The following is a 60,948-nucleotide window of genomic DNA, read 5'->3' as shown; positions in this document are numbered from 1 at the left end:
TTACGAGCGTGGCTGTGCTGCACCCGTGCCAAGTACGGCCGCACCTGCACAGTACAGAGAGCCACGCGTGTACGCAATGGGGACGACCACCACCACAATAACAGACAAGCTCTTGTCTCATATGTTCAGGGGGTCCGTGTGGCAATGGTGGTCTCCAGGAGGACATAGGAAGCCTCTGCAGGATCCAGAGTCTTCCCTCTTCATAGACATCTCATTTTTTCTATTAGATTCGCCTCTTTCACATGGATGGTTGAACTTACGCCCTTGCCATACAATTCCTCCTCCTAATCTGCTGACCAAAGAGCACTTTTTAGTTGCCACTTAATGGCAGCAATTGTAACCAGCATCTGACACACGTGGGGTTACGTGGTAGCAGAGAACCTCCTCACGACACATCTAGCTGCAGCCGTTGCCTCGCTCAGATGTGCACATATGAGACATACACCACTAGCACTCAACGGGTGTTCGGACGCAGCTGCCAGGCTGTGGCTATGCTGGCTGTCAGCTGCCTATCTATAGCAGAAAAACAATAGATGGTACTCCCCTATCATAGCAAGCTTCACATGCAAAATCAGCAATATAATAACTGTGCTACCCAAATAAGGGGGATTTTGAACACAGACGCAAAACGTCTCAAAGCTGCAGTCACTCCAAAAATAAATACGTAAAAGTTTCAGGAGCTTATGAGAAAAAGTACAAAGTAAAAGTTATGAGTACAATCAAGATGAAACGGATTTCTAAAGGAGGAAGAAAATGTCCGCACAAACCTTGTACAGTCTGGGTAACTTTTACATACGTATTTGTAAATAATATTACATTCTCATTTACGGAAACAAATCTTGGATTGTAGGTTTAATGGCCCCTTAACCCAGAAGACAGTGGTAGCAGAAAAAACATTCACATTGAATTAAAGAAGTAGCTTAGTGTCGACCTTCCAAGATATTCCTAACGGATGGTCTATCGTAGCTACATACCTTATTTCACACGTTTAACAGAGCTGGGACAGCAGCATCAGTGCACTGCTTTCACCTTGTGGGTTGGTATCTATTTCTTACAAGGACTTATGGGGGGAGGGGGTGGGCACCTGATTGTCCCAAGGGGAGCCTGTACAAAGCTGCACTTATTATATCCTGCTAAATTGCATTACACCGCTGGAGACATGCCTCCGCTACATAAAGGCTTATATCATCTGTAGATTAATTTGATGGCCTTTATAATACATCTGGTTCATAGACTGAAAGTAAAAATTATATCCGCTAAGGTAATCTGAACATGGCCAGTTAGTCAAACAAAAAGAAAAATATATATTTATATCACTGACTCCGCCAACGCTGGAAAGACCATGTACAACCGGCAGAGTACACCACCCGCAAGTACGCAGCCGTAACTGGCACACGCCATCACGGCACTCGCCAGGTCCCGATACTTCGTCGACTGTACAACTTTTATAAAAATAGGGAGATCTTTATTTTTGTTTTTTTTCTTCAATTCACCTACTTAGATAAGAACCTACAAATTTCATAGCCTGCTAAAAAGTGTAAAAAGAATATTAAATAAAATGAAAATTGTATCCTAACAAACACTGTAGACAACTTTTTTTTTATGCTTTTCTTTTTTTATTTTTTTGTGGGGTTTTTTCGTCTTTAGAGTATTCTGTTGAGTCTTTTTTTTGCTTTTGAAGTGGTCATTTTTCTGAATCGTAGGAGCGATTTAAATTATCTACAAAAATAAATCCTAAAGGGAGTGGGATTTATATAATATCCCCTAGAAAAAAAAAAAGAACATTCAACTGTCAACCAGTGAAACCAAAAAGCTGAAAATATGACTTTTTTTGTTTTTGTTTGTTTTTTTATCGTATGATACAAGATAGTCGACTTCAGAGAAGGGGTTTAATGCACATTAGAGAAGTATAAACCCTCAAGCTGTTAAAAGCAACTACAAATCATACTCAGACATACTGGGGGTTGTAGTACTTTGAGCGAGAGGGTTTGGGTGGCCTTTGTCCACTGTTCGTTGACCATTATCCTGCCCCAATGCAACACGGCTCCTAATACAAGGACTGCAGCTTTTTTTTTTTCTGTTTAAATCGTCGGCTAAAATAACCTACTGGCTGTCAAAGTGAGGCGCGGAGGGAGCCATTTTGTAAAATTTAAAGCGGCTTCTTCAATAAGTTACACAGTTTGCCCCACTTGACATTCAGCTTCACGTTATGTATTAAAGCTATTGTACGCTGAAAATAAGTAGTACTATTAAAAAAAATATATATATATCAGCAGGACTGTGTAACAGGAAAAAAACAGGTTGGTATGCCAGCAGACAGTATGTACCTTGAATCAGTTAAACCAGAGTCGAAAGGAATCTTAGGAGCTGGATGGTCAAGTTCAGTCTAATGTTTCCATCAGGGCCCCCCGATTTTTTTATGGGGGGGGGGGGAGGGGGCAGCAAGTAAAAGCCTTGCATTTGCTCCCAACATTCTGCGCACGGTTATACCTTCTGGTTTACGATAAACTCTCACCGCTACAGATATTTGCTTAAATGACCTTTCCAAATTGAAATAAGGTATAGCTTAAAAGGGAGACATCAACGGGATCTGGGTTTGAAATAAGCGGGGCACGGGACAACGCTGCAAACTGAAACCAATTTCAAAAGAGGAGGGCTAAAATTAAAATCTAAGGTGTTAGCATTAAAACGAAAGCTTGCAAAATAACAAAAAACAGGTCAAGGTTGCGGAGGAATAAAAACACAGATGAAGTGGAAGCTTTAACTGGTACACACTGTCCACACCTATATTTCAAGTTTGGAAAAGCATATTTTCAAGCAGCCATACAAAAAAGTATCCATGAAGAATGCATAATCTCTGGAAAAAATTATGAAAACGTCCCTGCTACCAGTACGTATCTAAATACAAAACTCAACTACCGTATGGTTGCTCCTGTGTAGCGAGAGAAGTCCATTGTTTAAAACAGATAAAATTCAGTCCATAGGTGTGAATGGCATGATCGACAGTCCGTTTTTGTTTTGTTTGTTTTTCTTAAAAGTTGTAGTTGTTTAGGATCCATAAGCATGCAAGCCTCGTAGAAGGGGGGCCGCAAGGGCACCAGGGGTGGACTCTAGCCATCCAGTTTACGCCAGAGCTGGGAAAGCTTCGGGGTCGTCTACATCAGGAGCAGAGACACTTGACTGAAAAAACAAAAACAAAGGAGAATGAGAGGTGAAAAGGAAAGCTGGATTGTACCGTAGCATATTCATGGGAATGTAGACGCTTCTTTTATTGTATTGAATTCCCGTCTTAAATTTAAAAAATGAATACCGGTATTACAAATCAAGGCAGGGATTACTTTGAAATGCGCAAAAAATTAGTGCGTATTTTCACACGTTCATGCGCGTTCGTATGCCCCCTTTGTATCTGTGCAGCGTCGGCCCAGCGGTGCTGCCCAAAGGATCGGGTCACATTCCCTGTTGGGTGACATCAGTCACACGGGTGTACAAGCTTTAACACGGATAAGCAAGAACGATTTTGAAAAAAGAGGGATCATCCTGAAATGTGTGAGTTCCTGCTGTGTAAGAAGGGGTTACATAGGCCGCTAACTGCCTTCTGATGCACTTCACACCGTGTTTCATCTTCCGACACTTTCGCCTTCACAGCGTCTAAAGTTGGAGAGCAGCATGGAATGCATTGGAAGGGAGGCAGCGGCTTAGTTGAGTTATGCCCTGCCAACATAGCCTGAACCCTCTGCACATTCACTTTTTGCAAAATCGGCTCGCTCATCCCTAAACGCAAATAGCAATATTTAAAAAATACTCGGTGAGTACTAGTAACACTTTACAACTGTTCACTGTCGGCTAACCAACACGCCCATTCATCCTAATACGCGATAAGGTGGATCCCATCGGTTAACACTAAGGCCGGCAACCCTCCTCTGAGTTGGCCCTTAGACATATTTTCATAGCAAAAAAACAAAGACATGCGCGGTCCTTCAGCTCCGCCAGCCTCCTCTGCTTTGGGAGCTATGCCACCTGCGCAAGTTGGAGCAAGGGTGCATGCTGTCAACTCTGTGCTCCCTCTTCTTCTGCATTCCCAAATGACTGTACACAACAGCCATTGCCCGCCCGGAGTATTCTATGTATGTGCGGTTTGGAACCATTTTCCAGCCAGGAGCATTCTAGGCATGTGCGGTTTGGAACCATTTGTAACCGCGCATGCACACGGTGCTTCTGGCTGAGGATCCTGCACTTAACCATATGGGAGAATACATAGACTAACTGGAGCATGTGATTATTAACAGTGACTGGGAGGAAAGTAGCACCAACATTGGGGGAAGGTTAAGTAAATTGAGAGGCCACACAATGTATGGGGACACTAAAAAAAGAAGACCCAGGTATGGCCACCTTTTGATTCAAGACTTGGAGACCGCTCTACATTACACACGCTGTAATTTATATTACCTTGTCAGATCTGCCTCCGCGGCCACGACCACCTCCACCACCTCGTCCACGGCCACCTCTTCCACCACCACGTCCACGGCCGGGGCGGCCAAGATCTCCGAAATTGATCTCAAGTTGGGAAGTGATGTCATTTGCAGGCTTGCGGAAGTGATGATCCAAACCTTCAGCCTCTGAGTGGGCCTGAGAAAAAACACAGAAGAGGTTTCAAAGGGTAGACTGCATCTCAGCAGCTCTTTCTGGCTGGCATGCAACAACCAATAAAAAACTTTTAATTAGCTTCCTGTCCACTAAGCATTACCTACAATTCTTGCATCTGGTCAGGAGTAAGCTAGGGGCGGTTTACTATGCACCTTTACAATGTGACTATAGAGATCCTCGGAGCTTAGATACCAATCAGACTCTCTGGACAGTCTTGAACAAGTATAAGCTCAGTCAGGACCATCCATTTCCAAGGGAAGAGTCATTACACCATACATGTCAAACTCTGACCCGTGAGTCAAAACTGGCCCACAGGTGATTTCCTCAGTATGCATTAGGTTTGGCCCACTCTAGAACAGTAGGGAGGCTATATTGGAGGTGAAGCCCTAGATCACCATGGAAACCATATGGGGGAGTGAGGACCACTAAAAACCAGGGAACTGTATAGGGGAGGGGGTAGGTCACTAGACATTAGGGAACAGTATAAGGAAGGGAGGCCACTAGACACCATGGAACTATATAGGGGAGGAAGAGGGCTACTAGACCCCAGGGAACTGTATAGGGGAGGAAATTAGGACCACTAAACACTAGGGAACTATATAGGGGAGGGAGGACCAGTAGACACCAGGGAATCGTATATGGGAAGGGAGGTGGCATTAATCACCAGGGAACCTTATAAGGGAGGGAGGGAAGGGACCACTAGACATTTAGGCTGGACTGCAACATGGTGCCAGTAAACGGGGAACAGAGGCGCCAGCAGGATAAAAGTGGATAAAACCTTAAAAATTTGCTTGGAGGAAGCGGTGGACTTACCTCCATAAAGCAGATACGAAAGACTGTCTGTATAATTGTAATCACATTTATTATATAGTACCCCAAAAGTGCAACGCGTTTCGCAGGCCACACCCGCTTCATCAGGCAATAAACGTGGGGACAAAACAGAATTTCAGCAGTAGCGCCTCAGCAGTGTCAGTCTACTGAGGCGCTACTCCTGCTGAAATTCTGTTTGTCCCCACGTTTATTGCCTGATGAAGCGAGTGTGGCCTGCGAAACGCGTTGCACTTTTGGGGTACTATATAATAAATGTGATTACAATTATACAGACAGTCTTTCGTATCTGCTTTATGGAGGTAAGTCCACCGCTTCCTCCAAGCAAATTTTTAAGGTTTTATCCACTTTTACCCTGCTGGCGCTTCTGTTCCCCGTTTGCTGTACCGTGTCCACCCCTGGTGGAGGGGTGATCTACCCCTTTTCTGATCTACAGAGAGCGACTTCTAATTCTGAGTGAGGACAGGTCTAATCTCCTCACCTGCCTATACAGTGGTTGCCTTTGTGGTAACCCACGTTTGTGAGTATACTGTTCTCACTAATTATCTTTACTAATTTTATGCTGAATATACTACACTATATTGGGCTCTCGGTTTCTCTACACTTAACATGGTGCCAGTGTTCAATTTCAGCCCACTTTTTAATTTGAGTTTGACACCCCTGGTATTAAACTCTGGAAAAATAAAGAGGCCTTTTCTTGACCAGGTCAAAATTTTTACATATCATCAAAGTCTAAGCAAATTAAATACCTCCGATTCTGTATTTTATATATATCTTTTGCAGTGCTTTACAACATGCATAGTCATGTCACTAACTGACCCTAGAGGAGCTCACAATCTAATCCCTGCCATAGTCTAATGTCCTGTTATTATTATTATGTATTTATATAGAGCTGGCATCTTCTGGAAAGCTTGACAACATATGACAACATACAGTCATGTCACTGACCGTCTTTAGGAGCTCACAATCTAACTCTACCATAGAATGGTCTCCAACACAGTCTAAAGGTGGCAACACACAATACAATTTTCATCTTTTTTATTTCAAAAATTATTTTTTTTTCTCATTTATTGTACTTAAAAAATTGATTTGGTCTATAAACCAAGAAACTGACAACCCTACACCATTTAATTTTCTAAAAAAAAATTATTTAAATGAAAAAATGTATGCATTGTGGGGGAAGGTAGTGCAGGTTGCATCTTTCTTTTTCAATGCTATGCGGAATTGCATAGGCCTCCAGAAAAAGCAGCAGCTTTATATGAATGCGTTTTTGGCATGTGGCAAACCGCTGCAGATTTGGTCAAGTGTGCTCAAGCTGGGAGTTGGGACACACATCCCAAAGGTGACGGGACAAGTACTGACACTGTGTGAGTTGCTAGAGATGCCACTTACAGTCACTGTAAACAGTAGTTGGAGAGATATGGTTTGCTGAGTACTTAAAGTGGACCTGAACTCTTGCACGGAACTAAAGAAATACATAGAGAAATGCACCCTGTATGTATTTAGAGAGTTTAGCCTGGTTAATTCCCCCTCATTTGTGTCTAATCACTAGTTGTAATCTGATCTCTCCCCTGTGTCACATGATGCGATGGCAAATAAGGCCATTTGAAAGCACCGGAGGTTAACAATATGTCTGCTTCCATGAATCAGGAAGAGTGCAGATTTATTTTAGGATTTGTATAAGCTGTAACAAAGAAATGTTTTTTTTGTTTAAAAGTTGTTATGCTGTTGTGGATCTTTTAGAGCAGAGAGGAAGTTCTGAGTTCAGGTCCACTTTAAAAGAATTGAACTGAAAAAAAAAAATGGTTTACTAAATATTTAGTATTACTGTCTGTTATGATGTTGATAAATACCAGACTGCACTCTGTGGAGTCAGCTTAGGGCAGGGTTGTCTAAATGTTAAGGACAAGGGCCATATGACTGTTCTTCAGATTGTTAGGGGGCTGAATTAGCCAAATGAAACACAATTTTTGCAGCTTTCCCCTGGTTCCTGCAAAATGAATCATACTTACTAGCATGACTGGTCCCTCACTGCCAGAGCGATCCTCCCGCACGCCATGCTCACCGGAGACCTGGATGATGCGGCAAGGTGCATATTAATACGCCAGCCGCATTACATGAATCTTAGGTTTCCTAACAGCCTAAGCAAAACTAAATTTTCATACCCAAATCATTATGCCCCCCTCCTATTTCCTTACTCCTCCCTCCAGATACATTCCATTGCGTCTCCCCATTACTTGGTTATTTTTAATAGGGCCTATTCACACTATACACAGCATGCACAAACGCAACTTCCTGCATGCCTTCCCGACGCACAGCATGCATGTCGGGGTGCATTATAATGCAGAGGTCAGCAGCCACAATACAACAGAACCCGGCAGGAAAGCGCAAGTAAAATGTTCCCGGCCGCAAAACAAGCAAGAATGCACAGTTGTATTGTGAACAGTAACATGAAGTCTATGGACTTTTATGTTACCATGCGGATCGCACAGAATGTGCAGTGTGTCATGACTGACAGCACCACACAGTGCAAGGAGGACCTTAAAGCGGAACTGAGTATTAAAAAAAAAAAAAAGTGTTTCACTTATCAGTGACTTCTGCTAGCCCCTTACAGCCGTCCTGTCCCGCGCGGATCCTTCATTCTACCACCACCAGCTAGTTTTGTTACCCTCGACCCGTAAGTCGACAGCAACTGTGCTGCACGCTCTGAGCCACACGTGGAGACAATGGAGGATCCGCGCAGGGCAGGAAGGCTGCATGGGGCTAGCAGAAGCCCCAGGTAAGTGAAACGCTTTTTTTATTTTATTTATAAGATTCAGTTCCAGTTCCGCTTTAAAGCAGAATATAACCCTGCATTTCAACTTTGCTCTAAAACATTATTTACAGCATATTATATGCAACCAGCATTTTTTTTTTTTACTAGACCAGCATTGGAAGGGTTACACACAGAGCTTTAAAGTTCCTGGAGAGAAATGCAGACGCATCCGAAGTTTAGATAGATACATTTAAGTAAACACAATGTAACAAGTGGTGAATGTTACACACTCTCTGGCTGTCCTACAGTTCCTGCAGTCAGAGAGTGTGTGTCACATTCACCACTTGTTACATTTTGTTTACTTAAATGTATCTATCTAAACTTCGCCTGCAGGGAGCAGTTCTCTCCAGGAACTTTAAAGCTCTGTGTGTAACCCTTCCAATGCTGGTCTAGTAAAAAAAAAAATGCTGGTTGCATATAATATGCTGTAAATAATGTTTTAGAGCAAAGTTGAAATGCTAGGTTATATTCTGCTTTAAGCACAGCTGTTTTGGGGGTCTAGGGGTGCAGCACGGTTTGGGCTTCTTCACACTAGCTAATGCATGCACGAAAACGTTTTTGTGCCCCGTTATGACGTACGGCATGTGTAGCAGGAGGGTTGCGAATTAGGGATGGTTATTGAGATGCAAATAATTTCGAGTTGATGCCGTATTATGCAAATTTTTGCAGCTTGAACACAGACTATCGAATCTTACCTCAGCAGGATTTGATTGGTTCATGTTCAAGCTGCATGATTATATAGACAACATTTGCATAATGCGGCATCAACTTAAAATTATTAGCATCTCACTGACCATCCCTACTGCGAATCAGTGGCGCTGGCACTATTTAACCAGATGGAAAACCGATTGCGGTAGTGTTCCTGAGTGCGTTACATCACAACGCTTTTTCTACGGTGAACAGTGACATGAAAGTCAATGAACTATCATGCTATCTTGCGTGTGGTGCACAAAGGGGTTTGTTTCACTAAACCATAACTCCTATCACAGCTATTTTCCCGCACATTTTTGCATTTGCGCGTGATCGAGAATTCGGACGCGAAAACGGCCATGATATGAGTTATCACGGATTAGTGAATCAAGCCCGATGTGCGGTGCCTCATAACGGACAGCACCACAGATAAGCGTGAAAGGGCCCTCAAACGCACACAGTGCATACATACACATCACTAATTCCTCCTCTGGGCCCACGCCCGGATGCCTTTACATGCTGCAGCATGCTGGGGCCTATGATCCTCTGCCGCAACATGCTGCCACACAAAGCAGGGGCAGAGCTACAGTAGGAAGGGGGCGGTGTTAGATTGTGGGAGAGGTGGGGCTATTTCAGGCAGCCAAGGGGCCGCATGCCATTAAAGGGAACCAAGCACCACTTTCTTCCCCTTGGTTTCTAAAAGCTATAGGAGCCCCTCCCCTTTTAGCTGCCCATTATTTACCAGGAGGTGTGAAGATAGCATCTGTGACTGCTGTAAACTCTTTAAAGAGAACCCGAGGTGGCATTGTATTACGTAAGTGGGGCACAGAGGCTGGTTGGTCACACTAACACCAGCCTCTGTTGCCCCATCGTGTGTCTCAAAGACCCCCCTGCTCGCCGCTATACCCCCGCAGTGCTGGCGACACACAGCGTGTCGCCAGCACAATGTTTACTCTAGCGCTGTCTGTCAGCGCCGCTCCGCCGCCTCCTCCGCATCGCCGCTACCCGCCCTCGTCCCTTCCCTCCCGCTGATTGGAGGGAAGGGACGAGGGCGGGTAGCGGCGATGCGGAGGAGGCGTGGGAGCGGCGCTGACAGACAGCGCTAGAGTAAACATTGTGCTGGCGACGCGCTGCGTGTCGCCAGCACTGCGGGGAGTATAGCGGCGAGCAGGGGGGTCTTTAAGACACACGATGGGGCAACAGAGGCTGGTGTTAGTGTGCCCAACCAGCCTCTGTGCCCCACTAACATAATACAAGGCCACCTCGGGTTCTCTTTAAAACACAATGTCGAATCTAAATTTTTATGGAAATATATGCAGCTTGAAAATGGACCAATAAATGTAAACCTGAATGGCCCATTTTCAAGCTGCATATATTTGCATACAAAATGTACATAATCCTGCATGAACTCAGACATATTTGCATTACATTGATCATCGCTAAAGATAAACTTAGGCAAAAAAAACAAAACATTATTACACTTTATGGAACTCTTTAAAAACCCTGAATGTTTAACTGGATTAACATTGCAGGGAGTCCCGGCCTTTCTCGGTACAGGCAGAGCCTTGACTTTCTCATTTTCAGCTACTGATAAGGCCAATTACACTCTGATGTAGCTAAACACACACAGTTACACAGTGTAAGAGTTCAGGTCTGCTTTAAGCAGGGTAAAAAAAGTTGAGTGCTACTTACCTGAGCGTTTCTCTTGCCCTCAGTAGTTTCTGAGGCCCCTTAGTGTCCTCCTGGTTACCTCACTGTCAGCCCAAGAACTGTCCTTGTCACGCTCCCATAGTCGGGAGCATTCCGAGCATGCGCAGTTCATAAAGACTTGCAACTGCGCATGTGCAGAATGCACCAACCACAGGAGCAACATCAGGGAGATGCGACTGGGACAGCGCATGTGCCGTATTCCTTTAGTTGTGGGGGACAGCAGCACAAAGGAGGGGACGTGGAGGACACAGAGGGACCTCAGATACTACTGAGGGCTGAAAGAAGCTGCAAGTAACAACCCACCCTTCTGCTTAACGTTTACTTTAAGGGGCCCAATAATGATTCTTCCATTTAACAAGAGGAACTACCTAACATATCCATTCAAAGTATATTTACTCAATTTACCTTTCTACTAAAGGTGCGTACACACATGCGACTATAGTCAATTGAAACGATCGTTCCCCGATCATCTCAAACGGCGATCGTTTAAAAAAAAAGCAGCCAACGACCACTAAGTCTAACGACGGACGAGCTAGATCATTAAAAACGAACGATTTAGCTTGGCGGATTTTTTCCAACGACGATCGTTTACAAAAGTAGTACATCGTTGGAAAACGGTCATTCGTACTAGGCTTGACATGCGCATTTCGCTATTTCTCCATGGAACTTTTCATTTTTATGCAAAAGCGCAATAGTTGCTTTACGTGATGTAACGTTCGTTCTAACGATCAGATCGTTACACACCTTTAAGAAATAACTTTACTTGGGTCGTTCTTTCGTCAATTAAAAGTTTGCTCGTCGTTCACAGCGAACGATTGTTGTCGTATGTGTGTACATAGCTTAAGTAGATTTAGTAAGACTGGACAATCAAGCTTGTATCATTACTGCACTCTTCTTTTGTAGATGAAGGATCCGGGCTGCCAGCTAGCAAACACACGCTCAACAGCGCTCTTTTATGCAGCACAAATGTTGAATAACTTTTGTTGTGAAACAAGTTGAAACAGCTAAAAAAAAATGTATTTTGCTATTGTTCAAAAAGCTGATAAGACGTCAATCCAACTGTTTGATTGACTTCTTATCAGTCTTATCAGCTTTTTGAACAATAGCAATACTTTTTTTTAGCTGTTTCAACTTGTTTCACAACAAAAGTTGTGGGGCTTTAGTCATTTAAAAAGACGATGCATTAAAAATACACAATTCAGGTGTTGGAGCAGATGGGGAGGAAATATGAGCTGGCAAAAATGGTTGCCCAATCACATACGGAGTACAAGAATGTACCATTGGCATTGTATTTTTAGATCATTTTATTGTGGCCTTAACCTCCCTGGCGGTATGCCCGAAACAGTGTCAGGCTAGCCGCCGCAGGGAATCGCATGGCCCCGGGAGGATTTTTGCACATAATTATACCTTTCAGCTAGTACTTCGCTAGCTAAGTATGCCCCCCAAATGGCTCCGGTCCCCTCTGATCGCCGCTAATCACCTCCGCAATGCATACCCCCCACGAGATTCCGTGACGGCGCAGCCTCCCAATCAGCTTCCGGCTTCGCTATGGGGAGGATCGGGACTGCGCATGACGTCATGACTACGATGACATCATGTCCGATCGTCGCCTTAGCGACAGTGAAGCTGCTTGGAGAAGCTTCGGTTCTCGCGGAATCGTGGACGGGTAAATATTACCGGCAGCGATCGGGGGCATCAGAGGGGACCGGAGCCACTTGGGGGGCATACTTAGCTAGCGCATTGCTAGCTGAAAGGTATAATTAACATTTTATGGGCAAAAATCCTCCCACGAACGCAGTCATGGAAACTGTGTAACGCCAGGGAGGTTAAAGAATACCCTAGAGTGAAAAAGACAAGAACCTGGCATGGTCTTAATGATACAGTACTTGGGGGTTAAATACTTACCTGATCCTCGCAATTCCTCCAGGCAGGTGAGCGCTCCGCCCCCTTTAGAATTGCAGAAGTGTTTTTGCTTCAGAATCTCTGCTGAGGCTCCAGCCACGCCCATCGGCGTTGCTGCGGCCCGCCCCCAGCTCGGCAGCTGCGGCCTAATTGGTGGCTGCCGAACTGGGAGTGGGCCGCAGCAATGCAGGCAGGGGTTCCTGGAGAGCTTCGGCAGACTTCAGAAACATGGCCACAAATGCAATCCTGAGGAGGGGGGCACAGTATGTCAGATCAGGTAAATAATTAACCCTGAGAGACCCCCTCCTTCAAAGCCTGTTTGTCTTTTTTTTTTTACTGGAAGTACTCTCTACGAGACTCTTTCAGAAGAGCACTGGACAAAGCAGTCTTCAAGCCCAGAGACAATGAGCGTAAGAAAGCACGACAAACTCGAGCTTTAAATCTAAACTTACTTTGGATGTTAGAATTCTATTGCAATCACCAATGCATTCAAAGTAAGCTTTCTGTGACTACAATGGCCTTATGCTCGTTTACCACCTTGTAACAATCCCCCTTCAAATTCTGACACATAATGTATTAGCAGCTCTGTACATGCTGCAGAGAGGCCATTACACGTTCTCCAGCAGCTGAAAGTCAGTAAATGACGATTACCTCCTCACTCTTGGCCTTGTGTAGAACGAAGCCTTTCTTCCACTGGCCGTCAGCACCTTCGTTTGGTTTCCGAATGTTGAATTCGACTTTGGAGCGTGCTTTGTCTTGCATTGCCTTCCATTCATCCAGGGTCATTTCCTTGGGTCCTTCCTCCTTCACTTCCTCTCCTGCCTCATTCTCCCTGGAATCAAGAAGAAGACAGAATGATTCCTGTGGACAGTCGCCCCTCATACTGAACACATCTCCTGCCATTTCTAAGGATGGTCCCCGAGATGCAGATCATTCTGATTTGATGCCGGATGAAGCACTTATTCAACTTGAAAATGGACCAATCGAATTCCATTTTTGGAGAAATTAATTGGTCCATTTTCAAGCTGCATAAGTTTGCATACAAAATTGACATCACCCTACACAACTTGATATTGTTTGCATCTCACTGACCATCCCTGTTGGAGAGGTGGCAGTGAAATTACTGGCAGATCATTCTACTCAAACGTTTGAATCTGTCACAAAAAACACATGTGGCTCCATAGATACCTAAGGAGAGGGAAGGCTCTTGAAGAGCCATCCCATTCCTCTCATGGTCCCCTTGTTCCATTGCTGTGGTAGGCTTCTGGAGCCTGAGTACTCCCTGAAGACAGGCTGATCCGTACTTGCGCACTCGCAGCAGCTGCCCCCGTCTACGGGAGCACTTAAAGGGGAACTGAAGTGAGAGCGATATGGTGGCTGCCATATTTATCTCCTTTTAAACAATACCAGTTGCCTGACTATTCTGCTGATTTATTTGGCTACAATAGTGCCTGAATCACACCAGAAACAAGCATGCAGCTAATCTTGTCAGATCTGACAATAATGTCAGAAACACCTGATCTGGTGCATGCTTGTTCAGGGGCTATGGCTAAAAGTATTAGAGGCAGAGGATCAGCAGGATAGCCAGGCAACTGGTATTGCTTGAAAGTAAAGAAATATGGCAGCCTCCACATCTCTCTCACTTCAGTTGCCCTTTAAAGCTGAATTATTGCAAATACCTTCTGTTTTAAGAAGGCAAATTACAGTCAATGTTGCTTTTTAGTAAGAGGGCTATTCACTCCTAAACTTTCCTAGTGGTTTGAGGGTCACCATGACCTTACTGGGAATTCTTTAATAGGCAGGGCAGCACAATGAGAGGTTTATGTGACTTTTGTAAATGCCCCAGATAGGGTATTGGAGAGGTTAAGTTCTTTATTATACACTGAGCAGACAGGAACTACAGATGCAGTGCTGACCACAAAGATTTCATGTCTTTCAGCAAAGAGAGAAGGTGGGTGGGGTCAGTTGAAATTGAACTAGGGCTTTAATAATCAAGAGCTTACACAAAGAGCATGTACAAATAAGAGCTGGACTAGCAGGGTCTTTGACATATGGATTAGCAGGGTCCCTGGCACAAAACAAGTCAAGATAGTAGAAGCAGGAAAAATGTCCCAGTGTTGAACTTGACAGACAAAGAATAAACAGGGTGCATGAACTCCTATAATCCAGTGTGCACAAACTTCCATTTAATTGTACAGTTATCAATGACTGCAGCAAAACTACCATCAAGGCCAACAACTGTCTGGCCATAACACTTACCCCCTGCTACTCCCTCTGTTATTATTGGTCTGTACAACCCCAGGGAAGCACTCACTTGTTCTCAGAGTCGGCTGTGGGCTGTTCTTCGGTTTCAGTCGTTTCCTCGGTGACAGTGGACTGGTCAAGCTCACTGGAAAATAAGCAGTTAACACATTGCATGTTGAGGTTGAATTTTTGATACAAAAGAAAATATGGAGTGAGAACAATGCGAAGGTTGCCATCTTTAGCCTCTTTCATACAATGTCATGTAACAGACAGTTGCATAGATCTTTTGTCTTCAACAGAACTTCAATCAACCCTCAGCACAAGCATGCAGCTAATGGAGTCAAAAGTATTAGCACACCTGATCTGCATACATGTAGCTCAGTGATTCAGACAGCAGTAAAAAGGCAGAAGATCACCATTCAGGCATTTCTACAGAGTATTGATTGAGGAGTCCCGTCAAACCATTTACAGCAGAAGTAAAGTAGAAGCGCGTGTTCAGTTACATTGCCAACATTGATCATATAAATACTAGTATAAATGTGTCTAGTATATATTTATACTAGTATATTATTTGCCAACTCCTCATAAGGGCCCGTATTCAACTCACCTTTTCTCCTACGTTTTCTCCTAGGAGATAATGGTTTAAAATAACTTTTTAGCATTCTGCACTTAAAAAAAAGTACTAAAAAGTAGGAGAAAAAGTACTGCCAAAATTATTTGGAGTATTTTCTTGTTTGCTGGTAGCTTAAAAGGCATTTTATTGATCAGGGGGTAAACTATCACCTAAATCCATATCCTTCTCAGTTTAGCTTACTTTTAAAGAGACTCTGTAACTAGGAACACTCCCTTTGGGGGGTACTCACCTCGGGAGGAGGAAGCCTCAGGGTCCCAATGAGGCTTCCCCCGTCCTCCTCTGTCCCACGGGGGTCTCGCTGCAGCCCTTCAAAGCCGGCCTGACAAATCCGTCAGCTTGTTCAATATTTACCTTTCCAGGCTCCAGTGGGGGCGCTGTTTCGGCTCGGAAGTAGACTACCCGATCTCAGTCGGGTCCGCTCTACTGTGCAGGCGCCGGAGACTTGTGCCTGCGCAGTAGAGCGGCCCCGACTGAGATCGGGAATTTCCGCCTACTTCGGGTCCAGCGCCGCTACTCCGCCTGCGCTGGAGCCGGGAAGGTAAATATTTACATCGCCGGCGTTCGGAGGGGCACAGCGGGACCCTCGTGGGACGCAAGAGGACTGGGAAAGCCTCAATAGGATCTGGAGGCTTCCCCCTCCCGAGGTGAGTACCCCCCAGGGGCCGTTTTTCACAGTACAGGTTTTCTTTAAGGCCCGTACACCAAAAACAAAAGTTGTGGAAAATACAGGAATGTCGCGGAAAAGTGTTTACAGGCAATGTTGATGAAACGTTTTTTTTGCACACCAACATTGCAAACAACCAACTCATTTAAATACTGCGTGCGCAATCGGAAATGACAGCATGCACCACAAATCCGCATTCAGTACAACAATGTCGTTCCAAAGACACGATGCCAAACGCAAGATATCTACCCAACAGTACGAGTTGCTCGGCCAGATGGATCGGGCAAAGTGTCCAATGTCAGTCACTCATCTCGTTATTTGGCTACATTTTCGCACACAATTGCCGTCCAACATGACAAAATACCTAGTATGTTGGACGTTTCAAATGACTTTAGTCAGCGGCTTAACTAGGCATCACTGGGCCCCCCTGCGAAACTTTGGATGGGCCCCCCCCCCCTTGCTTTCTGTAAAGGTAAACTGTGAACCACTGTTATTCAATTGGCCAGTGTACACTGAAATGTGTTTTCCCCATGCAGATAAAAACAGACAGCAGTGAAGCACTGGGAGCATTTTCTCTATCAATTACATTAGCTTCTGTGGTAAAACATGCATGTTTTCACACATACAGACACACACATGGCGTGCAATAACCTCCTTAGCGGTAAGCCGCCGTGGAGGATTACTCAGGCCCCGCTGGGCCAATTTGCATAATTTTTTTTCATACACGCAGCTAGCACTTTGCATTCCGCGCCGCTTCGCCGCTACTCGCCGCATTAGAGGTCCCCCCCCCCGAGCGCTGCCTGGCCAATCAGTGCCAGGCAGCACTGAGGGGTGGATCGGGACTCCCTCTGACGTCACAACGTTGGTGAAGTCATAGACGTTGGTGAAGCCATGGCGACGGTGGAAGCCCTAAAGGAAATCCCGTTCAGAACAGGATTTCCTGATGGGCCTGATTGCCGGAGGCGATCGGAGAGGGTGGGGGGATGCCGCTGCTCAGCGGCCATCATGTAGCTAGCGCTAAAATTTAAATAGTGCTGCGCTGCCTCCCTGGCAGATTTAATTGACCACCAGGGAGGTTAAATGCATACAGAAAACAGACAGACGCGTGTGCTCCCAGCCTCACCTTATTACACTCACTCTGTCCTCTGATGGAACACAACTGGCTCTACAGACTTCTCCAGCATCACTACAGTAAACAGCACTCGGGGAGGGGGTAGAGAGGTTGGGGGCTGGGCGCTGTACTCAAGAGCCTGCTGCACACTGAATAGGGACTGTCTACAAATCTTTGTATGATTTGTTATCTGTGGCTGAGCAGATGCAGTCATTAGAACAAGTGTGCAGAGAGCAGAAAGTTTTTTTTTTAATCTCCAAGCCCTTAGTTGTCAGTCTCTCAGGACAGGGAAAAGAAACCTCTCCCCCCATAGGGCCCCCTGAATGGGATACCAGAGAGGAGTAAGAGGGTGAAGACTGGTCTATGCAAGAGGTTAGTAAGTTGTGTGTATGTTTATTATAGCTTTTATTTTTCAATTCCGTTTGCTTTAAATATTTCTTTACTGAAAACTTGAAAATGCAGCCACTGCTCAATAATGTAGATATACTGAATTATTAATACTGCTCCTATAGAATTTCACAAGTCAGCAACCACCCGTTACATTGCCTGCTGTGGCCTCGGCTCCTGTCATGTCCATTGCACAAGGCACCGGCAAAGGCCATTTCACCAGTGGGGAACTGCCCAACTTTCACATTATCACTAGTAATGGGGCATCATGGTCTATCTCTAGCGACCATAGGCTGCATTATAGCCAATGACAGGCCGCTGCTCTGTTCCCCATGCTACTGCCATTAAAGAACAACTGTAATGAGAGGAATAGGGAAACCGCCATATTTATTTCCCTTTAAACAATACCAGTTGCCTGGCAGTCCTGCTGGTCTATTTGGCTGCAGTAGTGTCTGAATCACACCAGTAACAAGCATGCAGCTAATCTTGTTAGATCTGACAATAATGTCAGAAACATCTGATCTGCTGCATGCTTGTTCAGGGTCTATGGCTAAATGTATCAGATGCAGAGGACCAGCAGGATAGCCAGGCAACGAAATGAATATGGCAGCCTCCATATCCCCAACCATACAGGTGACATGCTCCCCTTCAAGGAACTGCCTACCCAGCTGCCTGTGTGTTCTTAACCTAAAAGTACTGCGACAATGAAGGCACATTTACACTACAATCATCACTGGCTAGGGTCTTATTCCAGTAGGCAGTGATGGGTGACTATTGGCCAAATAGCATCGTACTACATCAAGCAGAAGAATGCTGGCAATTCAATACGTTCTCAATAGATTTCTGCTAAGATCTAAATAGAGATCAAGACTGTAATGTGGGGCGCAACCGATATCTTCCTGATCAATTTCCAGTTGGGAAAGGATTGCTCGTCATACCAAGCTTGTACTGGCTTATGTATGGCTAGCTGTAGCTGCCTATTGTATCTCCACTTACCGATGTAAAGCCGCGCACACACACGTGTGTCCCAAAGGGGTACTCCCATCAATAGAGGGAAGCCTCTGGACAATACAGATGCTTTCCCCATCCTCCAGTAGCAGATCGATCCAGCACTTTGTCCCCCTTGTTGAAGGCTTGTGCATGCGCAATAGCATCCACCTGATCGGGCTCAGCTAGAACGGATCTGTGCTGCTGTGCAGGCAAAGTGTGGCCTCATGCCCAAGAGCTTTGGGGGTCTCAGCACTGTAAATTTGGCAGGGGAAGATGGGCCTGAGGTAAGTTTTCCATTTAGTCTTACATGTTTACTTAAACCCTTAAAGAGAACCCGAGGTGGGTTTGAAGAATGTTATCTGCATACAGAGGCTGGATCTGCCTATACAGCCCAGCCTCTGTTGCTATCCCAAACCCCCCTAAGGTCCCCCTGCACTCTGCAATCCCTCATAAATCACAGCCACGCTGCTGACAAACAGCTTGTCAGAGCTGGCTGTGTTTATCTCTATAGTGTCAGTCTGCTGCTCTCCCCGCCTCCTGCAGAACTCCGGTCCCCGCCTGCATCCCTTCCCTCCCTGCTGATTGGAGGGAAGGGATGGGGGCAGGGACTGGAGCTATGCAGGAGGCGGGGGAGCAGCCGAGACTGACACTACAGATGTAAACACAGCCTCACAGCACGGCTGTGATTTATGGGGGATTGCAGAGTGCAGGGGGACCTTAGGGGGGTTTGGGATATCAACAGAGGCTGGGCTGTATAGGCAGATCCAGCCTCTGTATGCAGATAACATTCTTTAAACACACCTCGGGTTCTCTTTAAGGTGCCCATACACTTACACGATTTCCCACCGATAGACAGCAGATTCGATCATTGTGATCGAATCTGCATTAAAATCGATGAGCAATCGCTGACCGAACGACCGATTTCCGTCCGAAAACTATTGTTCCCGTCAATCGCCGGCGGGTCAGGGGTGTGTCGATAGCGGCGTTCGAATGCCCGACGCCAGCAGCAATACATTACCTGTTCCGCCGGCCTGTGTCCCCGCTGTCTCTTCTCCACGCTGGGCTCCGGCTGGCTTCACTTACTTCCTGTCGGGGGAAGTTTAAACAGAAGAGCGCCCTCTACTGTTTAAACTTCCCCCGACAGGAAGTAAAGTGAAACTGGAGCCCAGGGCGGAGAAGAGACAGCGGAGACCGGGGGACTCGTGCCGGCCAGATCAGGTAATGTATGCAGGGGACGGCGGCAGCTCCACAGATTGTGAATCGGTTTCATAGTGAAATCGATTCAAAATCTGTTTGCAGTGTAGGCAGCCAATAGATCCCGCTTTCGATCAGATTCGATCACAGAGGGATCTATCTGCTGGTCGATCTGGTGGCAATCGACCAGTGTATGGCAGCCTTTAGGTTGGAATCCTGTGATCATGTGTCATGCCGTTGTCACAGAGGCCAGAAGGTGGTGGTGGTGGGGGGGGGGATGCCATGATTGTTCTATCTGGAAGAAACAGGAGGGTAAGGGCCCATCACACTGGGGCAATTAGCGGCCATTGACTGCTCATCGCCAGCGATTGTAATTATAAGTATATGGCAGTGATCTCACTGCCACAATCACCGCCAATTTGTGGTAAACAAGCCTTTTCACCATTGCAATGTTAAAGAAACGCAAATCGTGATGCTCAAAAACCGCAAAAAAAACCTGCGAAAATATGCAATTAACGCGGAAAAAAAAATCAGTCGCAACAAGCGCTAATCGCTAGCGTATTGCAATTCCTAGTGTAAATGAGCCCTAAGATCATACCCATTTAGTCATGCTAACAATGCAAGTGTTCAGACTGCTCAACAGGCAGCCTTACCAACGACTTTAGCTCGTGCCACCAGCTGCAAGTCACTAAATTATAAATCACGTATGTGACAGCTGTTAAAAGTGACATGTGGATGTAGTGAACAAATGTGAATTATAAAGTATGCCAAAAAAGTAGTAAAAGGTTGTAACCGAGCACTATAGTATACTACCTATAACAGTATACTACCTATAACAGTATACTACCTATAACAGTATACTGTAGACGAGGGAAAAAAAATGATTAGCTTATGTATCTGTCTGTGGTAAGGAATGTTCTGATCAACTATCTTCTGGGAAGGCTGACTAGGAAAAACATATGCCACACGTCTCTTGCAAGATAGCTGGGCTGCTGCTGCCAAAAGATACCTTTCAAAAGCATGAGAGGCTGTGCTTATCACACAACCGTGCTGCCCACCCACTGCTTATCAAGCCAATGCCACAGCCCCAGATGCACAGAGAGGGAAGCGGAACACTACAATCGCCTAACGTGAAAGCCTCAAATTCCTGCACATGCAATATTCCATTGCTCACTAAGGGCCAGTTCACACAGCATTAACTGTGTCACTAGCCACTCAAGTGCTGTTCATTCAAGTTACCCGAACACTAAGCACCCAAAGCATAGGCTACTTCAACATTATGTCATTTCTGCCAAAGTCTATCTAGCTTCACAATGGTATAAACCCACCCTACATATATTCCCTGTAATGACTAGAATTGACAAAAAACGAGCTTTGGGAGGCTATCTGCATTATTATGTTATTTCCTTACCAGCAATTATGTTTTTGTTCAGTTTTAATATGTTGCATAACATGCTTACAATAGACTGTAATGATATTTTATTATGCACAAGGCAGTATTTCCAATCTTCTGTACTTTGCTGTTCATGTGTATTCATTTTCTAACTGTGGATCTTTATCTACAGGGGGTTCTGTGGGGGGTTCTGAAAAGAAAAACGGACACTTACTTGGAGCTTCCACCAGCCCCCTGCAGCAGTACGATACTGCGCCTGTGCAGTGAGCTCCCGGAGACGCAAGTGAGGACGCGCGTGACCACAGCCGCGCAGTTGTATTCGTCTAGTTAGACGAATAAGAGACCAGTGCAGGCAGCGGGGAACAGAGGATTATAGAGGGCGGCGCGGCACATGACAGCTGCAGGGGGCCGGTAGAAGCCCGAGGTAAGTGTATGTTTTTCTTTTCAAAACCCTCCACAGAACTCCTTTAATAAAAACATTTGAAACTAAAAACCGGTACCGGGTTTTCCTGTCCATGTAAACGCCACGCTCCAGCCAGTCATTTCATCCAGTTTGGCATTTCTGCATCCCCTAGGGGGCTCAAAACGTGATTCCACCCCCAAACAACAGGAACTGATGCCAAGCGCTTTTCTTGTCAGTTGCAGAAAAGCATTTAGCACCGACTAAACACCCTGCTCCCAAAAGCAGCATCGCTAGTGCAATACATAGCTCTGAATGGTTATACAGTAGAATCCCTTTATAGCAAACTCCACAGGGGACCAGGAAAAGTAGTTTACTATATCAGAATTGGTCATACATTGTATATTTATACTGATGCATTTACTGGGACCTGAGGACTAAATTTACTATAATTAGAGGTTTACTATATCAGAGTTTACTATAACAGTAAATTATGCGTACGTTAAAAAGGGGCGCTGGGAAAAAAGGGCGCGGGGTTTTAAACGATAAGCATGGATAACGTTTAAAAATGTATTGTACTGTATTTCGTTTAAAATTAATGTTGTATAAAGTTATAAATCATTAAATAATGTGCATTAAATCGGCAATTGTAAAAACGTTAATCTTCCGTTTAAATAGTGAAACGTATAATAACGTTTAAAAAAAAAATTACTAAGTAACCCTCCCTGTACCTATTCCTAACCCCTAGACCCCCCTGTTGATGCCTAAACCTAAGACCCCCCCTGTTGGTGCCTAAGTAACCCTCCCTGTACCTACCCCTAACCCCTAGACCCCCCTGTTAGTGCCTAAACCTAAGACCCCCCTGTTGGTGCCTAAACCTAAGACCCCCCTGTTGGTGCCTAAACCTAAGACCCCCCTGTTGGTGCCTAAACCTAAGACCCCCTGTTAGTGCCTAAACCTAAGACCCCCCTGTTGGTGCCTAAACCTAAGACCCCCCTGTTGGTGCCTAAACCTAAGACCCCCCTGTTGGTGCCTAAACCTAAGACCCCCTGTTGGTGCCTAAACCTAAGACCACCCTGTTGGTGCCTAAACCTAAGACCCTCCTTAGTGCTCACTGTATTGTGTGTAGAATAATGTTTTAAAAACAGTAAGGGATAAAATATATTACAATTTACATTACGTACTGATCGCTTTGTTTTGTGAATAATAATGTTTTACAAACAGTAAGGGATAACATTTAAAATAATGTTTTATTGAAATAAGAAACGTAAATCATCACAAGCAGTTATAAAACATGAAAAATCTTCGGGCGCCGTTGGAAAACGTTATTATTCTCGGGCGCCCTTTTTTCCTGTTCGGCGCCCATTAAACGATAATTATTATAGGAGTGAATGGCGGCGCCCGATTTGTCCACTAGCCTCCTGCGCCCTTTTTTACTGTTACCGTAAATTATTGTACCGAGTTTACAGTTTACTATAACGAGATTCCACTGTATCATAATCTACAAGAGGAATGCATTTCCTAAAAATGCATACAAATGCGTGTAGTGTGAAAGAGCCTCATTCTCTTTTATAAATTATCAGGGCAGGACGAGTGGAGCTCTCGTCATTGCCAATTAGCAGGCATAAGTTTGTTGTGCTCGCTATGCTACTCTGATAAGGTGTGTAAACTCTGATAAGGCATGCTATTTGTCTTTGTGAATCAAGTCCAATGTGACTAACAGGTGTGTACACTTGCACAATGATTCCCACCTAAAGAAAGTGGAGCTTAAAGAGAATCTGTATTGTTAAAATCGCACAAAAGTAAACATACCAGTGCGTTAGGGGACATCTCCTATTACCCTCTGTCACAATTTCGCCGCTCCCCGCCGCATTAAAAGTAGTCAAAAACTGTTTTAAAAAGTTTGTTTATAAACAAACAAAATGGCCACCAAAACAGGAAGTAGGTTGATGTACAGTATGTTCACACATAGAAAATACATCCATACACAAGCAGGCTGTATACAGCCTTACTTCTGAATCTCAAGAGATCACTTGTGTGTGTTTACCTTCTGTCCCCAGCTTCTCTCATGCACTGAACATTACAGGCTTCCTGCAGACAGCTCTGCCTATGTCGTTAATTCCTTAGTATGTGACAGACAAGCTCCTTTCACAGCCTCCAGAGGAGGATTTTTATCCAGCTCTCTTCTATCACTGATAAGATAGCAGAGAAGCTGCTGGCTTATGTAAATAAAACACACACTGGAGTGTGCATAGAGGAACAGTTCAACACTGAAGAACTTGGCAGCCTTCCAGACACAGGCCGACAAGTCTGACAGGGGAAAGATACATTGATTTATTACAGAGATGGTTATAGTAGAAAGAGCTGCAGCAAGCCAGATCACATTAGAATAGGTTTAGGAACTTGTAGGAAGGTAGAAAAAACATTGTAATTTTTGTTACAGAGTCAATTTAACTATCTGGCAACAGTTTGGGGGCAGAGCACTGTACAGACACCTTGATCTAAAGTAGCAGAGTTTGTGTACCGTTTCTACAAGGAGGGATGACGGCATAACAAAGTGGTGTCTGGAAAGAGGGAAACAAGCCAGTGTTTTGGCTCTTTAGGTTTAAAGAGAACCAGAGGTGGGATTTAATTATGTTACTGGGGCACAGAGGCTGGTTGTGCACACTAAGACCAGCCTCCGTTGACCCATGGTGTGCCTCCATGTCCCCCCTGCGCGCCGCTATACCCCCCGCAGTGCTGGTGACACGCAGCGCGTCGTAAGCACAATGTTTACCTATGCGCTGTCAGTAAGCGCCGCTCCCCCGCCTCCTCCGCATCGGCGCTACCTGCCCGCGTCACTTCCCTCCTATCAGCGGGAGGGAAGGGACACGGGCGGGTAGCGCCGATGTGGAGGAGGCGGGGGAGCGGCGCTGACAGACAGCGCTTAGGTAAACATTGTGCTGGCGTGTCGCCAGCACTGCGGGGGTATATCGGCGCGCAGGGGGGACATGGAGGAGCACCATGGGGCAACGGAGGCTGGTCTTAGTGTGCACAACCAGCCTCTGTGCCCCAGTAACATAATTAAATCCCACCTCGGGTTCTCTTTAAGACAAGCTCATTAAGATGCTAGATTACCAGCCGAAGCAGTCCTTAAAAGGGAACTTTAACTGATGGGGAAAAAAACGAGTTACACTTACCTGGGGATTTTACCTTCCCCATGCAGACATCCTGTTCCCGTGCCGGGACAAACCGATCATTTGGTCACTGCGCAGTCCTGGCCACGCGAGTCCTCATTCCATGTCACCGGCCTGCGCCGTACAAGAAAACTAGGACTGTGCATGCGCAGGACGTTGATGGAAGCGTGAATGAGAATGCGCGCGGCCAAGACTATGCAGTGGCCCGGCGGCTGGCCTGAAACAAAACTGCCACGCAGCGGGGGACCGGAGGATCGGTTTGTCTTGGCGTGGGCACAGGACGTCTGCAGGAGGGCGGTAGAAGCCCCAGGTAAGTGTAACTCTTTTCCTCCCACTCAGTTAAGGTTCCCTTTAATGGCCACTTTGCCTGGATTTAGTCCAGCATGTGTACATAGCTTCATGTAGTGGTACAGAATAGTTAGCAGGTAAACAAGCAGTGTCAGACTATGGATTGTTTACTTTATGTAATAATCTATGATGGGCCTTTATATAGCTTGCTTTTATTTGTTGCCTTTATTCTGTGCTTTCCAGCATCTAGGAGTGGTGTGTAATTGCATGAACTACACAACAGAGTCCAGCTGTGTCTCAGGGCTGAATGCAATTGCTTACAGCTTATCAAAATAAGGGCAGCTACGGAAATTACATTAATACAAAAAAAAGAAAGAATGATAGCAGTGCATGCACAAACCACCAGACCAAAAGCCACCAAAGGATGCAGAAAGTAAGTCTAACAACACATCACAACCCAGCGTGGCCGTACACCGGAAGATAAACCCCATGCAATGTAACAGACCTGAGCATCTCTAGCAACAAACAGGTTTCTAGCCCTCAGGGCAGAGAACTTGCTGTCCTAGGAAACTTTTCTACTCGTGGCACTTTCGGAATGCACAAGATTTTCAGATTGCAATGGCACTGTGATAACATGGTAATCGGGATGCTTCTTTACCACCGGTGTGCTTTATTTTTGCCCAAACGAAATCATGCGGGCAATGCTGCATTTGTCCTGTGTTTGTGATTGGCCTATACTTTGTTTTTAAACTCTCAGTGAAAATCTTGGTAGCAAGTGTGCTCAGTGGAAACAGAAAAATCCACAATCACAGAGCATTTGCAATGTTGATCACCGATTTTCGAGGGAAAAATTAAATTGAAAATGCAGTGCAAGTACAAAAAGCGACTATTCTGCAATTGTGGTTTGAGATTTTCACTGGAAGCTAGGAACAATGCAGAGGAAATGCAGCATGCAGGACATTGCACAAGGGGGAGAGGGTACCATTATCTGGGATCACTCTGAGGCTGTGTACCCAACTAGAGTGGAGAATGGACTTTTTTTTCTCTGTTCGCTAATCGGACAGTGGATGGCTCTCATTTTATAAATAGGAGCCGCTTACACTTGTCACGCTGCAACGGATTCTGTGCAGTTCACAATAATCTCAGGCAGGCGGATGCGTTCCCCAATACAGCCTATGGAATAGCGCATCTGCCCCGGGCTACAGCAGGACCATTATACTTTCTGCTCCCGCTGATCCCGCACAAGTGGGAACCGAGCCTAACTGATATCATTACCTAATAGCACAAAATTCCCTGTTGCCAGCACACTTTCATTCAGTCAATCAGTGATGGCAATCTCCCATGCACACACGTGTAAATAAGGAAAGTCAGCTGAGAGTGAAGCATTTCTATGCAGCCTTATGACCTCTCCCTATCAAGTCCTGCTACATTGAGAGCTCTTTCATTCTACAGGTATGCGGTAATCATGCAGGACTTGCTCACACAATGAGAGTTGCACAAGGAGTGGTAAGGTCACAGGCTTCCATACAGTCTTACTCACAGCTGCCTTTCCCCCATGTTCACACATAGCTGCTATAAGGCCTCGTTCACACTAGAGATATTGCTTTTCACAGCGCATTGCGCCATGTGCTTTGCTAGGTAAAGCTTTTCCCACTGATTCTAATGTACCACGTTCACTTCTATGTGCTTTGTTACTGTCCGGAACGTGGTGTTTGCTGCATCTCTGTGCGTTGTGCTGTGAAGTGCACAGCAATGCAAGTGAATGGGTGCACTTTTTTTTTAGCACATGGAAGTGCATAGCAATGTGCTTTGGAGATGCATTTTTTTTTTTTTTAAATTAAAATTTTTTTTTTCCAAATGAAAACAAATCTTTATTGACAACTGCTATATCAAATGAACAAATCATGCTAAATAAAAAATGTTTAAGCGCATGTAAAATGCACAAGTCTGCTTAAAAAGAGTGCACCGCAATGCAGTGAAATGCATTATGAAACGCACATCTAGGCATGCATTTTTTTTATCATGCACTTAAATATGTTTCTGAATGCACCCAATGTGAACGAGGCCTGAGTCTTTGCAAACGGTTTCAAGCAGATTAAGCAAAAGCCAAAAGATCGGATCCAACCAACCTCATTTCATCCTTAACATTGCCCCAGTTGTGAGATCCGCTGCCGCCCCTCTTATCCTCGTGCTTCGGGCCACTGAAATGTGAAGAACTAACCAAAATGAGTTACAGTGTCAGTGTGTGAACAGAGTTATTGGGAAAAGAAAGACAATGCAGAAGAAAAATAATCGCTGAAAGCAGAAAAAGACTTACGCTCGGTCACTGCCACTATGCCTGTCAAATTCACGTTTGCCACGGGAGTCAAAGCCATCGCCTCTGCCAATGCCACGTCCACGGCCGCCTCGCCCCCTTCCACCGGGGCCTCCGCGACCACGAGGTGGCCTTTCACCAATAGGCCTGGGGAGGAAGGGGTCACAATGAATACACAAAACACAGGAAAACTGAACATTTGTAACAGAGATATAAGACTTCAAACAGCCACCTACTATTCAACCAGTGGTAGAGCAGTTACAATATCATTTAAAATGCATACACTCCTCTTGATTTTATGCTGCCCGTCGAGGATCAGGACCCGATCTTTAGGGCGACATCGCTGGCTGGTCTGTACAGACATGTATCAGCTGTTTAGCTGATGACATGGAGGGACGACAGAGTGGTGTGATGTGCGATCGGCCATCGCGGAGGAGAGTTGATCCACTGGGCAGATCGGCCACGGGTTGGGCGTGTGTACAGGCCTTTACCCGTCCTACCACTCAGCTCCGTTATTAGATAAGATTTCAGCTGGAATCTCGTTTTACGTCAGTCTCACTAATGCAGCCACTACCTTTGTCCAGCCAGATACAGCACAAATATACAGCAAACCTCAATTATGCATCCATCCGCCGAAGAACTGGTATTTTCTGTCTACAATCGATGAAAACCGTTGTACTTTTATAAGGTTTTCATTAGAATCTATGTTTATGTGCAATCTAGACCTTGATTCACTAGGTCTAGATTGAGAATCTCAGTGACGTGTTTCCCAGGGCTGTGTTGTCGGAGTTGAGGATTTGGAGCAATTTTGGGTACCTGGAGTCGGAGGTTTCATAAACTGAGGAGTCAGAGTCAGATGATTTTTGTACCGACTCCACTGCCCTGGTACTTCTTGCCCAGCAGGAAGTACATCACTGGACAAGGGGGGCGTGCAGCGCTATGCATATGATCCTATTGGAGCATTCTGTGGCTTTGTGCGTTTTGCAGTGCGTTGCAGCCACAGCATCGCCCACAACACGTGTAAAACCAGCCTCAAAAGTTGTTTTTTATGAAGATATATGCAAATATTGGCTAGTATTAGCTTTTGTCTGTTTTTCTCTTTAGATAAATCGAAGGATCTCTGCACTGCTGTTTGTACCTTTATGATCTCTGTCCAGCTGTTGTTTACACAGCCTTGTATCTCCCAGTACAAACATTGTACACATGTCAAGGAAGCAGCAATCTCATTTCCTGATACAATGCTTAGGTGTCTGCAGATTGGTTGCTGGATTTCCTGCATCTCACATTTTGCCTTCTGCTCACCTGTACAGGCAGCTCACAGGAATAATCAGTAATTGCGCTTGTCGATCACAAAGCAGCCAACATTAGGGTACAACTGTACTGAGGCGGGATTTTCACCTGAAACAATGAAGAATCTCCATCTCAGGCAACAGAAACCTAGGAGTATCTAAACATCGTCCTCTTCCTTTTTTCGGCTGTGTAACAAGTTGCAACACTGCCAAGCATTTGCACTGTGTGGCTTCAGTGATGCATACAGCACAATAAAAGTATGCTTCCCTGCCACTGCAAACGCATGTGTTGCCTGGTTAACACACAGCATTACTGTGTAGGACCCGCCCCTCAGAGGGGGTACTTACCTCTGAGGGGGAAGCCTCAAGGTCCCAACAAGGCTTCCCCCTCCCCTGTAGCTGCAGGCAATCCAGCGCTGGCTCCCCCGAAGCGTCCAGCAATCCTCACTCGACAAGCCTGACAAGGCTTGCTATATTTACCTCTCCTGGCTCCAGCAGGTCATGCTGTTGCGGCTCTCAACACGGAAATAGCCGATTCCAGTCGGGTCCGCTCTACTGCGCAGGCGTCTTGCACCTGCGCAGTAGAGCGGACCCGACCGGGATCAGCTACTTCCGGGACCAGAGCGGCAACTGCGCCGGAGCGGTAAATATTTACATGCTCGCCGTTCCTGGACCCGCAGCAAGACCACCGTGGGACACAGGAGGATGGGGGAAGCCTCAATAGGATCCAGAGGCTTCCCCCTCCTGAGGCGAGTACCTCCCAGGGGCATATTTTTTAAATACAGATTATCTTTAAAGTGACAGACAGAGGTGATGTATATCAATGCGGGCTAAAAATTACTATGAGTTTCCCCTGTTCGGTGCATAGTGCTGACATCACCAGTAAAACAGATTATGTAGCATTTATTTGAAGTATATGGTTTACCTTCATGCTCTCTGTGCCAACTTGTCTACACATCTATGTTTATGGATCAGCACTCACCTGTCAACAGAAAATTCACCCCCTTCTCCCTTTTCTTCTGCTGGCTTTTCAAAGCGACGCTCACGAGGTTGCCTCCTCTCTGTTGGCCTTCTGTCGACTGGCTTCCCTTCACCCTGCTGGGCCTGTGGGGGTTGCTGCTGTGGTGGCTGCTGCTGCTGCGGTTGTTGCTGCTGTTCGGGCCTCCTGCCAACCCTCCTGATTCCTGCCACACACAAACAAGCACATGTCAACACGTAAAGTCAACAGTACAATAAAGGCCACAAGCAGAAGCTGAGAGATGCATTATCACTCTCCAGAATGAGCGGATTGTGTCAGGGAGACCTGTGTCCAGACATGCTGGCAACACACAGTGTACTAACCAGACATGCTGGCAAACCACAGTGTACTACCAATCACGTGACAACCCTGGTTACAATCACAAAGTTAAAAAACCACCTATTCTGATTAACACTGTCATGTTTGCAATTTAAAGTGTACCTGAGATGATGATAATGCCCTTATTTATACTCCAGCCCCATGAGGTGCGTGGACTCCCTCACTGTCCTCTCTGTTGTCTTCTAGTTACTCCCAGTAATCTGGCCAGTTGAGCGCTTCTGCCCATGCGCGGCCCATGCCCAGGAGCATTCTGCTGTGGGAGCACGACAAGGGGTGCGTGGCCAGCTGCACATGAGTAGAAGAGCGCGGCCAGCCAGATTACTGCAGGGGACAAGCAGCCGGAGAGGATGGCTAGGGAACCCACGTACCTCATGGGGCTGGAGGAAGCCCTAGGCAAGTATAATAAGGGCATTACTGCTAATAGTTATGGGATATTACATTTCCTGGGGTAGACCATTATTGCACTGACATGAGAAGGATGCATGGATAAAAAGTCAATCAGATGAAAATTGGAGCTGCAATATGTCTGCTTGATGATTCGATCGGACATGCTAGAAAATCTCGTTCTTAAAGTGGATCTGAGATAAACTTTTACTCCTTGCATAATTGTGTCCCTTTCATATAGTTTATAGGGTATTCCTCAAGTCAAATACATTTTTTGTTTTGTTTTAATACTCTAGTTTCCTATAAACTAAACAAGCCTCACCCACGGCTTCTCCAGAGTGCTTTGGCACTTTGAGCCTTAGTAGCAAGGGCTTATGGGAGCTCAGTCTGGGCAGGAGGAGGAGGAGGAAGTTACTAGCCAGAGATTTCAGAGGCAGAGGAGAGGAGGGAGAGGGGAGTGACGTCTTCACAGTCTGAGGGCTGGGGATGCAGAGCAGCTTGCCTGTGTGTAATGTGACAAACAGAACATGGCCGCTTTCATTGTATCACAGGAAGAAATAATAATATACTGTTGAAGCTGTGTGCAGCTAGATTTGCTGTGTAAACTATCTAAACTTTAGATAAGATATAGACAAGCTACTTCTTATAGTTAGTTTTTCATCTCGGATTGGTTTTAAACGAAACATCAGGGAAAACGAACAAAATGAGATGTACTTACCCGGTGCTTCCTCCATCCCCTGGCAGCACTCACGGAGTAGAGGCCAACCTGATGAGGTCGGCATCCGTTACGGAGGGGATCCCGTGACTCTGCGGCGAGGAACATATCGGCTGCCAGGGGCTGGAGGAAGCCCCAGGTAAGTAAAGCTCATTTTGTTTGTTTTCCCTGATGGTTCCTTTAAGTGCTTGATCGGGTGAGAATTTAAAAACACTGCACATGGAAATGGGGGGATATTTTATACTAGTGGGGGTAACAGCAGGCAGGCAGCAGCGCTAGGCCAATTCCTGATAGACTTTACACTGAAATCTATCAGGAATCGGTCTGCGAGAGATCTGTCTCATGGTCGTTCTGCTGATATATCGCCTGAGGTATGGATACCTTAGACTGCAAGCAACATGCAGGACAAATCTGTGAGTGAATTACTGGGAGTACTTAGGGCCAGTTCACACGGACGCTTGGCGGCGCCAGGCGGCCGAAAGCCGCATCGTCCTGTGATGTCTCATTCGGGGGGCGGGTACAGCGATCGTCGGCATTTCCGTCGCGTCTGCGTTCCCCCCCCCCAGCGGCCAGGCGACCCTGAACAGCAGCTTTTAGGGCCTGCTGAAACGACACGGTAAATCGGGATCGGAACGCCACGTTCACGCTATCAATGGTAATCGCCTGTAACCGCACGATGCAAAATGCTTCCACTCACTTGTATGGAAGTGTTTAGCCGACGAGTCCCTAACGCTTGGTAGTGAAAGCCAGCCCTAAGGCACTAAGGCACAACTAGGATTATATAAGCAATATACATATAGCTATACAATTACAAATTATTTATAGAAGCAGAGCTATTAAACAGGCTGCCGAGATGATTTCCATTAACTGATCTCCCAAGCATCATCACTAAACACTACCCTTCCCCAATGTCTGACCTCCTGTAAGCAGGGCAAGTATACCGTGTAATTCTGTGTCTCTCAGTGACCACGGAGGAAAGTCAACAAGCCAACACAGATCACCTTAATCATCACTTCCCAGCATTATGTAATCCCTTAAAGCAGAGTACCTATGTGAGAAGCCGCCGCTAGAAGCTGCCACTGACTCCCAAGATGCATATTAAATTCACGCTAATAACATGCAGGGAAGCTGCGGAGTCTTTACAACAGAGGAACTGAAATCGTGACCAGTGTCATGTACCAGCAATGCCTCTGGGAACCAGGAATTAAAAATCAGCCAGAAATAATTACATTGCCTGGCCCACTATGCATTTCAGAAGTTGATTAAAAGTTCAATTTGTAAAAGAAAAAAAAAATTATAATAAGGACCAGCTGGTTTCAATCAAATAATCGAAAGTGGATGAGGAAAATTTCCCAATTTATAGGATCAGTGGTTGCAATCTAATCCCTACCATAGTTATAGTCTAAAGATGCCCATACACTTATAGATGGCGCCTGATTTGGCCAAAAGATGAGAATCTGATCACTGAGGCTGGGTTCACACTGGGACGTTATTTTCCTGTGTTAATAAAGCCATATAACGCAGATTACCGCACTGCAACGTTAACCGTATGCGATGTTCACAGCGCGATGTTAAAGTCGCATTGTAAATGTTGCGTTATGGTAATGCACTGCTGCAGTGCGTTACCTCTTAACGCAGACATTAACAGGTACAGGAAAGCATACTTTCATTGCCTGTATGCCTGCCTATAAAGTGGTTGCCTAAACGGTAACCCATGTTTGTAAGTATAATACTTACTCCACACTAATTCTCCCTGATCCAATACATACTACACTATATTGGGCTCTCGGTTTCTCTGTTTTGTATGCCACGGTCGGTAACGCAGCATTAAGGTGTGTTGCAACTTTTTGGGTGCGTTGTGTTGTAATGTTGCGTTGCAATTTTAATGTTGCATTGCAACGCAACGTCCCACTGTAAACCTAGCCAGAGGGTTCTAATGATGCCACACGCTACATTTAGATTTTTAATAGATTTCAGAATGAGCCGGCCAATGGCCCCCTGAGTACTCACAGCATAGTGAACTTACCTGTCCAGCTGGCTGACTCCAGTGGCCTCAATTCACGGAGCATTATCAAACGTTTATCAAACACTTTATCAAACGTTTGATAATTTACCTCATGGGTAAAATCTCATTTTAAATTCACTAAGGTGTTATAGATTTATCGAATGTTTTACTGATAAAACATTCAACAAATATATAACACCTTAGTGAATTCAAAATTAGTTTTTACCCATGAGGTAAATTATCAAGCGTTTGATAAACATTTGATAATGCTCCGTGAATTGAGGCCAGTGTCTTTTAGTCCATCTCCCCGATGCCCGTTTTCTGTGACCTGGCGGTTTGTACACAATCGTGGGTCACAGAGAATGGGTGACGGAAAAGCTGAAAATGGAAGGACACCGACTGGAGGGAGCACATAAGCCAGACAGGTGAGTTCACTATGCTGAAGTCAATAGTCTGCAGGGGAACACTATGAGCTGGGAGTGGGAGTCCTGGGGGGAGGGGGTTAACACTGGCTATGGGCCTCTGAGAAATTGCTTAAAGGGATACTGTAGGGGGGTCGGAGGAAAATGAGTTGAACTTACCCGGGGCTTCTAATGGTCCCCCGCAGGCATCCTGTGCCCGCGCAGCCGCTCACTGATGCTCCGGCCCCGCCTCCAGTTCACTTCTGTAATTTCTGACTTTAAAGTCAGAAAACCCCTGCGCCTGCGTTGCTGTGTCCTCGTTCCCGCTGATGTCACCAGGAGTGTATAGCACAAGCCCAGTATGGTCTGTGCCTGCGCAGTAGGCTCCTGGTGACATCAGGGGAAGTGAGGACACGGCAACGCAGGCACAGGGGTTTTCTGACTTTAAAGTCAGAAATTACAGAAGTGAACCGGAGGCGGGGCCGGAGCATCAGTGAGCGGCTGCGCGGGCACAGGATGCCTGCGGGGGACCATTAGAAGCCCCGGGTAAGTTCAACTCATTTTCCCCCGACCCCCCTACAGTATCCCTTTAATGCCATGCCACCGCCCCCTTTCAATCCAGATCTTTTGTTCAGTATAATACATAACTTCAATTGATATCAGCCAGAATTCGATTGAAATGACTATACGGAGGCAATGCTGGGACATCAGTCTTCGGCAGATTCAATCACAGTGACTGCATCTGCCAAGCAAAAGCGATTATCGAATGGGCATCTTTATAGCCTTATCGTAGTCCAAGAACGATTTTTTGTGGAACCAATTCACTGATTAGTAGTAGTTTTGGTATGTGGGAGGAAACCAAGTGCCCAAAGGAAACCCGCGTAAACACAAGGGAGAACATCCAAATTCCACGCACGACCAATGTAACATGTAGTGCAAGGTCACACATCAGTCCATGTATGTATTACCCAACATGCAGACAGTTCAAATCTGTAGTCTGACATGAACTTTCCAGATCGCTTTGGAGAGAAGTTTGCCAGCCATTCCCGTACAGGCATGTTTATGGGCTCACTGCCAAACAACATGTACTGCGCTATGGCAAGGGGAGTGCTGCTCCACTGCAGGAATAGGACAGCAATGGGCCATAGGAATCCAACCCAGCCAAATGTAGAAGCAGCAGTAGAGAGTTGTGGGAACACCCTCAGGGCCTATTCACTCTTAGGCACTTTGCAGGTGGTTTCCAGCGCTACAATGTATCTCTATGGGATCATTCACACTACAGCACTTACATTTTCTGTAAATCGCCAAACCAGCACTTTGGCGCATGAGAATCGCAGTGCAATCACTGGAGAATCGCAACACAAAATGGCGATCGCTGGGCAACTGCGTTATTTCATGTGAATGGGCCCTCACTGCTTTCTATGACAACACTTCTCAGGGCCCTGCTGTGTACCCCAAATGTCACCAGAACGGCAGTGGAGAGAGGGCCCAAGACACCAGAAGGTAGACCTACTCCTTGGCTATACAAGAAAAAATAGAGTGGTGTATATCCTAGCTGCATCTTTTTTGTCTCTTTAAAGGTGGCAACACATGATACAATATCCGATTTTACGACAATTTAATAAAACTGGTTGTGCAGAGAGGAAAAAAAATCTGACTGAATATATCATTTTTATCAACATAAGTTGATCGGGAGTGTGATTTTTCTGATCAACTTGTAAAAAAAAATGTAAAGGTGAAGATAGACGTCAATTTCCTGATTTTTAAAACTAAGCAATTTTTTTTTCATAATTTGGGGAAAAAATTATGGTAATACATTGTGTGATACATTGGTCAGATTTTTCAAATGTTGCCATCAATTGATTGTAAAATTGATTGTAATTCTTGAATTAAAAAGAGAAAAATTGCATCGTGTGTGGCCACGTTCAGTCTGAGAGGTGTACTGTAATTAGTCTATGTGTATGCAACAGGTGTCAATGGGAGAAACATTTGCAGTCTGTGTACTCAATGTTCCCAAATGGGTAAACAGCAATAAAAACCTCACTGTTCTCACACTTCACTAGACTATTTAAAGAAAATCTATGGCTGGGGTTAGGCTGTGAAGCCAAACTCCAAGCACTGATGTTTTCCAGGTCCTGTGCTGGCACTCAGTAAGGGCTCGTTCACACTATCAGCGTTTGCAGGTTTTTTTTAATCCCTGGCGATTTTTAGAAATTGCCCCAAAAGCGCTTGTGCAAGGATTCCCTATGACAGTGTTCACATTTCGATTTTACTAAAATCGCAAATGCGCTACAGCCTACATGTACCATTTTCTGAGCGATTTGCCCTGAATGGAAGGTATAGGGAAATCGCAATTTCGAAATAGCAATTTCCCTGAGCGCTTTTATAAATAAATACATTGGGCCTGATTCACAAAGCGGTGCAAACTTTTTCGCGGACTTTTGCGCGCGCAAAGTGCGGCGATTCGCGTGATCACGGTCTTTTTCCGGGTTAAAGAGCAAAAACAAATCGCTCTTCCAAATCGCTTTTCCAAGCGCTTTAAAAATGCTTAGTAAATTGCTCAGCGCTTGCAATTTATAATGTGAACATAGCCTAAGTATATACTTTTAAATTAGCAGATGTCAAATTACCAAACTACCTCGTCTGGACTGGAGTTCTCACTTGCTGAGCCGCAGGCTGCAATGTTCTCAAGCGACCCGCCCTCTTACAGAATAATGGTGCATACACACATCCAATAGTGATTGGCCAATCATTGACCAATTTTACCACTTCCGTGTAGTATGAGGGCCAGCATACTTTGAATGCGATGAACAGATTGTGTAGGTAAGCGCTCACACTACATGGGAGTGATAAAATTGGCCCAAATCCATCCAATGCCAACGCAAAGGCTGCAGTACGTTACAGCATGATCTGTCTAGAGTAGTGCAAGTCTATGGGTGACGCATGTGTGGACTGACGGGAATCCCAGTGACATGTCTAGCAGGAACTATGTCACTAGCCGGGGGGTTGACCTATGCATATGACCCTATTGCCCAGTGTTCTCCCCAGGCTCTTTTAGCCGAGTGCTCCACCCAGCTAATTTTCGTGAGCACCCGGCCGTCATCGGCTTGCCTCTTCCTATGCAGTAAGCATAGAAGCACCGGCCCTGTATTCTCTCGTGTCCCCACCTGGCTACTTTTTCCTGCCACCTGGCTGGAAAAAATCCTGGGGAGAACACTGCTGTCGCCGCACTGTGGTGTATGGTCTTACGAAGCCTGATTTTTGCAGTGCAATCACCGCAATTAATAGGTGTGCAACTGGCCTGAAGCGAAGCTGCCTACCCACCTGCACTCACTGATGCCTGAAGCCATTTTTAGGGCACTTTCCACTAGAAAACGCTCTATGATGAGGTTTCTTTTAAATTTCCATTTCCACAATTGGGCATTAATCGGTCATGTGTACAGCGCGTGTGTGTGTGTGTGTGTGTGTGTGTGTGTGTGTGTGTGTGTGTGTGTGTGTGTGTGTGTGTGTGTGTGTGTGTGTGTGTGTGTGTGTGTGTGTGTGTGTGTGTGTGTGTGTGTGTGTGTGTGTGTGTGTGTGTGTGTGTGTGTGTGTGTGTGTGTGTGTGTGTGTGTGTGTGTGTGTGTGTGTGTGTGTGTGTGTGTGTGTGTATGAACGAGAAATTGCTCAATTTTGAGGAGATATGCCCTGCAAACAGATCGCACTGATGGAAACAGTCGCTGCAGATTCCATTTCGATTTTTTTTGTACCTGGCATTTTGCAACCAGGATCGGCTCGTAAAATACTGGTAGTGGAAAGGGGCCCTTAGCGATTGTTTCAGGCGTCAGTTAATGAATGATGACCAATACACTATTCCCTTCACCAGTATCACATGACTAGTGACGGTAACAGCTAGCCAATAGAAGCAGCTTAGTGATTCAGGTAGGGCTGTGCAGTCAGAGTCGAGGAGTCTGAGCAATTTTGGGTACCTGGAGTCGGTGGTTTCAGTAAACTGAGGTGTTGCAGTCGGATGATTTTTGAACCAAAACCATAGCCTTTGTAAAAATTAGACTAAGGAGTCGGAGCAATTTTGGGTACCTGAAGTCGGAGTCACTAGGTTTCATAAAATGAGGAGTCGGATGATTTTTGCACCGACTCCACAGCCCTGGATTCAGGAAGAGGTGGGTACAGTTTACAATCCAAGACACACACACACGCCAGACATGGAGCAATCATAAAATGGTAACATGTAGAGAGTGTGTTGCTATATATGGGTTAATTGCTGGCTTCCCATGGACACAGGGGATGGGCTCACCATTTGCTTACAACTGAACACAGACCTACTACAGTTACAGAAGTCCCTGGTCAGAGTAAGGTCACGTAAGCACCGCAAGGGCTCTAGGGTGACAAACCTGCAGCCTCTCCTGATTGACAGCACACCCTGGGCTCCCGCAGCGGCCCTAGAATAGAATCTCGGGGGCCACGACTGCTGAACCGGCTCTGACAACAGCTGCTGTGACCCATAAAGTGGGGCAAATGTGGATTAGCCACTGCATGCCAATTATAGCTCAACCAATCCCATCCACAGCGCTGAAACTTTATTGTGAACAAGAACTTAAAACTTTAAAGGGTGTCATGCTCTCAGCTTGCAATTACTCTAAAACTTTTATATCTGGGTGCGGCCCGCAAAATCCTGCTGACAATGAACTTTCAGACGCGCTGCGCTGTGAACAATGGTTCTCACACCCACGAGGCTGAGACAGGGGCTTCAGCTTCTGTTTACACGCTGAGATAACCTGACAAGCTGTGCTGTAAATGGATGACTGCGTCTTTCTCCAACAATGGAGGCAGGAAAATACCCCATACATTTCCAAAGCAATCCTGACAACTGCCATACACACACAGGAGAAGTGCAGGCTTATAAGGATGGGACAACATCAAAGCGGACCTGAACTGAGAACTTCCTCTCGGCTGTGAAAGATACGCAACAGCATAATAACCCTTAAAGAAAAACATTTATTTGTTACAGCTGATACAAATCCTGAAATAAATCTGCACTGTTTCTACTTCCTGCTTTCATGGAATCGGACATATTGTTAACATCCTGTACTTTCAAATGAGCTTATCTGCCGTGGCAGTCAGGTGACTCGGGAGATACCAAATTACAGCTTGCGATTAGCCACAAACGAGAAAAAAGTAAATAGGATGAACTCTAAATACACACAGGGTGCATTTCTCTCTGTCTTCTTTCTGTCCTGTGCAAGAGTTCAGGTCCACTTTAAAGTGAACCTGTCATTCATATACAAGAGAATGGCTTATTTTTTTCCGAGCCTAGTCAATACTACGGTCTCCTAATGAAAATACAGCGTAATTGGCATATACTGGAGATCACTGCAGTATAGAACGGATCCTGCAAAACCTGGCCTGCAATGACTATCAGTTTTCTATAGCCCCATCTACACAATACGATTCTTTTTACGATTCAAATTCCGATTCTATTTACGATCCGATTAAATCCAACATGTCCGATCGGGATGCGATTCGATTTGCCGTTGTAAAACAATGGCAAATTGAACTGAATCGAATCCCGATCGGACATGTCGGATTTAATCGGATCATAAATAGAATCGTAATCGAATCGTATCGTGTAGATGGGGCTTATTAAGTGGAAAAGATTTCTTAACCACCCACCCAGGGGCCACCCATAGTTAAATCTTCTACCGGCTTGCGGTTGCTGGAATCTGTCAGGGTGTAGATTTTACTAAACTGGCTCGCAAAAAGATCACTCACGTGAATTGGCGCAAAAGTCTAAGCTGAAGTTTTGTCTCGAATACACTTTAAAGGGAGGTGAGAACTGAGAAGGTTAAATTGTATCTGATGGGTAAAAAAGTGCCCTAGGTGGCAGGGCTTTGTAGTCATTTTGGTTACCTGGAGTCAGAGTATTTTTGTACAGTTTTTAAAACTCTCAGGTGTACCTTAAAGGACTCACGAGACGAAATAGGGAAAAAAAAGTTAAATACCTGCATGACATTTGAGTGCACGGAGGACGCCACCCACGCCGTTCCCCCGCTGCTCAATGTCCCCCTGGGCCGGCTCCCACGAGTGCGGCTGCGAAGCTCTAGGGCCTCCCCCCGATCCACACTACAGGCTGTCTCCTGTAGCGTGGATCGGGGGGAGGCCCTAGAGCTGCGCAACTGCACTCGTGCATATGCGGACTGCGCAGCCACGGCCAGCTCCGACAGCCATTTTAGTGGAGGCAGGAGAGCCCAACCCGGGCTGTGGGGTCGGGAGCCGGCCCGGGGGACATTAAGCAGCGGGTGAACGGCGCGGATGGCGTCCTCCGTGCACTCAAATGTCAGTTATTTAACTTTTTTTCTCTATTTCGCCTTGTGAGTCCTTTAAGTTATGTAAAAATGTGTCCCCAGACATCACTGGCTTCCTCTTCAGGAATATAGCACAACAGATCCCTGTTCCCCAAACAGTATTCTACCAGGCCCAATTTGTACAAGGTGAATGGTGATATCTTCTGCACAGGAAACGTCTGCATTTTTTTACGAAGTGATGCAGGATTTTCTTTTAAAGAGGAGCTGTTAGGTATAGGGTCTCAGAGAAAATAAACACATATATCAGTAGCTAAAGATTGGCTGTACTTACATTACATATGCATTTCACTGTCCACGTTTGGATTTCACAGAATTTGTATATAGTATATGCAGAGATAGATGCTCCTGACAGCTCATGGCAGGCTCCATGTTTGTGAAGCCAAATGTGTCGTCATGTCCTGCCTGCTTCTGATCACAGATAAGCTGGTTCTTGAACAACACGGTGTGCAGTGAATATTAATGAGCCATGTGGCTAGGAACAATAGCTGACTCCTGCAGTGAAACTCTGCCCCGAGATTTATCAGTGTTTCACGATGGACTGATTAGAAGCTCCTGTACCGTCTCATTAGCAGCCGAGGGGAGGGCCCCAGAATGCTTTGCAGTTTAGCTGCGGCTTGCGTCTTTATGGGTCTATAACAGACTAAGATAAGCACACATCAAAGGTAACTGAAATGTTTATCTTCACTAATGGCTTTTGAGCTTCCTTCTAAACTGTTTAACACAGGAGAATAGAGGTTTAAATTAGCTTCTGCAGCCTGACAGTTACTCTTTAACCTTTTTTGAATCAAACTTTTTATTTTCTTAACTGCCGCATGAATCTCACAGCATTTATTACTCATGGCAATCTATATTCTTCTGAAATACAAATTACATCGTGCTCCTAGAGATCAAGGCTCATTCTGGGACACTCCACAAAAGCTTGAGGCCAATTTCACAATGCATATTGGCGGTAGCGTTGTGATCCAGAGACCGTACTGCCAAACAAAGGAGGCCTTCGGGGATTACCGCGTTAATACCCGTCTGGCAGCAGGCCATAAAGGAAGTGACACTCTCTAGAGCTCACTTCCTGTGGCCGAATCGATGACGTGCACGGAAGTGTATTGACAAAATACGCTTTCACGCATGTGCCATGCAGAAACCGTGCACCGGCCTTTTTAAAAACCACTTGGCGCCATAGACTTACATGACTACTGGTCCACAGCATGGTAACGTAGGTATGCACTCGCGTTAGATAGGGTACTTCTGATGGCAGCGCACTGCAGGCAATGTGAATTACACCATAGACTGAATCACACACCGATGATACACTGTATGGCATTCTGCAGTTTACCGCAGCACACATCCGAATCCCTATAGCGATTCTGCTGCGGATTTGTTTACAAATCAGATGCGGGACCATAGTGGAGTTAGGCTATTACAGCACACACAAGCACTATGGCGTTTGTTTTTTCATAGATAAGCTGTCACTTTACTGCCAGGAAGTCAAGCAGCAGAGCACTCAGAGGAACTGTGTCAGCAACGGCTCCTTTCAGCGATTGGTAGCAACCTTTCTCTAGAATTGCAGTAACTGACAAAAAGACAAAAGCACCACAACAAAAATTCAGGGTCGGTAAACTTTCTAAAGATGTGCAGCAGTTGCATGGTGGTTTTATAGTTTTTGGGTTTCTTTTAAGCTCCTGCATTCTGTTACTAGGAGTTAAATCATGTCTAAATACCATAATGAAATGCAGAGATTTTGATGTGGTCACAGCGGACCATTAATATGAACGCCCATCATCTGCATTTACCCGAATGAGGCCATAAGTTGAACCTAAAGACATTCTGTATATCTTACCTGAGGCTTCTACCAGCCCTCTGCAGCCATCCTGTGCCCACGCTGTCACTGCACGATGCTCTAGTTCCTTGCCGCACCACTTTCAGCTGGGCGACTTGGCAAGTCAACAGCCACAGCGCTTGCACGGCGCCTGCCACACGCATCCTCGATCACGCTTCTGTTCCCGGGAGCGTTCTGCACATACGTAGTACAGATTTTTTTTTGGTACTGCACATGCACAAAACACTACCATCTACAGGAGTGAGATCAGAAGGCACATGGACCAGGGACGCACATCCAGCTGAAAGAGGGGCACTGCGGGTAACAGGAGCAACGTGGAGTGATGGCGAGGGCACAGGGCGGCTGCAGGGGGGCAGGTGGAAGTTAAGCCCCTTTCAGGCGGGTGGCTGAAAAGTGCGTTTGCTGGGCACTTCAGCCTCCGGTCTGCCAGTGCATTTTAAATGCAGCAGTTGTAACACCATGCATGTCAAGTGTTGGGAGTTGCTGGGCAGCAGAGGAACGCAACATGTTGAGTCTAGCCGTGGCTGCGACAGCGCTCAGATCTCACTCTGTGTGTGTGTGTGTGTGTGTGGGGGGGGGGGGGGGGGGGGGGGGGGGGGCAGTGTGCCCTGTACAGCGACGGGGCCAGTGTAGGAGAGTTGCTAGCAGGTGGTGATTTCGCTTATCAGCTGCCCGCGTGAAAGGGCCCTTAAAGTGATTTTTTTTTTAATTTTGGGCTTTAGGTTTCCTTTAATACAATCATACAGACTGTGGTTCAAAAGGGCTCCAGTCGCATCGGTCCAGCTGTAGTGCGCATAGCGTCCCCATCGCACTCTCATTGCCAGGAGCATTCTGCGCCTGCTGGGTCATCTCAGGTACACCAAAAACCAAAGCAAAAAGTGCTTAGTGATTGTGTTTTCTAATAGGTCTAATGCTGGGAATACACCATGAGATTTTTCAGCAGATTTACTGTCCGATCTATTTCCGTTCACTTCTATGAGAAATCGATCAGAAAAACGATTGAAAATAAGTTCGGACCTGTTGGAAATTATCTCTTGAAAAATCTCACGGTGTATTCCCAGCATAACCGACCTTACTGACGCCAATTATTCAGTGCACAAATACTAGTGCTATATAGACTCATTAATTAGAAAACTAATAATAGAGCTGCTTAAGACCCCCTGAACACTATAAAACAATGTCTAATGCAAACATATGCCCCTTATTGCTATCCCAATAATTTTATATGCTCACGTAAAAACGATGCATACATAATTACACATGGCCACCTATGCTTGTCTGAACATGCTGGAGCAAAAGAGAGTCAAATGGCTGCAAATTATCCGCATAGAGCTGCAGCACGTTCCTGGGCCCGTGTGCTATTAAAGTACAGAGAGCTTGCAACGTTGTATCAGTGTGCACTGCATTTCCTTTATTCCTAAGTAAATTCGCATGAATGCAGCCTGCAGTACCAGATCACATGGGCGATATAAACACTGCCCATCCCCCCGCACGCCAAGGCTCAGCCCCCACCAATCGCAATGGATCAGGGCTTCTCCCGCCGCCTACAGCATTCAGCGATGACGCTTCCACCCCTCCCCCGCCCGGCACCACGTGCTGAGCGCCCGATCTCCCGCCAGCAGCCGCTCTGTCTCCACCCTGCTGACAGCACGCGGGAGCCTCATCGATGAGAACACTCAGAACAGGAAGACTCGGCGACCCCGGGGCGGCACGTGCTGCGGACGGGGAGACCCCGATTAGCTGGGCAGCACGTGCAGCGGACCCCTCACTTGACGGGCGGTGTGCTGCTGGCGGGGACACCCCGATTCGCCGGGCGGCACGTGCAGCGGGGACACCCCGATTCGCCGGGCGGCACGTGCAGCGGGGACACCCCGATTCGCCGGGCGGCACGTGCAGCGCGCGGGGTGGATCCCCTCATTTGCCGGGCGGCACGTGCGGGGGGGGGGGGGGGGGAGAGAGAGAGAGAGAAACACCCTCATTCGCCGGGCGGGAAATCGCATTGCAGCATACAGGAAACGGGGCAGGCATCGCTCCCTAGGCAGGGATGGTCAGTGAGAAAAGACTGATCCTCAAATTCTGTGCAGGCTGTGTAGATGGACAGCAGCAGCTGCGTAAGCTTACATAACATTTGCAACAACTCGAAAAGTATGACAGCCATGCTCTCTACAGTGAAATTAAGCAGGTAAACTAAAACAAACGAAAATAACCTTATGTTAAAGGTACGCAATATGGGATTTTTCTGGCAGATTTACTGTCAGATTGATTACTTCCAACATGTCCAATTCAATTTCAGATTGATTTCCGATAGCGGTGAACAGAAAAATCGGACATGTTGGAAATCTTCCAGAAAAATCTCATAGATAATTATTGTGCCCATTATGCCCAATATATCGAATTCTCACTAGATCGACTGTGTGCTGTTTATTGATCAAGTGTTTTCTGGAAATCCTACAAGTGAGGATGTTGCAGGAGAATCGATAGCTTCACAGCATTAAGGTGCCCATACATTTGAAGATTATGGGTAGATTCAACCAAGAGACAAATTTATCTCTAATCGAATCTTACTAGAGATAAATTTGTTTCTAATCGAATCTGCCCATACACTACAGGCAGATTCCCGTTTTCAGCATGAAATAGTCAGGGAATCGGCTGTCCTGTGTCAGTCTCCACCCAGTGACCGTCCATCTCGCCGGGTACCAGTAGCATACACGCCGGCGGCGCATAGCGTCCAACGCTATGGGGGTTTCGTTGTCTCGTCTGTTCACAATTTGGCCGCCGTGCACCCGACCAACCAACTTCGCCCCGAAATTTTCCAGCATGCGCGATCGACCGTGCGGCCAATTTCTGTCCCGAAATTATCGGGCATGCACTTGGCTGCACCAATTTTCATCCAATTCGATTATCTAATTGGGTGGTTAATTGGTTGGTTGGCAAATGTTGTGGGCCCCTTTACTAATGCTGGGAATACACTATGGGGGTTGTTTTTTTTTTGGGGGGGGGGGGGCAGCATATAGATGGCTTGATCATTTGACAGGTCTGATCTGATTTTTGATTTTTTTTTTTTTTCCTGATCAATTTTCTCATAGGAGTGAATAGAAACCGAGTAGAAAATAGGAAAAATTGATCAGCCAGTACATCTGGTGTGGAGTGTATTCCCGGCATAAAATCTATATACTGACTGTGCAGTGTGCTGAAATGTTGGGTACACATGATTCAATTTCCCATCGGATTAACAGGTAATGTGATGAAAAGTTGTAGCGTGTGTACGTGTCCAAACTGCTCCCAAGCAATAATTGTATCAATTTGCCTTGATAATTTCAGAAAAGAGATCTTGCTATAAAGCCCAATGTACACGATACAATTCTTTGTACGATTCGATTAAATCAGACATGTCCGATCAGGATTCAAGTCGATTTGCCGTTGCAAAACAATGGCAAATCGAATTGAATCCCAATCGGACATGTCGGATTTAATCGGATCGTAAATAGAATCGGAATCGTATCGTGTAGATAGGGCTTTAAACGGAAGCAGATTGGACATGTCAGAAATCATCTGATTCCTGTTAATCAGAGGGTACATTGCATCGTGTGTCACGAGGGTTAATCCTCCTTTTCTGATCAGGATGGGATTGATTGAAGATATCCATACACTAGTCTGTGGTCAAAAGACAGTTCACTCTAAAATCATAATCTAATTGGAGAGGGATCTATCTAATCCCTACACAGCTTTTTTTCTTTTCTAAATAGATTTCAGCAAGAAATCTATATCTAACTGCAGCATTGTACCATTCAATGTAGTGCAACGCTATGGGCCATCGATCTGCTGCAGCTACTAACCTAACGCCGATAAAGATCTTACATCGGGTACGTTCGACTGATTTGATTTCGAACAAAAATGATCAGATCAGCATGTGGAGGCATGGATTTCTAGCAGAGTTGATCTATGATCAAATCCGCTAGATATTGACGGTAAAAATTGCTACGTGTATGACCAGTGTGAAGCTGTTAGCTTGTAGGCCTAACTATACTCTGATCGATTTTTCATAAACTGTTGCAGATCAATATTTTCTTGATCCAAAAGTAAGGAAATATAGTATCAATCTTTTACATCTTTGCACCACTCAATATTGATTATATTCCTGCATAATCCAGGTTGAATATAGATTGGCACTCTTTTTTACTGTTTGATGCTCAGTCTATAAAGCTAGATCACCTGCAGCTCACCCTCTTCCTTCATAGACAAGAATGGGCCTTCCTGATCAACGTTCAGTGTCTTAAGCCAAAAAAATGATCGAGAAAGTTCCTTGTTTTAACGGATTGATCAAATTAAAAGTCTAATCCTCAAAGGGGTTCTGTGGCTATAAATAAAAACAAAAAGTGTCACCTACCAGGGCTTCTAACCCCTGCAAATATCCTGTCCTGCGCCATAACTGAAGAATCCTCAGTTCTCAGGTCACCCAGTTATTTGTCTAACTAGACTAATGTCACTGTGGGTGCGCCACCGTGCACTTCCTCGCTCCCACTCACGTCTCCGGGAGCCCCCTGCGCAGACGCAGTACGAGAAAACTCCCGGAGACACGCGTGGGAGCGAGGACGCACACGACAGCGCAGTTGCAGTGACACTGTCTAGTTAGGCGAATATTTGGAAGGTGACCCGTGGCGGGGAACGGAGGATTCTTCGGGGACAACGCAGGACAGGTTACTTTTGCAGGGAGCCGTGGTAAGTGACACTGTTTATTTACAGCCACAGGACCCCTTTTAAATAAATAAAAATGCGGGTATCTTGCAATGTTTTTAACTGAACAAAAGTTTGATGGAAAAAAACACACAAGTAAAACAAGGATTTATTTAACTAGGTTTCCTGTATAAAAAAAAAAAAAACCTAAAAAAAACCCCAAAACATTGCTCATGGTAGTGCGGCATAGCACAACAGGGCGACATTGCTGACCGGCCTGTACAGATACGTGTCAGCTGTGTAGCTCACGACGCATTCTGTTGCTATGCAAGGGGAGGAGTGACGATGGGGCACAGCGTGCGAGATGTCACTTGAACAGCAGCGCAGACGATGCGTCGGCCATCCCGGGGTGGGTTGATAGACGGGACGGATCACTTTTGGATTAAGGGTCAGCGGCCCCTCTACACACGCCTGACTATCAGCTGAGGTGGTCGTTATCTTTGTGGAAGAGGTCTCTGCCAGATTCGATTGATCGAATCTGCGGGATGTTAACGCCGCAACAATTTCTGGGCAAATAGTTTTAATGTGAAGGTGGCCATTGACTATACAATCCTGCAGCTGACCAAATGTTTCCAATCGCTGCTAATTCCAGATAACCGATTTGATTATGGAATCCATTTGGCTCGCATCGATTCCATCAATCTGATTGGTTAGCGGGAATTCAGTTAACGGGCACGACCAGTTACCGTGGCGATCATTCAGCTGCAGGATTGTATAGTTAATGGCCACCTTGACAAAGATCTAGTTGACAAAGTGGTTATATTGATCAGTAACAGCCAATCGATTTTCAAGAAGGTTGTGATCAATCGCATGCTGGATCAGCCGGTTCTACCATTCTCTCGCAAAGAGCCATGCTGAGAATTGTAAGTCACCATGGAGTCAGGTCAAAAAGGATTCTTTGCCAAGGTGGCCCTGTATGGTCACTGTGCCAAAGTTTCGTCTAGGAAGTACAAGGCTTTAGTTCATCAATTTAATTTGAAATATTGATCAGTTGATCAGACCAGGGAAAAGCAGAGTTTGGCAGCCACGCTGTTCTGTAGAGCATCGATGGGTACACAGCTAAGATTTGATCCATTTTTCTTATGTTTCAGCTGAAATCTTAAGGCCCAGTGCACAACAAAACCGCTAGCAGATCCTCAAAACGCTAGGTTTTTGGAGCAGATTTCAGAGCGATTCTAGGCATGTTTAGAGGTTTTCTAAACATGCTGAGCATTTGTGTAGCAGAAATATTGTTACAGTAAAAGCAGTTACTGAACAGCTTCAGTAACAAACTCCTGGAAAACCGCTCTGATCTAGAGTTTTCCAGCGCAGTTTGAGCTTTTCCTATACTTTGAGGCAGAAACGCTTCTGCAAACCGCAAAAGTGCTGCAGGACCCACGTTTGCGGTTTGCTAAAAAAAACGCAAACCGCTGGTGTGCACCACCCCATTGAAATACATTAGCCAAGCGTTTTCCAAGGCGGAAGTGGTTTGCGGATCGCTTCAAAAACCGCTCGGTGTGCACCAGGCCTAATAATGGTGCAAAGCGGTTAAATGATCATTTGGGCCTTGTTCACATTGCGTTCGTCTCGCGTGTCCGTCCGGGCTGTTTTTGAGGTCTTCCCCCCCCCCCCCCCCCCGATTCTCGCGCTTGGGTGGGCGATTCGTATTTGCACTTAGCGGTTTTCCAAGAGGTTTTGTAATTCACTCCCGGACGCAAGTCAGGAAGTGAACTCTTTGACCTGGAAAATATATACAGTGTACTCTTAAAGGGAAGGTTCAGGGAGTTTTAAAAAAAAAACATTTCCACTTACCTGGGGCTTCCTCCAGCCGTGGCAGGCAGGAACCGCCCTCGCCGCCGCTCCAGAGGCTCCCGGTCGTCTCCGGTGGCCGACCCGACCAGCTGCCAGGTCGGGATCTTCTGCGCTCCAACGTCGGGCTCTTCTGCGTCCCACGCGGGCGCACTGTCATCGGATGTCCTCCGGGCTGTACTGCGCCTGCACAGTACAGCCCGGAGGACGCCCCCGTGAGGCGCAGATTGGAGCGCAGAAGAGCCCGAGCAGACGGGCCTGGCCAGGTCGGGTCGGCCACCGGAGACGACCGGGAGCCTCTGGAGCGGCTGCGAGGGCACCTCCTGCCTGCCACGGGCTAGAGAAAGCCCCAGGTAAGTGGAAATTATTTTTTTTTTAAACTCCCTGAACCTTCCCTTTAAAAAACCGCAAACGCTACACAAAGCGGTTTTGGGAGCGTTTTGTGTTGCTCCTATACTCAAATGGTCCACACACACCGCTTTACTGAACGGACAGAGCACGACCCGCGCTATGAACATTCTCATGGACATTCAGTGTCCACACAGTCGGGGGGGGGGGGGGGGGGGGGGGGGGGGGTTAAAAACCGCACACGGGCGAAAAAAAAAGCCGAAAATGCCTGCAGTGTGAATAAGCCCAGAGTGATTTCTGGTCAGGGAGATATCGGTAGTGTGCCTGATTGTGCAAACTAATAGTGAATGGATGGAATTACTAAGTTTGTGTAGTATAGGGGCCTACCAGATCAATATCTCAATTACAGTATATGCAATCCATTGGCCTCCACATTGAAAGATGTTGGCAACAATTGAGATTAATGCTGGTCATACAGGTAGGTGTTTCAGGTTCATATGAGCTAATCACTAGTAACCACTCTGCTAATCTAATAACTTCCATTACGGACGTGATTGGCTGCAGGAGTAAGGGCACATTTTCCACTAGGTGCTCCGTCCATCTCCGAATCAGATGAGACACCCATGCTGTTGCAATGCAGCAGGCGAATCGCTACAGCCATGCATGCTATAAAGATTCGGATGTGGTCTGCAGAGAACTGCAGGCAGCACTATTTTTTTAGCGGACTGCGTGCAATTCAGAGGCTATTGATTTTAGAAACTATATGTAGAGTGAACACCGCTACATCTTTGCGGACCATTTCTTTTTGCTATTGATTTTAGGCTATGATTCCACACCCAAAATGGGTCCACGATTCGTGAAGAGTGGAAATGGGTCCTAAATTGTCAGCAGGCAAGCTGTAGTGGTGCATGACTGACTCACAGTTTTGTACTGCACAGAGCAGTACAAAGCTAGCAATGATAGATGTGATATTGCCTAATTTTAAGCTGAGAGATGACTGATTACAAGTAGTTCAAGGTGGCAAAAATGATCAGTATTCCGCTATCGGTTTTGAATTAAGATACCGTTTCCGATGTCGGACACATCTGCTAGCGTATGCCTAATTTTATTATCAATGTAGAACGATAATGCATCAAGTGGTGGGTGATGCAACACAATTATGGAAAAAAATTGCTAAGAATTGTCTGAAACCTCCCCAAGTAATTTCACTCACACTTTGTACACAACTAATGCTAGGTATACACTATGCAATTTCCTGAGATCGATAATCTCCAAAATATCCCATCTGCCCCCGATTTGATAAGGGGATCATTTTTCAGACCAGTACAGCACAAATAATAAAAAAAAAAAAAAATCAATCCAGTTATCGGGTGCAGGTTGAACATGCCTCAAATAGATTTGATCTGACGGGAAATTGCATCAAGTGTACCTAGCATTACATCTTCATCACCCAAAGCAATAATTTTGTATTGCAGCTTGGATTGCTTAAAACGATAATTTGTGGGGTTTTAAGTGCCTTCTGATGCCTGCAAACTGTTCATTATTGATTAGCCAAGCTGGAATCCCTATTGTCAGTGCATGCCAAAAGTGCTAGCAAGACACTCCCACCTACCCTTCCCCCTCCAGAGCAAAACAGCTGACCAATGTGTTTGTACGGGAAAAGGCCATGTGCAGCCATCACAATCATTTCAGATGACCTGTTATTAAGTCCATATGGTCTTGTAATGCAGCCAGATCCTGGGATATAACCTAGAACTATGTATTCTGTACAAACATCAGGATTTCTGAGAAGGGTCTAGGAAGCATTAAGCACCACCTTGTATTCTGTTGTACAGCACAACAGAAGTTGTTGGCGCTATATAAATCAATAATAGGGCCCTTTTCCACTAGCAATTGCAATCACAGACGCCAGCGATTGCGATTTTTCATTTGCATTGCTTTATCGCTCTAAAAAAATCCCTCCAGAAAGTGATTGTGATTTCCAAATCGAATCACTATAGTGGAAAATACTTCTCATAGTTTCTATGATAATGTAACAACCCTAGAGATTTTAAAAATCACTAGCGATTCAGCTGTTTAGTGGAAAAAGGCCCATATTGTGGTGCTGAAGAGTCCCCTTGACAACCCTCCACTGTAATATGAAAAGTACTTGTTCAGGGAACGGCCCACCATATTGTCTTCCACGTTCTAACTTATTTCACACTCTGGAGGTAAATTGTGCTACCAGCAGAGATAACATGTGCATCCCTAGATTGGCCTGGATTCATAAAAGTTAGTTCGGTAGTTCAGAGAAGGCTGGGAAATTACCGATAGTGGTAAATGAGGGTTTTTGCAGTGAATTCATAAAAACATGCGTTGAATTTTATGAATCCACTATCAACATACCATGCAGTAATTTACTGCTTGGGCGATAACGCATGCGGTAATGCTTTATGAATAGAGGCCATTATGTTCTCATTTGGTCCCCAAAAAGTTCCGCTAATCGGGAGCACAAGTGTCCTCCCCACCAAGTTCTACGTGTAAGTAATCAATTATTGCCCCTATTGACATCCCAGCCAAATGCGCTACCATGTTATAGAAAACATGGCTGATCCCCACTTACATAGCAGGCCCTCCACTCAGTTTGCCAATTCATGTGTACATCTTATTACCCCAATTCTGTACCAGATAATCACTATATTCTGTACTTAAAGTGAATGGGAACCCATATAAAAAAAAATAAAAAAATCAGATACTCACCTAAGGAGAGGGAGGCTCTGGGTCCCATAGAGCCTTCCCTCTCCTCTCCCCGCTGTTGTCCTGGCTCCCCCGTAGCGGTATTCGACCGTTTCGGCCAAATATCGTTGTCTCCCGGGCCGAAGGGAGGCTTTCGAAATGCGTTGGGAGCCACAGTGCTCCCGAAGACGGGCCGCTCTACACTGCGCACGCGCCCTCTGACACTCGCGTGTGCGCCGCCTGTCTTCGGGAGGACTCAGCTCCCGAAGTCCCCTCGGCGGGGGATGTGAACGGAGGAGCCAGTGCAGCACCGGAAGAGGAGAGGGAAGGCTCAATAGGACCGAGCCTTCCCTCTCCTTAGGTGAGTATCTGGCTTTTTATTTAAATATTAATTCCCATTAGCTTTAAACTACATATCATGAGCCAACACTGCCCCCTCCCCCAATTTCCATATTGACCCACTACTTACACCATACTAGTATTCTGGTGGAAAGTGCCAACTGCCAGAGCACATGCACTTCCTAAATACAGACTAACCACCTAAAATGCCTCCATAGCACTGCACGTATAATACTCTGAGGACCTACATGTTGTAGGCCTCTGTATAGTAGTTACACTTTGGGGATTTGTCCCATTTCCATACAACATGCACAACTACATTATCCCACCACATAACAGTCGAAGCGTTGGAAACCCTATATTCTATATTATGTCCACACCCTGAATGCTTCTATATTCCCTAGAACGCCACTGCTCCTGACAGACTCTGATCTCCAGTCTTCACTGCTCCTGACAGACTGATCTCCAGTCTATCTACACGTGTTTCTCAACTTTGGCAATTACCCCTTTATTCAAGCCTTTGATAAGTTCCCCGCTACTATTTACACATGTAATAGAATAGCGTGCATTTTCTCAAACGTTAAGTGACAATACTTATACAATAGTTTCTAAAGCATTTTTTAAGTTTGATTCTCAAATACTAACTGGTCCCATAAAACCAACACCTTCCCCTCACGTCCCTCCATCCTGGAGCCCTGTCACTCTCAGGGGGTGCCCACCCCTTAATTCCCATGCACTCTCCCCTTAGTTGTCTCCCTTCACTCTCTGGGTAACAGACCCACATGCATCTCCCTTTAATATCTTTCAGCTGAGGCCTTATCACTCTGTGGGTACCCTTCTAAGTCCCATACCACATGCACCTTCCCTTAAGTTGCGCCCCCCCCCCCCCCTGCCACTCTGGGGATTCCCTAACCCCCAAACCACATGCACCCCCCTTCCCTTAGTTGTCCTCCAATCCGGGAGCCCCTGACACTCTGGGTAACAAACTCACATGCACAGTAGGCCCTTGCTATTATGGGGGTGCCCTTCCCCAAAGTCTCATACAACATGCACCCCATCCCCTTAGTTTTTACTACACGCTGGAGCCAGTCTCTCTGGGTAACAGACCCACCTGCACATTAGACCTTTGCCACTCTGGGGGTGCCCTTTCCCGAGTCTCGTAACACATGCACCTCCTCAATTTAGTTTTTCGCCCATGCTGGAAGCCAATCTCTAGGTACAAGCCCCATGTAAACATTAGGCCCCTGACACCCTCAGTCATCTGAGGGCATCCTTCCTTCAAGTTCCCTCCCTACCACCCCCCTTCATATGCTGGAGTCTGTCATTCTCTGGGTAACAGACCCACTTACACATGCAGCCCTTGCCACTATGGTGATGCCCTTCCCCCAAATCCCATACCACATGCACCCTCCCATTATTTCTTGCTCCATGCTGTTAGTTGTCCATGTTACTCTGAGTAACAGACCCACGTGCACATTAGGCCCATGCCACTCTGGGGGTGCTCTTCCCCCAAGTCCCATACTAAAGCACCCCCTCCCCTTACTTGCCCCCCCCCCCCCCCCCCATGCTGGAGCCTCTGTCACTCTTTGGGTAACAGACCCACGTGCACATTAGGCCCTTGCCACTCTATGGGGGGCCCTTCCCCCAAGTCCCACACCACGTGCACCGTCCCCTCTGCAGGCACTCTAGGTGGAGATCCCCCTTTGCACCCTGAGGAGTGGAACCCCTCCTATAGCACGTGCTGTTTTGTGAAACCCCGGGGATGACCCCCTCCCCCCCAGCACCCATAGGCCACACGCGCCTCCACACCGGCCCCGTCACGTTCTAGATAACAGATCCCCCAGCCCCCCCTCACACGTCGAGGAGCCCCGCAGTTCCCCCAGCACGTGCACCCCCCTACACTCCGCAGCGGCTGCACACTGAGGTGACCCCCGGGGGATAGGGAGGGTCGGCCCCCCTCACCTTCCTTCTTGAGGGGTACAGGCGGCGCGGGCTCCTCCTTCCTCTCGGGCAGGGGGTTCCGGCGCTCCTTCTGAGACTCCTTCTTGGGCTGCTTGGCAGCCTGGGCGGCGCTCTTGGCCTGCGCCCCCGTCGCCTCCTTCTTCTTATTCTCGGCCGCTTTCAGCACCTCGAACGGGTCCGACTCGTCGTCGAATAGCTGGTCGAAGCGATTGGTGACGATGCAGCCGAAGCCTTCCTGCAGATGCCCGGGCATTGTGGCCCCTGTGCTGGCGGATGTCCTCAGATTCGGCGAGGGCCCGGAGCGCGCAGCTCGCTGGAAAGATGGCTGGTAAAGAGGCTGTCTTCTCTTCCGGCGCCAGGGACATCCGGGACACCACGGCGCGGGGGGTGACGGGAGCTGTAGTGCGGAGGAGGCGCGCGCAACCAGGGTGCGGAGAGAGCGCGGGACTACAATCCCGGCATGCAGCGCGCCAGCATTGTGCTATGTGTGTTGTGCTGCCTGTCAGTGACATGAGGGAGACACATGGGGGGGATCAGGCAGCAGCCCCTCCCTTCCCACCACGCTGTAATAAATAGATTTCCCTCTGCTGATTACATAGGTGACAGCCAGGGGAGGCAAGGTCAACTTGGCATCCCTGGTGAAGCTACAGGGGGGCATTAAAAAGAGGACCTGCCATGTTTATAATCGGCCTGCATGCTGGGAATGTTGCATGGCTGCTGCTAGCCTAGAAAACCTAAACGACCAGCTGCGAAGTAATTGATTAGCAGCTACTGGGTTTGATTAGCTCCAGTGGTATGGCTGGGAAGGTATGGGTCCTACTGTAAGTTTAGAGCTGGATCCCACTAGGAATTGCTGCAGCGCTTTTAAATTGCGTCAGCACTGTGTGCAGCGATTCCAGGGGTGATAGTGTTATGCTCAGATTTGGAATCACTGTACAGTAAACATGTTTATTTCCTTTTTTTCAATTTATATAAACTTTATTATACGCACCAGGTGTCCTGATGTCCAGCTAAATTTCCAAAAGCGTGCTTTTTTCAAGCGTTTTGCGTGCGTTTTAATGCATTTGCAGTTCGCATATACAAAACTCATATTTGCTTTGTATGCATTTTTCATGCGGTTTTCTATTGGGTTTTATGCAAATTATCAGGAAGACAACAGGAAGCGGAAATACATCACAAAACAATTTTTGTGTATTTAAAAACGCATAGAAAAATGCATACCATTGTCTTTCCATTGACTTTCATTATGTGCATTTTTGCTGTGTTTTTAAAGATCATGCAACAAAACCAGCGTTTTTGAAAACGCACCCATTTTTTCCGCCAGCCCATAGACTTCCATTAGGGGCAAAAATGCAGCATTTCCTGCAACGCTAGCATTTCTGCTATGTGTGCACCTAGCTTGGGCTTTGGCCATTTATCCAACAAAATAAGACTTTCCAGTAAAGTTTTTGAATTCCAGAACCCATTTTATTACAGTTAGGCATACAGGAATTGTCTCTAATTTCTCCCTCACTCTGGAACTTCTTTCCACAACTTGTTCAGCACTTCCAACCCATGCCATCTTTATGCTTGACCTAAAAACTCACCTTACTTTTAGGGCTGGTGCACACCAAAAACCGCAAGCAGATCCGCAAAATGCTAGCAGATTTTTAAACGCTTTTTTTTATTTTTATGAGGCGTATTGCTAGCGTTTTGCGGATTGCTGCTGCGGTTTTCAGTATAGTAGATTTCATATATTGTTACAGTAAAGCTGTTACTGAACAGCTTCTGTAACAAAAACGCCTGCAAAACCGCTCTGAAGTGCCGTTTTTCAGAGCGGTTTGCGTTTTTCCTATACTTAACATTGAGGCAGAAACGCACCCGCAATCCAAAAAATGCCTCACCCAGGCATTTTTCGTTTCTGCAAAACGCCCCCCGCTCTGGTGTGCACCACCCCATTGAGATACATTGACCAAGCAGATCCGCAGCCGCAAGCGGATCTGAAAACGCCCAAAAAGCCGCTCGGTGTGCACCAGCCCTAACATTTGGAATTCTGTGCTGTGTTACCCTATTTTACCACAGGGTAATTCAACAGCCACTGCAAAGTCAACAGGGCATTACCATTGGACTTCCACGGCGACAGAAGTAATGTAAGTCAATGGGCCGTGCAGGAAATTTAAATATGTTTACATGGTAATACGACGGGTAGCCAGGTATATAAATGTCCCGAGTTTAGCCAGGTATAGGTGCTCCCAGTATAGATAACCAGGTATAGGTTCCCCCAGTATAGCTAGCCGGGCATAGCCTCCCCCAGTATAGCTAGCCAGGCATAGGTAGCCTGGTGAAGGTGCACCCTGTATAGGTAGCCAGGTATAGGTGCCCCCAGCATAGGTAGCCAGGTATAGCCCGCCCCTAGACCACAACTTACATGCCCTGATCCAGCATCGGCTCTCGACGCTCTCTCCTGTCACTGGCTTTGTGTCCCTTCACCATGGTTACTTCCGGCCGCCGGTCCGAAGGTAACCTTGGTGACAGAGCACACAAAGCCGGCGAGAGTCAGCACTGGATTGGAGCATCCAAGTTACGCAAGGAGGGCTGCGCTGCGGAGCATAGGGCAGGCCGTCAGCAGGACAGCGAGGCCCCCGTAAAGTGAAGCCTGAAGCTAGGGTGTGACTCGTTTGTATGCTGGCGGTGCCCCAGGTGCCATTGCAGTGTGAAAGCAGGCAGGCACATGATACCTGAATTTGGACAGCAGAGAATAAAGCCAGCGCTCACCACATGGGCTGCATTTGAATGACTTATCACCTCATGTGCACCACTTAAAATGAATGGGAACCACATTTAAAAAAAATGAGACAGATGCTTAACCAAGGTGAGGGAAGGCTCTGGGTCCTATAGAACCTTCCCACTCCTCTCCTGGTCCCATCGTTCCAGTGTTGGCTCACCTGGTAGCAGTATTTAACTAAATTAGTCAAATACTGCTTTACCCGGCCGGCTTCAGAAGTCTTCAGGGATCCCCAGTGCTCCTGAAGAAGGGCGGCCTTGTACTGCGCCTGCGCAAGCATGCTCTCTTGAACGCTCACGACTGTGCAGTATGGAGCCGCACGTCTTTGGGAGGACACGGCTCCCGAAGACTTCCAAATACCCTTTCGGTGGCGGATTGAAACGGGGGGGGGGGGGGCGGGGGGGGAGCCAGCACAGAATAGAGAGCACCGAGAGAGGAGACGGAAGGCTCTATACGACCCAGAGCCTTCCCTCTCCTTAGGTAAGTATTTGCTTCATTTTTTTAAAAATGCGGTTCCCATTCACTTTAACCATTCAAATGTAGTATTAGGTCAGGGATGCGCAGCCTTCTACCCGTATTTGTTTCCATAATTTTGTAACTACCAGGCTAGCAGCTCCCATTGTGCTTTCCTGTGTGCATGGTAAGTATTTAGTTATGCATCTGTTGTGCATCTGTTTGATTGCTGGGTGTGTATTTGAGCTGTTAAAGTGATGGGAACCACATTTTTAAAAAAATGAAGTAAATACTTACCTAAGGAGAGGGAAGGCTCTGGGTCGTATAGAGCCTTCCGTCTCCTCTCTCGGTGCTCTCTATCCTGTGCTGGTTCCCCCTGTTTCAATCCCCCGCCGAAAGGGTATTTGGAAGTAGGGATGATCGGAAAGAGGAAATTCCGTTCCATCAGTATTCGCGGATTCTGCCAGCGCTTAATTCCGTCGCTATGAAAATTCTGCCGGATTTTTGCGAAATTCCGCGTGATTCCGGCGGAAAAATTAAAGTAATTGCAAATGGAACCTTATTTATGCTAAATTGTAGCCCATAGAACCAGGGATGGTCGTAGTCAGCCAACTTCGCTACACTGGAACTACGCGTATTTTTACGCAAATACACTTCGCAATCTACGGCTCCGAAATCAGCAACTTCGCTACGTTAGCATACCGTAGACTACGCCATAAAATACGCAAGCTTCACGTAGTGCGTAGCGTAGTTGATGCGACCGCTTATGCCCTTATGCGGAAAAATGTCCGCAATAATCTGCTAACTATGCGCATATATAAACTAATATAAGCCTACATTCCACCATCCAATGCGGAATTGTATGCGTATAAAGGGCAATAAAATTTCTGTGCATGCGCAATGATCTGTATAGATGCAGTTACCGCACGTGTAGTTGACTTCGCAATACATACGTCAACTACGCGTAGCGGACGAAGCTTCGCATAGCGGGACTACGACTACGCTGAAATGCGTAGTTCTTAAACGTCGCCTACAAACTACGATGCGTAGTTGCGTATTACGATGCGTAGATTTGCGCTGGCGTAGTTTACGAGCAACCCTGCATAGAACCTATTGACTGTTCCCTTAGTCCTTTTCTTCCTTCCTCCCTCCCTCCTCCACAGGAGGGTCTTGTCTTCCAGGAAATTGTAGGATTTCAAAAGCCAGCTTACATACATTGGCTGGGAATCGAACCCAGGTCTAGTGCTTGGTAGGCGAGCTCTCTTCACCACTATGCCACCACCAACACTACATGCTGAAACCAGCCTAGCATGTACCATTATGATATATCCAAAAGAAAAATGAGCTTGCTTAGGGATTTGTAGGATGTCAAAAGCCAACTCACATACATTGGCCAGGAATCAAACCCAGGCCTTACCGCTTGGTAGGCTGCTATCCTAACCATTATACCACCAACACAATACACTACAATGCTATATGCTGAAGCCAGCCTAGCATGTACCATTATGATATATCCAAGATTAAAATGAGCTTGCTTAGGGATTTGTAGGATGTCAAAAGCCAACTCCCATACATTGGCCAGGAATCTAACCCAGGCCTACCGCTTGGTAGGCTGCTATCCTAACCATTATACCACCAACACAACACACTACAATGCTACATGATGAAGCCAGCCTAGCATGTACCATTGCGATATACCCAAGATAAAAATGATCTCTCTCTCTCTCTCTCTCTCTCTCTCTCTCTCTTTATGCCATTAAACTGAATCTCCATCAACGGATACCGGCAGTATGTCACAGGCAATTTCGGAATTCCGCCAGATTGAAAGAGCAATTCTGTTCCGACCAAATGAAACGGAATGACCAATTTCTGCCCAAAATTGCGGAAAATACAATTCCGCGGAAAGCGGTGACCATCCCTACTAGAGAGAGATGAATCTACATGGCTATCTGGGGTTCTCTTCGGACAACTGTTGAACACAAAAGGCAAGGCCATGCCTGGGTGGGCTTGAACCACCAACCTTGCAGTTAACAGCCAAACGCACTAACCAATTGTGCCACAGAGACTGTGTACCACAAAAACTGTGCATGCAGTTGCTGTTGAATGATTTTATGGTGATGTATGTGTGTCTTTTGGAGGGAGGAAGTAAGTCTGCTCCAAGAAGTTTCAGCATGTAGTGTTGGTGGTATAATGGTGTGGATAGATGCCTACTAAGTGGTAGGCCTGGGTTCGGTTCCTGGCCAATGTATGTGAGTTGGCTTTTGACATCCTACAAATCCCTAAGCAAGCTAATTTTTCTCTTGGATATATCACAATGGTACATGCTAGGCTGGCTTCAGCATGTAGCATTGTAGTGTGTTGTGTTAGTGGTATAATGGTTAGGATAGCAGCCTACAGAGCGGTAGGCCTGGGTTCGATTCCTGGCCAATGTATGTGAGTTGGCTTTTGGCATCCTACAAATCCCTAAGCAAGCTCATTTTTCTCTTGGATATAATGGTACATGCTAGGCTGGCTTCAGCATGTAGTGTTGGTGGTGGTATAGTGGTGAGGAGAGCTGCCTACCAAGCACTAGTGTTGGGCGAACATCTAGATGTTCGGGTTCGGGCCGAACAGGCCGAACATGGCCGCGATGTTCGGGTGTTCGACCCGAACTCCGAACATAATGGAAGTCAATGGGGACCCGAACTTTTGTGCTTTGTAAAGCCTCCTTATATGCTACATACCCCAAATTTACAGGGTATGTGCACCTTGGGAGTGGGTACAAGAGGAAAAAAAAATTTAGCAAAAAGAGCTTATAGTTTTTGAGAAAATCGATTTTAAAGTTTCAAAGGGAAAACTGTCTTTTAAATGCGGGAAATGTCTGTTTTCTTTGCACAGGTAACATGCTTTTTGTCGGCATGCAGTCATAAATGTAATACATATAAGAGGTTCCAGGAAAAGGGACCGGTAATGCTAACCCAGCAGCAGCACACGTGATGGAACAGGAGGAGGGTGGCGCAGGAGGAGAAGGCCACGCTTTGAGACACAACAACCCAGGCCTTGCATGAGGACAAGAAGCGTGCGGATAGCATGCTTTGTACCACCATGCAGTCATAAATGTAATAAAGATAAGTGGTTCAATAAACAGGGACCACGCGGCAACGCTAACCCAGCAGCAGCACACGTGATGGAACAGGAGGAGGCGCAGGAGGAGAAGGCCACGCTTTGTGAGACACAACAACCCAGGCCTTGCATGAGGACAAAAAGCGTGCGGATAGCATGCTTTGTACCGCCATGTAGTCATAAATGTAATAAAGATAAGAGGTTCAATAAACAGGGACCACGCGGCAACGCTAACCCAGCAGCAGCAGCAGCAGCAGCACACGTGATGGAACAGGAGGAGGCGCAGGAGGAGAAGGCCACGCTTTGTGAGACACAACAACCCAGGCCTTGCATGAGGACAAAAAGCGTGCGGATATAGCAGCAATGCTTTTTGCCGCCATGCAGTCATAAATGTAATACAGATGAGAGGTTCAATAAACAGGGACCGGAAACGCTAAACCATCCCAGATGTTCATCGGTCATGTTACTTGGTTGGGGTCCAGGAGTGTTGCGTAGTCGTTTCCAATCCAGGATTGATTCATTTTAATTTGAGTCAGACGGTCTGCATTTTCTGTGGAGAGGCGGATACGCCGATCTGTGATGATGCCTCCGGCAGCACTGAAACAGCGTTCCGACATAACGCTGGCTGCCGGGCAAGCCAGCACCTCTATTGCGTACATTGCCAGTTCGTGCCAGGTGTCTAGCTTCATGCCCGGTTTCAGGTCCAGCGGTGCCAGCCACAAATCCGTCTGTTCCTTTATTCCCCTCCAAATTTCCTCCCCTGTGTGCTGCTTATCCCCAAGGCAGATCAGCTTCAGCAACGCTTGCTGACGCATGCCAACAGCTGTGCTGCACTGCTTCCACGATCCTACTGCTGCTGGTGCTGGGTTAGCATTTCCGGATGAGGTACAGCTTTGAGATGCGTTGGAGGAGAAGGAGTCAGAGAGGTAGGTGCTGCTGTTGTTATCCAGCTGTTTGCGGCGTGGGCAACACCCGCGCCGTAGCAGGTGAGGAATCGCTGCCAGGCTCCACA

General features: G+C 46.3%; 1 protein-coding gene across 4 annotated transcripts; it reads right to left on the bottom strand.

Moving 5' to 3' along the window:
• Nucleotides 1–2,759: 2,759 nt before the first annotated feature.
• Nucleotides 2,760–53,972, bottom strand: SERBP1 (SERPINE1 mRNA binding protein 1). 4 transcript variants are annotated; one of them, XM_068239265.1, is made up of 9 exons: nucleotides 53,618–53,971; nucleotides 29,656–29,857; nucleotides 27,388–27,531; nucleotides 27,200–27,286; nucleotides 14,904–14,978; nucleotides 13,241–13,421; nucleotides 7,485–7,544; nucleotides 4,447–4,626; nucleotides 2,760–3,180 (listed from the first exon to the last, which is right to left on the bottom strand). In XM_068239265.1, exons 1-9 carry the CDS (start codon nucleotides 53,868–53,870, stop codon nucleotides 3,124–3,126), a joined length of 1,239 nt encoding a protein of 412 aa, XP_068095366.1. In that variant the 5' UTR covers nucleotides 53,871–53,971; the 3' UTR covers nucleotides 2,760–3,123. The 4 variants fall into 4 exon arrangements, with proteins under 4 accessions (XP_068095366.1, XP_068095367.1, XP_068095368.1 ...); XM_068239266.1 differs by having other exon boundaries at nucleotides 27,200–27,271; XM_068239267.1 differs by lacking the exon at nucleotides 7,485–7,544 and having other exon boundaries at nucleotides 53,618–53,972.
• Between the last annotated feature and the right edge of the window lie 6,976 nt (nucleotides 53,973–60,948).

This window comes from Hyperolius riggenbachi, chromosome 6, assembly GCF_040937935.1.
Source record: "Hyperolius riggenbachi isolate aHypRig1 chromosome 6, aHypRig1.pri, whole genome shotgun sequence".
NCBI classification, from domain to species: Eukaryota; Metazoa; Chordata; class Amphibia; order Anura; family Hyperoliidae; genus Hyperolius; species Hyperolius riggenbachi.
The sequence above is the reverse complement of the archived record's forward strand: the minus strand, read 5'-3'. Positions and strand labels throughout refer to the sequence as shown.

Bases quoted from the DNA above. Each gene is read 5' to 3' on its own strand.
- SERBP1 (XM_068239265.1), bottom strand. From the start codon at position 53,870: ATGCCCGGGCATCTGCAGGAAGGCTTCGGCTGCATCGTCACCAATCGC. The intron at 29,858-53,617 runs GTGAGGGGGGCC...TGTGTGTGGCAG, and splicing joins TGTACCCCTCAAGAAGGAAG to GAATCAGGAGGGTTGGCAGG. The intron at 13,422-14,903 runs GTGAGTGCTTCC...TCTTGATTCCAG, and splicing joins ACAGCCGACTCTGAGAACAA to GGAGAATGAGGCAGGAGAGG.